The 72089-nt window shown below is 49.2% G+C and overlaps 1 long non-coding RNA gene across 1 annotated transcript; it reads left to right on the forward strand.

Annotated features, from left to right (window-relative positions):
• The first annotated feature begins 19339 nt into the window (after positions 1 to 19339).
• Positions 19340 to 19961, forward strand: LOC125756501 (uncharacterized). The gene is made up of 2 exons (XR_007414553.1): positions 19340 to 19372; positions 19869 to 19961. It is a non-coding gene; the product is annotated as an uncharacterized LOC125756501 (long non-coding RNA).
• Positions 19962 to 72089: the final 52128 nt, after the last annotated feature.

Raw genomic sequence — 72089 nt, forward strand, 5'->3', positions numbered from 1 at the left:
GAAAAACATGGCCTCTCCGTTCTTGGGAAAGGTCCCATAATGTCACAGGCCGCGACTTGCCAGGGTTGTTGGCTGTCGATCGGCTGCATGAGCCCGGGAGGCTTGCCACCGAGGCTTCACGCATTGGCACACGCGGCATGAGCGGGCGTAGTGAAGGGCATCACGCTTCATGCCAGGCCAGGTAGCAGAGCGGCACAACTTTTGAAAAGTCTTAAGGCCACTCGCATGTCCGGCCAACCGCGAGTCGTGGAAATAGCCGAGGGTGGCTTTCCTTAGACTGCGGGGTATCACCACCTTGAAAGACTCCTGGGTAGCTTCTTCAGATGGGACATAGCGCAGGAGACGCCATCAGCATCAAGCAGATACGAGTCCAACGTGCCCGCAGCAATACCAGTCTGCGTCCGGCACTCGGCGCCAACAGCAATACCAGCTGTCCGTTCGCGCCCGGCGGCTTGACCGTCCCGCTCCTCTTGGGAGCTCAGCTCTTTGAGCCCATCAACAATTTGCCGACAAAACGGATCGTCCTGCTGTGCCTTGAGTAGGTCCTCTCTGCTGAAGACGATACCGGCGGACGTGACAGGGTCTACCAGGTATGCGTCCTCACCCGAGGCGGTCTACTCGAAAGTCACTGCGCCGTCGGGGCTCGCGCCTTTCGACCCATTGGAGCCAGGGGCCCCTGAGTCTACTCGGTGCGAGTGCTCTTGGGAGTGGCGGACACAAGTGTCAGACGCCAGAACGGGGGCACACGACAAGGCGTCGGCCACGACATTCGAATTCCCTTTCCGGTAGCGCACAACGAAGTTGTGCCGCTGCAAGGTCAACGCCAAGCGCGCGAGGCGGCCCGAGGGCTCGCGCAAGCGCTTAAGCCAGTGAGTGCCATGTGGTCCGTCTCCACCACGAATGGCACGCCGTCGACGTAGCAGTCGAACTTCCGGAGAGCAAAGACTATAGCGAGACATTCCCGTTCAGTCGCGCTGTAGTTGCGCTCGGCGGCGTTAAGTGACCGGCTCGCAAAGGCGACTGGCCGGAGGACGCCGTCGTGCTCCTGAAGCAGTACCGCTCCGAGACCCAGGTCGCTCGCGTCCGCTTGGACAACGAACTCCCTGTTGAGGTCGGGCAGCTTCAGATCGGCTGTGGCCACTAGAGCTTGAGATAGAGCCTTGAAGGCTCGCTCTTGCTCTGGCCCCCAGCTCCATCGTGCCGACTTTTTCAACAGTGCGGTCAAGGGCGCTTGGAGGTCCGCGCAGTTTGGGATGAACTGTCGTAGTAGTTCACCATGCCCAAAAAGCGCCTCAGGCCCTGAATGTTCGCCGGCGTCGGGTACTCCACAATGGCTCGTACCTTCTCCTCGCACGGCAGAACGCGACCGCTCTCGATGGTAAAGCCCAATAGTGAAATGAGAGTCTCAGCTATTTGAGCTTTCTTCGGGTTCAAGGTCAACCCGGCGGCACGCAACCTCTCAAGGACGTCCTCCAAGTGGCGGAGGTGCTCCTCGAACGTTCTAGAGAAAATGACGATGTCATCCAGGTACGCCATGGCGAATTGCCATTTAGCGTCCCCGAGGATGCGGTCAATCAGTCTCTGGAACGTAGCTGCAGCTCCAGAACAGCCAAACGGCATGCAGGTGTCTAGGGTCGTCGTCGGTGTGCTCTGCGAAGAGATCGTTCCCGTGGCCGAGCTTGAGCTTTGGGGCGACGTCGAGGTCGGCTTCGTTGCGTCAGTTGTCGACGCCGGCGTCGAGGTGGGCTCAGTATGCGCAGGCGATGTAGCCATTACCACCGGTTCGCCCGACGGCCCCGCCGAAGCTCTTGGCGCAGATTCCCCTCCATCGCTGCCTTTATGAACCGCTGGCTCGTCTTCGTCGAATGATTCACCCGTACTGACCATGGTGAGCACGGCGATGACGCACGCCAATATGCCAAGGGCCACGCATATGGCACAGAAGATGAATAAAACTCGGCACCGCGTCCTTCTTGAGTGTCATGGTAGAGTGGGATAATTCCGGCATGCGCGTCAGACCTAAAAGGGCCAGTAAACGGCATGGAGAAGGGTAGGGTATCCGCTCCGACTGGTGCATGAGGCCTCACGCGACTGGCGAACGGGTCGACCGTGGAGCACGGTGGCTCACGTTTGTCGAAAGCATCGCCACCGCGAGTCTGAGGCATGCGAATGTCGGGCAACGCGGAGACGTCGCCGTGGTCTGCCGATTAACGGCGGTTCCCGGCGCTCGAGCCGCGCGGGGCCAACACGCGCGCTAGCTGGGGAACGAGGCGTCAAAGGGAAGGGCGCGCTCGATACCCACAAGAGGCACTTGCTAGTACATACAAACGACGCTGCTATATATACAAACCATTCTATCAGGCTCACTAATTTTTTTTACTCAAGAATACTGAATAATGATTGTCTTTCAGTGGTAATAAGACGGAGGATTACTGGCAGTTTTTCAGTCATGTGGTTTTTCTAATGAGCACACAGCGACAGAGTTTTCTTGTGTGACCTTCCCATACAATGATTACGTTATCGGCATGTGCACCAGTTTCTCCGCTGTGAGTGGGCGAAACAGGAATCCCTTCGATGCGGGCTACTGTGGACACTATAAAGACCAATTTCAACAAAATTTCACTTTGGTCAAATTGGTTACACAGGAGTGCTATGTGTTACAGAGGCAATGCGAGCAAAGCTGCAGTAAACTGCCTCCATGCTCCAGCCTTGGAGGAAGTCCCGAGCAGTTTTTTTTAGTCTTCGAAATGGTGTGTTAATCACGACCAAACAATGCATAAACGGGGCCACTTCTTGTTTCCAATTCCACTGCCAAACTTGTTAATTTCTGCTGAGAATTTAGGAATTCATAACTTCATATTTTAACCCTTTTGGACCGAAGCCTTTACCCCTCCTTTCCATTCTGGGCAGAAACTAAGAAATGCAGAGCTCGTGGAAGAGAAGTTTACTTTCGCTTTTAAAAGATGGGACATAATGCAGGGAGAAAATGCACACATGAATCAACCATAACAGAGCTTGTCCAGCAGTGCCTGCCAACGAACTGCTCCGGTTGTATTGTGTTGTTGGAGAGGCCCGAGAAAAGACCGCAAGGAGTTCAACATAAAATTTTGTGTAGAGGCTGCTGTCAAATCAGGTTTTTTGTTTGTTTTCAGTTGTCCTTTAAAGGTATTAAGCGAGAGATCTGGTACATTGAAGGCTCCGTTTCGAGTATTTGTTAAAGAGAGGACTCGCCTCTTGGAGGTGCAGGCGAAGCAGCTGGGCCGGGTCTCGTGGCAGCTCACTTTCTCGCACTTGCGCACCATCGTGTGGTTTTCATCGGACGACTGCTCGCTCAGCATCTGCCGCTTGGCCACCCGCGGAGAGGCTCGCGGAGGCGGCGCTGCCTCGCCGTTGTTCTTGATGCGCGCCCGCTTGGGCATCCTGCCGCTACTGTGTGCCCTCCTGCGAAGAAAACGAGCATAGTCTCATGCCACGGACTGCACAATTCGACAAAGAGGTAAGAAGAGTGCAACAACACTGCACCCGGTTACAACCTAATGAAAATGTCAACTGTGCCCACAGCCATTGCGAACCCTCCCACAGAGAATTCGCATAAGTGCTCCATCCAATAGAGCTTACTCATTCTCGTGCTGCCAAGCACTTCTCGAGTGTTTCAGATAGCAGACTCTCGCAAACAGACCCTTGTTTGTGTCGCTGGTTTTGTGTAAGAAAATTGGAAACGTTTTAGAAAATTTCATTACCGATTCTGACACCACTACTGAGCCGAAAGTAATGTTTTAAGTAGCAACAACAACCTTTAACTCTTAATATGCACAGTATGTACACTGGCCGAGAAAAATTATTCATGGTTTGACCGGAAACCAGCTAGCACGGCTGTCTTTCACAGGTGAAGGGCAGGCGCACCCCTGTTCTATGGATGCAGCTGCCATTTTTTCTTAGGTTGCAACCGAGTGTAGCTTCGCTTCCGTCAGTGTCCACTCCCCTAACCTAAACCTTGACCTCTCTTCTTTTATAATCTTGGCTTGTCAGCCAAAACAAACGAACAAGGGCACAGCCAGGATTTCATTTCGGAAGATGGGGTCCTACACCTCATGTGTGTTTCTACATATTGTCACGTCGCTTCAGAGGTCCAGGCAGGGTTTATTTAACGTAGAGTAACAGGGCTCTTGCCAGACGCGTCGGTTGAGCTTGTTCGCCAAAAGGGACAGCGCGCGCACTTCTTCCTTTCGTGGCCTGTGCCTCTGCCTTTGCGTATAACCCACTACTACAGGTGGCATTATTCCCTCCTCCGCGAAAAAGAGCATCGGCTCGATGCTGCAAGGTAGTTGTAAGAGAAAAAAAAACAAAGCAGCTTACACAACGCGAATGGACAATGGTGAAATGTTACGCGCGCAGTCAATGAACGGTGAGGCGATGCTAGTGGCACAAATAAAGGAAACAAAAAAAATGAACGGTAGGAAAATTATGAACGCGCAAAATAAGGCTTCATGCGCACGACATGAACTATGTCGGAGCTCGGTTGTCTTCGTTGTGTTCCAGTTGACGACGCAGTGTCCGGAACCACTTCGTAGTTTACGTCGCTCACGCGGCGTAACACCTTATACGGACCGAAGTATCTGCTCAGCAACTTTTCGGAGAGGCCACGGCGACGAACAGGGGTCCACACCCAAACTTTGTCTCCTGGACTGTAGGATACGTCTCTGTGGCGGACGTTGTAGCGTCGTGCATCTGCCTGTTGCTGCAGACCGATGTGCAGTCGCGCGAGCTGGCGAGCTTCCTCTGCACGCTCTGCAAATTCTTCGGCGTCAGTTGTTAACTGATCAGCGTCTTGACAAGGAAGCATAGCGTCCAACATCGTCTGAACCTCGCGGCCGTAGAGAAGGCGAAATGGTGTGAATCGCGTTGTCTCTTGCACGGCGGTGTTATAAGCGAACGTCACGTAAGGTAAAATCCGATCCCATGTTTTGTGTTTGACGTCGATATACATGGAGATCATGTCTGTGACGGTCTTATTTAACCGCTCGGTAAGTCCGTTGCTCTGCGGATGGTAGGCAGTCGTCTTTCGATGTTTAGTGTTGCTTAATCGAAAAACTTCATCCATGAGCTGCGCAGTGAACGCTGTGCCTCTATCGGTTATGACTGCAGAGGGAGCACCGTGACGCAGTACGACGTGGCACATGAAGAACTGTGCTACCTCGGAAGCCGTGGCTCGTGGGACCGCCTCCGTCTCGGCATACCGTGTCAGATAGTCAGTTGCGACAATCACCCATTTGTTGCCGTCGGGAGACAGAGGAAAAGGCCGAGAAGGTCCATGCCAACTTGGTCAAATGGCTTATGAGGAGGGTCAATTGGTTGAAGTAGTCCAGCCTGCTACGGGATGATGTCTTCCGGCGCTGGCATTCACGACAGCCTTGGACGTACTGCTTGACGCTTGCCGAAAGGTCCGGGCCAATAGTAAGTCTCGCCGACTCTAGCGGAGGTTCGTGAGTAGCCTAGGTGGCAGCAGATGTGGGCTCGTCATGACAAGCGAAGAGGACGTCGTCCCGCATGTCCCTTGGAACCACGAGGAGGAAGCGCGGCTCGTAGAACGAGTGTTTTTCTTGTACAGGACATTGTCTCGGAGGCAGAATGATGTCAACACGCGGATAGATGGCGTGGTATAACTGCGCTACGACCCTCTAAATAATCGATGACCGGTCGAATTTCTTCATCGTCTCGCTGCCGTCTGCTCAAGTCCGATGAGGCTAAGGGCGCCCAGGAAACCGTCATCGTCCTCTGCTTCTTGGTTGACGAGATGAATGGGTGCACGCGACAGTGTATCAGCGTCTTCGTGCTTCCGGCCAGACTTATAGACGATGGTTACATCAAATTCCTGTAGGCGCAAGCTCCACCGGGCCAGTCGTCCTGAGGGATCACGTATGTTTGCCAACCAGCACAGGGCATGGTGGTCTGTCACCACTTTGAATGGACGACCATAGAGGTAAGGGCGAAACTTGGTGATCGCCCATACGACTGCGAGGCATTCTTTCTCTGTGGTCGAGTAATTCGCCTCGGCACGGGACAGGGAGCGGCTGGCATAGGCTATTACTCTCCTCTCCGTGTTGATGCTGGACGAGCACTGCGCCGAGGCCGATGTTGCTGGCGTCAGTATGCACCTCGGTGTCAGCATCATCGTCAAAATGTGCAAGAACGGGTGCTGACTGCATGCGCTGTCGTAGTTCGGCAAAAGCAGCCTGTTGCTCGTTATCCCAAACAAATGGCGTGTCGTCTCTTGTAAGGCGAGTCAAGGGTTCCGCTATCTTGGAAAAGCCTTTAATAAACCGTCGATAATAGGCGCACAAGCCCAGGAAGCGCCGGACAGCCTTCTTGTCGGTAGGAGCCGGAAATGTTGCTACAGCGGTAAGCTTGTCAGGATCGGGTCGGACTCCTCTGGCGCTCACTACATGGCCGAGGAACTTGAGCTCTTCATAACCAAAGTGACACTTTTCTGGTTTGAGTGTGAGATCTGCCGATCGAATAGCCTCTAGGACACTACGCAGGCGGTGGAGATGTTGCTCGAACGTTTCAGAAAAGACGACTACATCATCGAGGTACACGAGACAAGTCTGCCACTTCAGTCCAGAAAGTACAGTGTCCATCATTCGCTGGAAAGTTGCCGGTGCTGAACACAAACCGAAAGGAAGTACTCGAAATTCATAGAGGCCGTCGGGGGTCACAAATGCCGTTTTCTCGCGGTCCCTCTCGTCTACCTCGATCTGCCAATACCCGCTTTTTAAATCCAGGGAGGAAAAATACTGGGCACGGCGTAGCCTATCTAATGAGTCGTCGATACGTGGCAGCGGGTACACGTCTTTTTTAGTCACGTTGTTCAACTTCCGGTAGTCGACGCAAAAACGTAGCGTTCCGTCTTTCTTTTTGACTAGGACGACCGGAGATGACCACGCGCTGTTGGAAGGTTCGATGATGCCGTCGTCAAGCATTTCTCGGACTTGCGTTCGAATCGCTTCGCGTTCTTTTGTTGACACGCGGTAAGGTTGCTGGTGTATCGGGCGTGCGTCGTCGTAAGTAATTATCCTGTGCCGAGTGATGGAAGTCTGGCGCACCTTAGAAGAACTGGCGAAGCATGACTGGAATTCAAGCAAGAGCCTCCGCAGTGCTGTCTGATTATCGGACGACAGGTCAGAATTTATATCGATATTGGCCAGTGACGTATCTGCGGGCTCGACTGCCTCAGATGTGAAGCAGTTCCGAACGTTTGCTATTTCGTCTGCAAACGCTAACGAAGTGCCGCGCAAAAGGTGTCGATGTTCGTTACTGAAATTCGTAACAAGCAGTTGAGATCGGCCATTACGAAGCCATATGATACTCCGAGCCGCACAAACACCTTTTGTCAGCAGGTGTTCGAGGTTACTTTCTGCGAGCGCTTCACCATTTCGTAATCCACAGCATGTGACGTCGACTATGACACTGGCTCGTGGCGGGAGCGTTACACTGTCGGCAGAAACGCGAAGAACGTCGGCACGCCGTTGATCGTCCTGCCCGTCGATTGCTCGGTCGACTGAGAAAGTGATACGACACTCTTGGAGATCAATAACAGCCCCATACTCCTGCAGGAAGTCGACACCAAGAATGACGTCGCGGGAACATTCACGTAGCACAAGGCAACTTGCTACGAAGGTAGAACCGCAAATCCGAACTCTACTCGTGCAGGTTCCCAGCGGAGTGACGACGTGGCCACCAGCCGTTCGGATCTGCGAGCCATGCCAGGGCGTGATTACCTTCTTCAAAAGTGTGGCCATTTTCCCGCTTAATATCGAATAGTCAGCCCCGGTATCCACTAAAGCATTAACCGCATAACCGTCAATCAGCACCGGTATATCGAGAGAACGCCGGCCATCCCGTTGAATCGTATCTGCACCCTTTCTTGTTTGCGTCGATCGGAGGTCTTCAGCACGTCGACTGCCAGCGACCTCGCCTCCAAAGGTCGCTTTAGTTAGTTTTCCCGGCGGGGACTGGGGGACCGAGCGCCAGCATATCGCTGGGGCGGAGATGAAAATCGCCTCGGCGACGGTGAGCGCGACTGCCGCCCGGCAGGCGGTGGCACGCGCTGCTGAGCCAGGTAGTCCTCAATGTCCCGGGGTCGCTGGCCATACCGGGGAGGCGGCGAATATGCAGAAAAGCCCCGCAGTCCGAGGCGCCGGTATGGGCACTGGCGGTACAAATGATCTGCTTCACCGCAGTGGAAGCACAGAGGCCGGTGATCTGGAGTGCGCCAAACATCGGATTTCCGAGGGGACGGGCGTCTATCGTCGATGTAATGTACTGGTTGTTCCGAACGATGTGCGACAGGACCGGCGTAAACGAAAGGTGGCGATGTACGTGTATCTTCGCAGTACTGTAGCTGCTGCGCCGACTGGAGGGAAACCGTGGGAGGTGCATGTACGAATAGCGGGGAGAGGAAGCAGGGCGCTTCAAGGCTTCCGCGTAGGTCGCACGGCGGTATTCAGTCGGCACTGCCGTGGTGTTATCGAGAGTCACAGGATCCCGGAGGGCCTGGTGTAACTCGTCCTTTATGATGCTTGCAATGGAGCTCACCGTAGGTAGGGGTGGTGCGGCAGCCTTTTGCAGCTCCTCGCGTACTACAGAGCGAATGAGTTCTCGCAGATACTCGGTGTTGCTCCCGATAGCCGTGAAAACCTGAGCATCGGACGTACTGTTGACTTGCCGCTCGTACAGGGTGGACCGATGCTGAAGCATCTTTTCCATTGTGACGGCCTCGGATAAGAACTCGGCGACCGTCTTCGGAGGGCTCCGTACAAGACCAGCGAAAAGCTGCTCCTTGACTCCTCGCATCAGATGCCGCAACTTCTTCTCCTCCGCCATTCTTGGATCAGCTCGTCTGAACAGGCGCGTCATATCTTCGACATAGGTCGTCACAGTTTCGTTGGGCATCTGGATGCGGGCCTGTATCGCTCGTTCCGCTCGCTCGTGGCGATCAGCACTGGTGTAAGTGTCTAGCAGCCGACGGCAGAATTCGCGCCACGACGTCAGCTGTTCCTCGCGGTTCTGGTACCACGTACGTGCTCCGTCCTCCAAGTAGAAGTACACACGTCGTAGTTTCGCTGCGTCGTCCCATTCGTTCAAGGCAGCCACGCGCTCGAAGTCGACCAACCAGTCTTCGACGTCTTCGAGCACGGTGCCATGGAATGGCGTCGGAACTTGTGGGCTCTCAAGTGTGTAGCGATTCACCATCGTGCTTTCCGTACCGCTTGGGGTGGTTTGAACGGAAGTGCTGGTCATACCGCTCGAAGTGGTACGCACCGTAACGTCCGCTTCGGCTTCGGGAGGCAATCCCCTGATCCTGCGGCTGGCCCGATGCACGGGAGTGTTGACTGGCACTGGGCTTGTGGTGCGACTTCCAGGAGGGGTCTGCAACATTCGTGAGGGCTACCCAGCACCTCCACCACTTGTCACGTCGCTTCAGAGGTCCAGGCAGGGTTTATTTAACGTAGAGTAACAGGGCTCTTGCCAGACGCGTCGGTTGAGCTTGTTCGCCAAAAGGGACAGCGCGCGCACTTCTTCCTTTCGTGGCCTGTGCCTCTGCCTTTGCATATACCCACTACTACAGGTGGCAATATACTGTGCTGATGGATTGGAATGCATGAATTTAGGGTAAGTGACACACATACTTTCGTTTCCCTCGCCTTCAGTTTGTATAGTGCCAGCTTAACATTGTCGCATCCATTTCAAAGCCCAGATTACCTTTAGCAGCCAGGTTCGTAGTGACATCATGTGGATATCTTAAGCAATTGTGCAGAGCTGTTATGCTCGATGTTTTGATGCCATGTTTCATTCTGTGAGCACTGTACATACAATGGCTGTAAAAAAGTTTGGCGGGCCACCCAACATGGCTACGCCACTGAGAACAAGCTTACTTGGTGGGGAAATCCCTTGCTTTTATAATTAATGCTTTCTGTAGCACTGCATTCCACCCTCTTCCACTGTTCTCCATGGAGCTAAGTTTAATTGCAGAGATTGTGCAGTGCGTGCAACGAGCTTCCATATGACAAGATCTGCAGTTCTTCTCAACTTCTCATCAGCATACCGAGATTGCCATGGTACGGTGTAGCATGCACCTACATTGCCAGAAATTTGGCATTTGCAATAAGACAATCAGTCTTTTACCTCAGAGATTAGGTGGAAGATTTGTTCTCCATGTGCTTTACATTCGGATGAAAAACAATTATGGCAAGGTGCAATTGATTATCTGCGCTCTATCCAATGTGGGGAAGAACAGGTGTAAGTTGCCAACACTTGACACCCGTAGAGCCTAACATTGTCACACTGCCCTTATGCAATTCTTACTTTCACAGCAGCAACAAAACAGCCCCTATTCTTCTGCCATTAACATAATGACACACACTCACTCGTATGAACCACAAAAAAGTTAGTATGAATGTGCTTCATGATAAACCAAGACAGACCCGATGTTCAGTTGGCTGTCTCAGAGCTCTGTCAAATCAAATCAAATCAAATTTTATTCATTCATAACATAATGTACAAGATAAGGATACAGAAGGAGGTCCCGTAGTGTAAACTGAAATGGGACCTCCTATGCAATATTACATAAATATTTGATTGGCAACGACAGTAGCAAAGAATAGAATATTACAAATTCAATAATAATGAATACAGATACAAGAAAAAGACGATGTTATCATAAACTATGTGTCATCGATAATAAAATAACATGAAAAGAGAAAAAATAAAACAACAGTTTTGAGGTGAGATGTCAAGTCGAAAAACCAGTATACAGAACAGTGAATGTCACATAACAAGAACTTTTTCAATTCATGGCGAAATTTATGGGTTTTTTTTGGATTTTTTAGAAATTGTAATGCATTCCACAATGATGTCGGCAAAGTGAACTGTTTCTTTGCCATATTAGTTTCGCACTTTGGGCAGAATGAAGTTGTTATGCTGCGCGAAACGAGTTGGGTTAGTATTATAAAGATGAGAAGGAATTATGACAAGAGATCTTCATTAATTAGTTTGAAAGAAAAGTGGCGAGATTGTATTTTACAAGGGCAACATCGAGAATGTTTTTTCTTGAAGTAACTGTTTAGCATTTGTATGTGGGGTGACTTGACGTGATTAATCTACTTGCCCGTTCTGAATGATTTGTAGCGTTTTAGGTGAGTATTGTACGTGTTACCCCGGAGGTTATCAGTAATTAATGTGGGAGTGTACGAACGTAGAATAAGTGAGAGTAGTACCGGTCGTGAAAAAATGAACTGCCCTAAAGAGGATGCGTATTCATGTAGAACTTTTTTGTTAACGTGTTACATGGTTTTTGAAATTTCAAGTGTACGGTCATATTTACACCTAGTATACGCATCTTAACTAGCTGATAATGGGTGGTTATCAATGAAAATGGCGGAATGCACTCTGTGATTTTATTTTTGTGATAAAACACAATGAAATTGAGTTTTTGGGATCTTGGTAAGTCATTATTTTACACCATCCAGCAGTTATGAGGTCACTGTTAAGCCGTTACTACTAGTGATAGATCTTCGTCAAATAATGATTGTGGTGTCATCAGCATATATATGCACAAATGTAGCAGAGCGTGTTACGATCCACGGACCTCTGGGTTATGGGCCCACACTTCCACTGCCTTTGGCCATCTCACCAGAACAAGACTGTCTTTCTGTCAATGTTCTCAACTCATTATTTGTCAACCTACTTTTCGAAGAGCAATAAAGCAGCACCACCCATCTAAAGTTCGTTTTGAAGCACCTACATCACTGCAGACTTGCCCACACGTTTGCCCTTATCAATGCACACAGCTGTAAATATTGCGGCCCGTGTAAAGAGACCAAGCCTTCTGCCACAACGGTGGTGTTTTATCAGATAAGCGACTTCTTTTCTTTGTGCTACCTAAGCAATGTTGTTATCTCACGTGCAACAAAAAGAGAAAATGGCAGTCAGAGAACAACATGAGTGCTAAGAAAGCATCGCTAATTTTTCGAGACCCTGATCGGTTGCTGCTGACAAGTCGTTGCTATACGCTGCACAGGCTGTAGATAACGTCAACCAGCGTTGCAATCGGAAATGTTTTCAGCAATAAACTCCCATATTGTCCCTTTTCTTCCAATAGTAAAGACGAATATTCTGTGTCGAGGGTCATTTCAACACGCACGTTTGAAGAAGGCAGGAGGATACACTCCTACAGAAATACGACAAACTCTCACAGTATTAACCTGCCCAACTAGGCCATCACAATTTCACACAGTACACTGGGCCACACTTGGAACCCGTATTCCGTCATGACAGCTGCACCAAGAGCTTTCCTTGGGCAGAATAACACTTTCTACATTTTCTTAACATTTACGTAGTAATGGTTACAACATTGGCAACACCGGACCCTTCAATTGAATGTGGTGGGCTTAGTTGCGTTTAACCAACTCTTTTGAACATGGTTACACAGTAGCTTTCCTGAATGTGAACACATTGGAGAAAGGTGTGATAAGCACCCTTTGCTACATATTAGCGTGAGACAGCACAGTTCTATGACTGCACTTCCAAGCTGCTGCGCTGCAAGTGGTAAAGACCAAAAGAATTCACCGTCCGAGTATCGATTTCCTGGCAATAAGACGACCTACGAAACGACGTGGACCAATACTAAATGTTCAGAACGATTAAAAAATAATACATAGGGCGACCTGTCTTCCCAGACGCCAGCAGCACTCGCGGCCATGTGTTAACAACGGCTAACGGTCTTTCAGTACTAAGGAGTCGTGTGTTCCAGCGAGCCGATAAAAGTCAACGTCGCTCAAGTGAATGCAGCAAGGGATTTGAGGCCCCGCGCATTTAGCCGCGCCTGTGCCTCTAAGCAGGCACGAAGACTCGAGACAAAAGGTGCGCTTCGGCGCATTGTCTTCCCGTCTTGCCCGCCAGTTCGTCAATGCCGAACGCCGGGGAAGGTAGGAAAAGGTCAAGAACCTCGCGAGGTTCCACGATCGGGCCCTGTAAATACGCACGCGGAACTGCAACGGAAAAATGTGCGGGAAAAAAATTAATTGAAACGCGAGCAAAAAAAATAGACATAAAGTACAAAAGCGGCGACTTTGACAGGCCAGTTTTGCGACAAATACACACAAAAGCAGCGGTCTCCGCCGTTTTGTTGTTGTGTAGCCGTTGGAAACGCTCTTTGGGCCAGTCGTGCGTCGCCGCGTTCGCTACGACCGCTTTCTCGGCGCATTCGGACATCTTGGCCAGACAAAGAAAGAAAGAAAAAAAATCCGGCAGATCCCACGCACTGTGGAATCGATGTAATGCGAAGCAGCCAGAAAAGAGCTGCATACATCGCTTTGTTTATTTTTGAGCCAAATGAAATCATTCGTGCCATATCATCTAGTTCACCATATATCGCATGTTGCCATGCCGCGTGCATGCGCAATGTGGTATATACCGTGCCAATGAAACGTATATTCTGGTAATACACTGCATGACTGGTCATTTATGTTCATCACACCTCCTGTCATGCCATACCAATTTCGGTATATATTCAGTTATCTAAACGGCCGGAAGCGCACCATAACAGTGTCATGTAAATCATACCGTACATGACATGCAGAACATAATTCGCATGTTAGGACCCGTCATTTATGCTCGTCATACAGTCACATCGCACAATACCAATTTTGGTGTATATCAAACGAGCAAAGTGGCCGCGAGTCCACCATGAGCGTGGCGTGTAAATTATGCCATACATGACATGCATGTCATGGTTTTCATGTTACCACCTGTCATTTATGTTCGTCATACATTCGCGTCACGCAATGCCAATTTTGGTGTATATCAAGCTAGCGAAACGGCCGCGATCGGACAATGAGTGTGGCATGTAAATCATGCCGTAAATGATATGCATATCATAATTTTCAAGTTACCACCTGTCATATATGTTTGCAATACAGTCACGTTGCGCAATACCAATTTTGGTGTATATCAATCGACCGAACGGCCGCGAGCGCATCGTGAGCGTGGCATGTAAATCATGTCGCACATGACTTGCCTGTCACGATTTTCATGTTACCACCTCTTATTTACGTTCGTCATGCAGGCGCGTCGTGCAATACCAATTTTGGTGTATATCAAGCCCGCGAAACGGCCACGAATGGGCCATGAGCATGGCATGTAAATCATGACATACATGACATGCATGTCATGATTTTCATAATACCACCTGTTATTCATGTTCTTCATACAGTCACATCGCGCAATACCAATTTTGGTGTAGATCAACCTAGCGAAACGGCCGCGAGTTCGTCACGAGCGTGGCACGTAAATTATGTCGTGCATGACACGCGTGTCATGATTTTCATGTTACCACCTTTAATTTACGTTCGTCATACAGTCGCGTCGTGCAATACCAATTTTGGTGTATATCATGCCAGCGAAACGGCCGCGAATTCACCATGAGCGTGGCATGTACATCATGACATACATGACATGCATGTCATGGTTTTCATGTTACCACCTGTTATGTTCTTCATACAGTCACATCGCGCAATACCAATTTTGGTGTATATCAACCGAGCGAAACGGCCGCGAGTGCGTCGTGAGCGTTGCATGCAAATTATGCCGTGCATGACACGCGTGTCATGATTGTCATGTTACCACCTCTAATTTACGTTCGTCATACAGTCGCGTCGCGCAATACCAATTTTGGTGTATATCAAGCCAGCGAAACGGCCGCGAATGCACCATGAGCGTGGCATGTAAATCATGACATACATGTCATGGTTTTCATGTTACCACCTGTTACTCATGTTCTTATAGTCACATCGCGCAATACCAATTTTGGTGTATATCAACCTAGCGAAACGGCCGCGAGTGCGTCATGAGCGTGGCATGTAAATCATGACGTACATGACACGCGTGTCATGATTTTCATGTTACGACGTGTCAGTTATGTTCGTCATGTTGAAATCTCATCATACCAGTTTTGGTGTATATGAAATTAACGGAATGGCCGCAAGAGCCCCAAGGCCGTGGAATGTAAATCATGCTGTTCATGACATGCATGTCATGATTTTCATATTATGACCTGTCATTTATGTTCGTAATACGGTCATGTTATTCCATACCAATTTTGGTATGCATCCGATTAACGAAACGGCCAGGAGAGCACAAAGTCGTAGGCGGCTATATAGATAGATAGGTAGATACGCTCAAACTCGCAGAAGTTCGCTAAGAAATGCTTCGCGTTTAAAACCACGACCTCCTCTATAAACTTACGACCTGCTCATACCGCCGCTCCCCGTGTCGCCAGATTTGCTTTTGCATGTTTGCTTTTTTTTTAGTTCTCCAAAGTGCCGCAGCACGCCTTGGCGCCACAACTTACCCCCATCCCTGCAGCCGCCAAGCCGCTGTTCTGCTTGGTGGGCGCGTGCGTTCGCTTGACGTTGTGGCACTCGAAGGCTATCGCTTGTCACATCTATCTTTAATAGAAAAAAAGTAGAGCTGGGCAATTGACGTAGTGCACAGGACGTATAACCAACGTGTAGCGAGAGCGACGGAGTGGATATCGAGGGATGGCTAGCGCAGCCGAGGTAAACAGCCGATTTAGGTGGCTTGGTGAAATTCAAATTGATACTTGAGGGATAAAACGGAATTGGCGTGTGCAAGACGGGTAAGAGATCATTGCGAGAGGTCTTTACCCTGCAGTGGACACAGAATAGTCTGGTCATGATAATGACATCGGATATTTCACCCCTGCATTGAGATATTTGAAACTTGTTGGATATCTGGGAGACTGTCTGGTCCAAAAAGCAGTGTTTACTGGATCCTCGGGCAGTACTTTGCTTTGAGCAGGGCTGAATTTTAGCAAAACAGCCATTTGGGCTAGTTGGTAACGGTTCATATCTTAAAGCAAATAGGCGCACTATGGGAACAAGGACAAAAGGAAGGAACCGACGACACAAAGCGCACTATGCGCTTTGTGTGCGCTTTGTGTCGTCGGTTCCTTCCTTTTGTCCTTGTTCCCATAGTGCGCCTATTTGCTTTAAGATATGGCTGAATTTTAGTTCTGCCAGTTTTTGCAGATGTAATGCTGATGGACTGTAGGAAAAGCGTGGGTGCTAGGTAGAATGTGCATATATATGTATATTCCCTTATGTTCTTGGATGTACTGCTCACTTTTTTTACTAGAGGTATTGTTGATTGCACTGTTAATGTTTTTGTGCACTAAGAAATTGCATTTTGCAGGTCTCAACATTTTCGTTGCAGATTAGATTTTCCTGTATTGGTATCTGATGCTTCAAAAGCAATGTTTGGACTAGATTATTATTTACTACTGGTGCTGCAGTGTACCATTGATTCTGGGAATAAGACATTCGTTTGAACCATACGCTTACTTATCTTTTTCTTGCCATTGTAAAGTGTGAATACAGTCACTTACAAATGTTTTTGAGCGTTAAAACTTGTAGGAAAATTCCAATTTTTAGCACTGAGCAAGCAATTTATGCACATAAATTATAGCGGTCAGGGACTTGTCTGCTAAGCATTTTATTGTAAGGGTGAAGGCATCAGGTGAAATGAAATTTCGTTCTTCAATCTCATGCCACAGAGGCTTTTGATGTGGCTCAGTACAGCATCACACGCATGATGTGCATTGGCGTGCGCAGGGTTCTCTGGGGGGGCGGGGGGGGAGGTGGCGAAGGCTCATTGCGGTGCCCCCCCTCCCTATTAAGTCAATGTATTGGGCAGATTTTGCGTCCCCTCTTCTTAGGTGACTAAGGGGGGGGGCTCCCTGCCCTCCCTCTGCGCACGCCTATGATGATGTGAAGGAAACAAGTGGCAGCTGAAGCCTCAGGCAGCATCATGGAATAGTACATTATTGGTGGGAAATACCATGTGGGTTAATGCTAAAAGTTCGTGGAATATAACTAGGGACAGTACAAAGTGATTTAGGCAGTTAAAAAGCATGCTTTAGATTATAAATGAAACTCGCGTTTCTATACATCGTTATTCCTATGATGGAAAGTACGCAAGAGCTGTTGTCTCGTAACGCTTTGTATGTGAATGCTCCAGCAGTAAAAGCGTGGTCGCATCGCCGGTGTGAGACGCGGCAACCGGTGTGAGACGCGGCAATGCCAGCGACGCTCGAACAGAGGCCATAACTGCAATAAACTGTGTGATAATATTTGTATGTGCGCGAAATTGCTGTAACAACGTTATGATAATCCGCCGGTTTTGTCGCACGCTTCCATCGTTAGACGTTCGCTAGACCCAAAGCACCCTGACGATAGCACAACTGCGCCCTTCTGTCGTCATCCGTGTACGGTATGACAACGATATACTTGAAGGGCGACAGGCAGGTCATGAAAACTTACACGGTCATCGCATGCGTCGTTCGTACCGTATGTCGTCTTCAATTGCGTCGTAGAAACTTCGGTTTCAACTTCTTACAAGCTCGCACCGTCTCGCCCACGAACGAATTATTTTTGCGGCTGCTAGACAGCGGCTAGGTAAGGCGCCGCTGCACAAAAAAAAAGTGAGGAAATAAGGCTTACGTACTCTGGCTTATGTGTCGCATATTGCTTCCCACGTGAAATGGGATGCGAATTCCCAGCTGGAAATCGTGTTTCCAGCCTGGTTTTCAGCTGGAAATGGCTCTTCAGGCTGGAAATTTTCCACTCCCAGCTGGAAATACAATTTCCAGCTGGGAATGAAACCCATTCCAGGCTGGAAATGGTATTTCCAGCATGGATATGGAAATAATTCCCGACTGGAAAGCCATTTCCAGCTTGACGTTTCCAGTTCCAGTTGGGAAGTTATATTTCCAGCTGGAAATCTTTCCAGCTTCAGTTGGGAAATAATTTGCTCAGCATGAAATTTTCTTGTTTGAGCGAGGAAGTGGTGTAGTTGACAAAAGGAATTCCAGCTGCCCAAAGGTTGATCTGCATACAATTAAGTGATAGCAGATTAAGTGTATAATGCAGACCGTGCATTTAGACATGACTTAGAACAGTGGTTATCAAATGGGGTCCGCGAGGTCATTCTTCGGGGTCTGCAACACCCAATTAAGCTTGCAAAAAAAGAGAGAGTTTTTTGAAGGCCCACTATGTCCCGTGACAGCGGCCCCTTCTGGTTTTTGGTATGCTTCACTGCATTACATTTGTGCAGTGCGACGGAGCTGACTTATGTTTCTCCTTCATGAGGTGGCTGTTAAGTTTCTGTTGCAGTTTTCTACGACATATGCGAGCATGCTTTTTCCAGGCTTGCATATTTGAAAAACAAACTTCGCGATAAAGAGGTTGAATGTGGCTGCAGGCTAGAGAACTTATTGACAAGTTGTTCAGATCGCATTGACGTGGCACTTTTGCCTGACCATTCTTTGCCACGTAGAAATAAAAGGCACCTATTTCACACGCTGCATATTGCGTATAACCCACCCACCCCCTCTTCCTCTGACTGCAAGGGGTCCCCCTGAAACATCCATGTCTGAGAACCACATTGAATATTCACATGGCACATAGGATACATTTTACAACCGTGATCTTCCGCACCCCGTACGGCTGGGTTGCAAAAAAATTGAAAAATATGTATGGCTGGGGTAACACGCACTTTTATTTGACCTTTTCAGTAGTCGTGCGCCCGGTCGACACGGCATTACAAATATGTTACAACTGTATACGCCCAACCAAGTGCTTGCTCAGTTCATCATTGAGCCGTTGCGCCAATAGCTAGTGTTTAAACATAGTAGTTTCTTCCTTGTGAAAAGGGGCATTCTTTTCAGCATTCGCCATTGACTGCCACGATCGAATAGCAGTGAACTTTGCTAACTTGCTCCCTCCGACGCCGCGGCCCTGAAAACGCCGCACTCTATGGCACTGCCGCGATGTTGTTGGCGTCTCAGTAGCACTATTCTCGTATCATTTCTCGGTGACTTATGACTTAATGCTAATAATACCTACTCTAATATAAGTACAGCGTACAAAAGTTATGTTTCTTTTTTTAAGGTTAACACCATTAAAGACAGCGGTCCGATAGACCGCATAAATTATTATGTCGCCGCAGTCAGCCACAGTTTCGTACAGCACATGGCGGCTAGTCGTGGTGATATTGGTGATATCTGTGCGTGTGTGTGCTCGGTGTTCGCTACTCTAGGGATTTCCTTGATGAATATCTGTGCGACAGTTACATGGAATAGTTCTTTGTGGTCAGGTTTATCTCTGGAAAGTGTTACAGTGATGACCAGCATGTTCGAGCGGTTTTTATTGCTTTACTGTGTGCGCGTCTTGGATACACCAGCGCCCGATCAAGGGACACGCGATTTTCTCAGCTCTAATTGTTCCATTTGGAGGTAAGTTGCACTTATATATTTCAAGTATAAGTGAACGTTTGTCTCGAATGTTTGTGGGCTTCGTTATCACGATGTCATGTTACCTGGCTGCGTGTAATTTTACATATGCGCGAAGTACACTACAGGCCGGTTTGTGTAAGCAGCCTTTGTCTCCAGTAGCCCTGTGCCGTGCAATGCTTGTGCCTACTGGTGCGCATGCGTTATGCAACAAACGCGAGTAATTACATATGTTCGAGTGACTCATTGGACGCCTATTCGAGTAGTTTAAGGTCGATATAAATAATCGTTACATAGCACCTACAGTAGAACCGCAGTGCTCATCAGATCTTGTTCACCTTGCTTTGCACTGCATTGACTTTGTATTGTGGTACTGCTTTTGAAAGCTGTATTGATGCTGTTCATGTTATTTGGTAAAACTATAATTTTGCTAGAATTGCGTTTTATGGGTCATTGTGGTTTTGATGTTTGCTCATTATGTATAATATTTTTTTTTCAGGTGGTGTACGAGGATATGAGCAAACTCATTCTACATCTCGAGATATGTTCTAACACTTGCTACAAGCGTTCAAATAAATGCTGTTAAATTTCACCGCCATGTTCTTCGACTGTGTGCAGTTCACTGGACAAACAGGTCCTGTAGGAACCATGCTAAGACGCATGCGATAGCCGCGAGGTCAAATCTGGAAACTCTTCCATTTCGCTGGGAATGAAGGATTCCAACTAGAAATTTTGCCATTTCCTGCTGGAAATATTTGCTGAAATATTTCCATTCCCAACTGGAAATATTTCCATTCCCAGCTGGGTTATGGAACCTGGAAATTTTTCCAGGCTGGAAATTTTCCCATTTCCAGCTGGGAATTTTCCAGCCTGGAAAGATTTCCAGGTTTCATAACCCAGCTGGGAATGGGAATCATTTTCACCTGGGTTTCGTTTGCCTGCACTTAGATGGGGACGCAAAAGCGCTCGCACAGAGATTGAGATCCGGTAACGAACTTCCCGGCCCTCCACCACGGTGCGTCTCACACCCAAATGTTGCTTCGAGACGTTAAATCAGTGTATTGCTCGATCCACGCGTTAGAGACTACAAAAACAATGAGAGGAACGCGCACACACGAGTGCACCACAAGTCGTGCGTCGCCTGCTATGGGGAAAGTTGTGGCGGCACCTGGCGGTACTCCCTACACGGCAATTTTTAGCTCCACACGCCTCCGTAGGGATGGCGCCGGTGAGCAGTCGTAAGTTTATAGAGGAGGTCGTGGAAAAAACCCGCGCCGCACAGACGCGCCGATGAACGCGCGAAAGAAAAAAGAAAGAAAACCCGAGCCCGCGGCAACGCGTTCTTCTTTTTTTTCCCGCGCGCGCCGCTTCGACACGAGAGTTGCATTAATGAACGCGACTCACACAGTGGTACCGGTAGAAACAAGGGCGCTAGCGTGGATACGTACTAGGCACGGCTTGATCGAGAAACAACGGCAACACCGACGCGGCGTCCAACGCGGGAGTCGAAGCAGAGAGGGCCGCCATGTTGGTTGTTTGCGAAGTAGGGAAAAGCCGGCACGGCGTGCGCCGTTCGTCACCGCGAAAAAAATGGCACCGCATGCGCGCACGTTGGCGCGAAATTCGACGTTGGAACATGGCAAATATTGCCGACATAATATTTTGAGAAGGTTAGACATCGCGAGACATGTTATACTTACCTAATAGACAGATTGGTAGCCCTCTTGATTGCAGGAACACTTTCTGGAACAACCGCAGAGACGAAAGAAGTGGCGGAAAACAAAGCGATTCAGCTTACATTTTGGCAGGCGCGCAGTACGCTTCGCTAAGTGTCGATTACGATAGTGTTCAGCATGGTTGGAATAGTGGTGTGGAAAATACGACAGAACGGAAAGCAACGCCAAGATGTATAAGTTGAAACAGTGTTCTTTTTTTTAATCTGTTAAAATAATAATCTGGGGTTTAACGTCCCAAAACCACGATATGATTATGAGACACGCCGTAGTGGAGGGCCCCGGAAATTTCGACCACCTTGGGTTCTTTAACGTGCACCTAAATCTAAGTACACGGGCCTCAAACATTTTCGCCTCCATCGAAAATGCAGCCGCCGCGGCCGGGATTTGATACCGCGACCTTCGGGTCAGCAGTCGAGCGCCATAACCACTAGACCACCGTGGCGGGGCTTTTTTTTTTAAATCTGTTATCACGTGTACAGCGGTCATAGTTTGTCGGGACACTGCAGCGGAGGCCGGCTTGCAGTAGACGATTCCGATTGTAAGCCTGGATATGTTCCGAATAAGAGGCATGCATCCATATGTGTGCGCAATGTTCCTCGTCAGGGGGGGGGGGCAAAAAAACCACAGCATATCCACGGGGTGAATATTGATGATGAGTGGGGCGAAGCTCTCGTACGGCAGGATCTTGGCGGCGGCGTCGCGCAGCTTCACGCCAGTACATGATCAACGACGTGAGATCGGGCCGGTTTATACTAAAGGGTCGATGAGAGTCATGGCGAATTGCAGCTCACTTTAATTTTACATGTACGCTGTGAATTTTTATTGTTTAATCACGCACAGGAGAAATCTCACCAGGCACTACCTTGGAGGTAAATGGCTGCTAATGGGGAATGAGAGGCAGAAGAAGTCGGCTTTTACCTAACATTTACACTTCTACTTCTACTAACGTTTCGTACTGGAACATGCCAATGGCTGCTAATGGGGAATGAGAGACAGAAGAAGTCGGCTTTTAGTTAACGCGCACGCTGCCAATTTTTTATTGTTCAACAACGCACAGGAGAAATCTCCCACCGGCACCACCTTGGAGGTCAAGATCTGGTACTAGCGTTAAGACTGGTTACGCACTACGACGGGGACGAACGGGCCGCTTTAAGGGGCTTCGCCCCTAAAAGTTCTTCGCAGCACCCCCCCCCTTCCTACAGAGGCGTAGCCAGAAACTTTTAGGGGCGAAGCTCCTTATGCCGTGGGTCTGTCCATCCTCCGTTTTGTAGCGTTGTAGTAGCCACCTCTATCTCGTGAGAAGCGCGCGTTCTGGTATGCAGTAGCACGTGGCAGTAGAAGAAGAAGACGACGTTGCCGAGTGAGACTCTCGTGCGTGTTTGCCATGTGTGGCATTCTTTCTTCTTTACTGCGCGCGTTCTGGTATGCAGTAGAAGAAGACGACGTTTCAGAAGTAACGCGCCATGAGGCTCCCTCACGCTTTCTATTTAGCTCGGAGTCGCGAGATGGAAGACAAGGCTGCGGAACGGAGGGCACGGAAGGCGGCGGCAGCGCGCGCCTCGCAGACAGAATCCTGAGGTGAGAGCCCCGCGACGCCGAAGGTGCACGTCGACGGCCGCGAAGCAGATTCCGCCGTTCGAGCCCGCCCAAGCCGAAGCTGCTCGACAAGCTGCACGGCTGCGGCGAGAAGACCCCGCCGTTCGAGCCCGCGAGGCACGAAGCTGCACGGCTGCGGCGAGAAGAACCCACGCCGTTCGAGCCCGCGAGGCCGAAGCTTCTCGACAAACTGCACGGCTGCGGCGCGAAGACCCCGCCTTTCGAGCCCGCGAGGCCGAAGCTGCTCGACAAGCTGCACGGCTGCCGCGCGAAGACCCCGCCGTTCGAGCCGCGAGGCCGAGCTGCACGGCTGCGGCGCGAATCGGATCTTCAAAATGTGAAGGACCGTGAAGCGGCGTGAAAGCGCGCGTACCGGCAGGCAGAGCCCGAGGCTGTGCGAGCACGTGAAGTGGCTGCAAAACGCATCAGGCGGGCTCTGCCCGAAGGCGCCGACGCCCGCTTCCAGCGGGACTTCCTTGATAACAGTTGCGCCCATAGTTGCGGTGTGGGCAACAATTGTGGTTCTCAAACAATCTATCACAATATCTTCCATCAAGAAGGACCACGCTCGCTCCAATGCCATCGCCGTGCTGCAGCGAGAGTTAGCTTCGCCCCACTCATCAGCATACACCACGTGGATATGCTGTGATTTTTTTTCGGGGGGGGGGGGGGGTTTCAACCATACTTTATGTATGTTCGTGCGTGTGCTTGTATGTGTGCGTGTATATATACGCAAGAAAAATGGAAAATTTTCGGGGGGCTTTGAACCCCCAACACCCCCCCCCGCCCTGGCTACGCCCCGGCCCTCAATGTATGGGGCAGACTTTGCCCCCCGTCCCTCTTAGGTGATTATTGGAGGCTTCTGCCCTGCCTAACAGACAAACATTCGTCAAAACCTCTTACCCTCTCACGCCAATTTGGTCTACACCAAGCTGAGGCGATGACGAGAGCACCGAGACGTAGGCAACTGATAGATAGATAGATAGATAGATAGATAGATAGATAGATAGATAGATAGATAGATAGATAGATAGATAGATAGATAGATAGATAGATAGATATCGATAGATAGATAGATAGATAGATAGCTAGATAGATAGATAGATAGATAGATAGATAGATAGATAGATAGTATAGATAGATAGATAGATAGATAGAAGAACGCTTAAATGGGCCCAGGGTTCGCTAAAATACTTCGCATTTAATAACCTGTAAATTACTAGTACCTTAATTATAGTGTTGCGTAAAAACCAATAGAATCAACTCATGCACACTAATAAATTGTGCGCACTAAAAGTTCTGAGCGATATTTTCGCAATACTTGTGTAATACGTGCACTGCTGTTACACTGCGCATAAACGCCTTTCCGGAAGATGGCCTCTTACCTTAGTAGGCACGGGCGAACATAGGCGTGCGCAGGGTTCCCAATCAGGGGGGGGGGCGAAGGTTCATCGCAGCGCCCCCCCTCCACACCCTACTAAGTCAATGTATGGGGCAGATTTTGCGCCCCCCCCCCCTCTTAAGTGGACTAGAACGGTCAATGTACGGGGCAGATTTGGCGCCCCCCCCCTTTAGGTGATTAGGGGGGGCGGCCGCCCCCCCCTGTGCGCACGCCTATGTGGGCGAATATTCGAGCGCTTCGAATATCCCAACGACTGTTACAGTATTCGAATTCGCTTCGACCCCAATTTAAGTTATTCGAAATTTCAGGGTACTTGCAATAAAGAAATGGATTTTACCACATGATTTGACAAAGTGACCGTATGTAGCCCCCCTTAACAGCCCTTGAAAAGGTGGTTTCACTGCAGCTTGGGGCGGCCGCTATGCTGTGACAGCACCCATGGAAAATCCGCAATGCCGCGAAGCCCCAGTTGAAGAATAAAACATGTATTACCAGCAAGTCGATTACTTATTTCTTTAAGTTTAAAGTTAGCTACGCTAGCTTATGTGCGCTGTGTATAGAAATTTTAGAGCGCGATGTATTTTACCGCTTGTACCTTGCGCTTTATTACTATTGGCCTCGAGGCCCACCACTGGAAACGACGGCGCCACCGTCGGCGTGACGTGCTTGGCAGGATCACGTGGTCTGAGCGGCCGCGTCGGCTGCTTGTGGCGCACTGCCCGCGTGCTTTGAAAACGATTTCAAGTCCCACATGCGCTGCGGTGTGTTCAAATTCGGAAGTTCTCTCTCATTTCTGCTCGAGTGAAGCCATTGTAATAGAGTAGCTGCCTCCGTAGGCGACGAACATGGGGCTCTACCGCTCGGTGCCGCAGTGCCGCGCTTACGCAAAGGAGCCCAGTGTCTGCCTGCACGCGGGACAAAAAACAGCGTGAAGCATGGGTTGTAAAGCTAAGAACCGGCAAGTAGTCATCCGTACGAGTCTTGTGTGCAACAAGCACTTCCGCGGCGAAGACTTTTGTTACTGCGTCGGGCCTGCGATGTTCGGTGAGTAGCAGACAGCGCGCACTGAGACGATGGCTCGCGCGCGCTTCCCGCCGGCAAATGATGCTTATCTGCCACAGGATGGTAAAGCGCTACCTTTTACCACGTGCGATGCCATCTCAGAACCCTCCAATGCGACCTCTTGATCGTCGACCCCGTGCTCAGCGTCCACAAAATCGGCTGCAGATGCGCAAGTCATGTTTAGATACGTTAAATTTAAAAAACCCCACAGGGTCCCTTATGCATTCGTTAAAGATGACTAGAAGGCGAAAGCCATCTTCTTCTTGTCAGTCGATGTACTGATTCTCCCGCGCCCCCTCCAAAAGCGTTCTGCACCTAACGCGGTTTTGCACGGCCTCCGTGACCGATCCTGGAGGCAATGCAAAGCGACCATGACGTGTGAATACGTCATCATGTGACGTAACATTATGTGACGTCATAATGACGCTACATATTTTGGCGATCTGTGACGTCATATGGTGACACCATCACGTGACGATTATTTTTTGCATCGCTCGTGTTGGCGCCGCCGACGCGGGACGCCGAAGGGCAACCTTCCCATTTGATGAGGCATGCATTGCTTCATAAGCTACATAAATTTTCATTGCCTCCATGAGCGGCCCACCGATGATCGGCCCACCGGCCAACCCCATGTATTTTCTTGGAGCCTTATTTATTTACGTGGAAAAGATGCCACCCTGTTGGCGTTAGACACGACACTGCTGCCAAAATTGCTGGGGTACACGCCAAATAATTACTATCCTGCTTTGCGGCTGCTGGTTGCTGCAATAAGTTCTATTTTATTCACCGCTATTTCAAGTTCATGTGGGTCCTAGTTCACAGCCGACGTTTGCAGAACAAATCCGGCAAACGTTACTGTATTTTCTTTCTTTTCTAGGCGTCGCATGCTGCTACATGCTCGGTCTCGTATAGACTGGTTCTTCTTCCACCAGCAATCTCGAAGTGGTGAAGCTTTGGTCTATGAATTTTTTGATGACAGAGAGCGGCAAGTTCACTGGAATGCAAACGGAACGATAATTAAGGAGCATTGAAAAGAGGCGTCGCATTTGCTCACGTTTTCTGTGAGCACCAAACGAAACGAATGCGCTGAATAAAGAAACAGAAGCAAGCGGCATTTGCCCGCTGAGAAGACCGATCAATACGCAGTGCGAGACAACTTGTCAAATGACATTGAAAACGTACCCGAATTTAGACCGAAAAAGAAGAAAAAAAAACACTGAATCGTCGGGACCGCAGATCACAAAGTTGCCATGCGCACCGAAGCCGCAGTTGTAAGGAAATTGTTTTTGAACTGCTCTGATAGGCGTGCCCGCGCAACAGTAGTTGTTTGTTTACTCACAAATTCTCATATTTTTGCGGCGTAAAGTTCACAGCGCGGTGCCAAAACGCGATCGTAGCAAAGCGAAACCATCAGTACGAACATACATGCCAGATGCTCATACATGCAGAGGCACCATCAGTCGTCGCGAACCCGTGCGATCGCTTGCTTGAGGCTTCTTTCTGTTATGCTCCGTTTGGTTATACAGGCAGTCTACTCTAACGAGATATTTCACATAGTCTGCACTCAGCGAGTGACTACCTTTCACGCAAGAAGCCGGTTCAGGGGTCTCCAACGCGGTGATAGCGTGAAGCGGGTGCTCGGGTTTTCTGCAAAGAGACAGCGACTGTAGACTATCTTGTGCTTTGAGTTCGTCGAAAATGATTATTTTGACAGTACAGAACACAGCTCATTTCGAAAGTACTTACAGAAATGCCCTGGAGGGCTTCCGCGAGGCGTTTTTGTAGAGCGCCGACAGCAAAACCTATGGGGAGCGCGCCGGCGGTATCCTGCCTAGCACGCAATCGAGGCGCGTCCGATAGAGGGCGACTCCGTAACTCCTCGAGGCCAATAGTCAAATCCTGGAACTAATTTGCTTCCACTTCACATATCGATGGATAACATAATAATACCTGGGGTTTAACGCGTCCCAAAGCAAGATATGATTATGAGAGACGCCGTAGTGGAGGGCTCCGGAATTTCGACCTCCTGGGGTTCTTTAACGTGCACCTAAATATAAGTACACGGGCCTCAACCATTTCGCCTCCATCGAAAATGCAGCCGCCGCGGCCGGGATTCGAACCCGCGACCTTCGGGTCAGCAGTCGAGCATATCGATGGAGGCGAAATGTTATAGAGGCCCGTGTACTTAGATTTAGGTGCACGTTAAATATCACTAGGCGGTTGAAATTTTCAGAGCCCTTCACTATATACGGCGTCCCTCGTAATCATATCGTGGTTTTGGGACGTAGAACCCCGACAGTCATTGTCCGCTTCATTCGAAAAAAAAGTGACTTTCGTAAATGCATGGTTTCAGTTCTTCAAAATGCTAATTTTCCTTTACACTATGTGATACATACTATTCGAACTTTAGATACGAAATTATTCGGCCACATCACTATTCGCGTTGAATTCTCTTGGAACCTCAAATTTAATATTCGTAGAGTGCACGTATGTCCCCTGACACACAGGCGCTCCTTTATGTAAGGGGACATTTACCGCAAATGCGCAGTGACACACGACAAGGAGTATCTCCCTCCCAGAACGGTTCCCGCATGTACTTCAAGAACGTAAGGGGCGTTCTCCTCGCACACAGGGTACACAACCTCAGCGACGCAGCCTTTCAATGAAGCTTCTCTGGGTGCGGCTGTTCCACCGTGCTCTCTTTCGCTCTTTCGGGAGAGTCCGATCTGCAAATTAAAAACATGGCTGATCCCTCCGTCATACAGGAATCGGTATAACACGAGAGTGAAACGTGTCTTCACAGAAGTAGTGCTTATTGTGTAGTGATATATGGGAGCATGTACAGTATATATCTATTCGTGTTTGGCGGCTATAGCACCCGTTTGACGTGGATGCACCCATGTTGACGCCTCCATCGGGACGACTGACGCCCATGATCATGATTAAACCGTTGTGCTATAGCTGAAGTTGTGAACATATATTTGGATACAGCGAATCGTGAATTCCACGTAAATACGACATCAACAAGCTCATAATCAACACTGGTGCTCGATATACACTTCTTCAAAGCGTTGTCAATTAAGGAGAGAAACGGCACGGTGTGCGCTTTCTGGAAATGGGTGACCGACGCCTGTGCTCATGCATACACTACCACACTGCGCTTCAGCAACACGAAAGGCAGAGGTTCGTAGCCTGAGCCGTCAACGCATACGTGCCGCTGGCCTCTGTCTCACTCCACCAAAGCACGACATTCGCCCGTCGAAATCGCGTCCTTTCTGCAACGCGTATTGCAGCAGTTTTGTTAGTCGGTGCTCTCGCAATCGAAGCAGTCGGGCGGCGGAGAAATCCCGTTGGTGCACAGACACGGAAGCACCAGTATCTATTAAGGCTAGAGTATACTGTAACGCCCTCGATACACAACACTTTGTCCCTTAACATGACGACAGGCAGAAGAATCTGTAAAGATGACCGTCCTGCGGCCTGACCTCCATCGGTCGCACCAGCTAGTTTCCCAGCTGGGGTGGTGTAGGCGGGCAGCATGGTGATGGAGATCGACGCGTCCGGGTTGGGGGCGGAGTCAGGCTGCGGTCAGACACCGGAGACGCATCCCTGGACGTATTCCCGAGGTGGCAGACGAAAAGGTACAGATGGGGCAGGTGGTTGCCAGGGTGCGGCGTCTTGCATCCGAAGCGGATACGCACGGTCTCTTGCAGTGCGTTGCGGACGACGTCTGCAGTACCTCGAGATGTGTTTTTGAACACCACAATTGAAGCAGACAGGTGGGTTGCGGTTGGTTCTCGTTGTTGTAGGACACAAGGCCTCCTATCACGTAATCGGAGGACACACGCCGAGGCGGCACGTCCTGTCGACGCGTAAAAGTCGTCACTTGAGGCTGTGTCATGGCGCTCTCCATATGGACGTCATCGCAAACTTGACGGTTGGTGTATGCAGGTCGCGACCAGGAGACTGGTACTTCCAGATAGCGCTCATCCAATGCACATTGGTGACACACGCGGTTAGTATCTCCGCCTTGAATGTGAGCCATACCTTTGAAGAATCGCCCCGGGCAGAAAGTGATTTTGCCTGGGACGCGAAGTCCACATTCGTGGAGTTGGCGGCGAACTGTTGCGACCTGTTGGAGTGTGTTCAGTTTTGGTTATCGTGGGTGAACAGGCGTTTCGAACTGAATTTCACCGTACTAGCACGCGCTACTCATGACGTAATTCTTGGCATCGACTTTTTGCGAGACCTGTGGAGGCGAGATTAGACTGCAGAGCTGGTGACAATTTCCCTGGGAACTGATATACTACCGCATGCTTTTGACAAAATGCCATCTCATCGAGTTGAGGTATTTCCGTGTCCAATGATGTGCTTTTGACTGCGGAAACAGCAAAGTTTGTTCCAGTGACTTTATCTCGCCCGCGTGAAGGTTTGTCCTGTGAACTGATTGAGCCAGACTATTCTAACACGCTAAGAGCCTTATTGGCCGCGAGATCGAGCGGAGTCGCCGCCTGGCGGCTACTGGCTGAAGCTCACGTAGTGTGGATTCTTCCCTGCGTCGTCTGCTAGCCACGTCGTGTTTGCAATGAGCGAGTACGGCATGCACGTTCTCAAAGGGCGGTGTGTTCTGTTGTGTTAGCGCGAGTTTACTGCTCGTCCGTATACCTAACATGGTGTACATAAGCAAATGGGCTTGCTCGGCTGCATGCGCATTGTAATAATCAGTGAGTGCGACTTTCGAGAGGGCTGTGTACTGGTGTCCTACCCTTCGTTCGCAAGAATCATTTCAGTGTTGGTTGCCGCTTTCTGGTTTAAGAGCATCATAAGTGCGCTTGGCATAGCCCCAAACATGAGGAGCATTAATAGTGTGTAAAGGCAACGTTTTAGCGACTCGTAGGTAAACAAAAACGAGGCTCTAGGCCATGCACTTTCGCGTTGTTTTTATGTGTATAACTGCGGCCACTGTAGTTCATCGGTTATGCGATGAGCTTTAGTTGTGCTTAAGATGTCCTCATTTATTGTACGGTCGTGGTCCCGCTAAAGCGAAATATTTCTATCAGTGAAGTCTGACACTTCGGTACTCAAAACTGTCCCTAAAAAAACAGACAATAGAACAACCATGGCAGTGATAAAAACGAAGTTGCCGCGCGCAATTTTAACTTGGGGCAAGATTTACGCAGAACCACCCGTGTGCTTAGATTTAGGTACGCTTTGAAGAACCCTGATGTTCAAAATTAATCCCGACGGCATGCCTTACATTTCGGTCGTATAATTTCACGCAAAACTTCATGCTTCTTTTTACATTATCTTGAGCGTTTGTGTGGAGTGTTATAAATTGATGGAAGGCAGCGGACATTATTTGTTTAAAAAAAGACACTTATCCATAACATACCGGACATTTGTTCCATCACTGTCATGCATGTAATCAATCGATGAAAGCTCTGTGCTAAACTTTTACCTTTTTATTCTGTTACTGGAGCAAGAACAAGTGCGTACGCGTTGAACGTCTCCGTGGCGTTAAAGCGCTGTCGATCACATAGCTTTCCTGACTAAACTTATCAACAGTCCTACATTTCATGGAAACTGAACAATAAAAAATGCGTATTTGCGCGAGCAGTGCTAATTTCACAGGATATGGGCTGGTATACAAATGAACAAGAAAGTATACAGTTAAGTAATTCATTCGTGCTACAGCAGTGCGTAGTACATAGAACACCAGCCCAACACGTACAGAGAAAACAACCAAAAGCGTCATAAAGTGCGTAAGCGCAGAGTGTCATCCCGGGCGAGCATCGCTTTCATCGGCAGACTGCGCTTCTCTTACTAGTAATAATAACATTGGATGATCTCCGTCGTCGATTCAACAATGAAGAGCTTATATATACCAGTAAGCTGCAATCAACGCATTTTATCACCGAGAATCGGCTCAAACCGCTCACAACGAAGCGCCACGTGTGCATTTGTATACGAGCCGCCGACGGCCTTTCCACACTAACGCGGCGACGGTGCTGCCACCTATAGGTCGATCTCCGCGGCCAATAGTCCCTCGTTCACTTGTCCAACTCGTACACGGTTCTATACTCACGGTGTGGACTGTGAATGTGTCCTCCAAGTCCATTATTTTACCTGCTGGGTTGAAGCTAGCGTACTTTGAAGAAGATATCACTGTGAGTATTCGTGCAGTTGCTGTCACTATCAACAAAACTTAGTCACTCTCTGACCACTCGTTCACAGTTCAATGGCAATGATCAACAAGTCGCTCCCCTCGTCCGACCAACGCGCACTTCCACGAGCTTCTTGTACGCTAGGCTTCCGTCTTTGCACAACCTGAGCGTCTGCCTTCACCACCGCAGTCGCGCGTGCACCACTGCATCAATACTGGGGGCCCCCATTCGAGAGAAGCGGTACCGCGTCTTTCCTAGCGAGGGGAAGGTGATCGACGACCAAGTTAAGGAGATGCTACAGAAAGGTGTCATCCAAGAGCCCTGTAGTCCTTGGGCAGCTCCAGTTATACTGGTCAAGAAAAAAGATGACGCGTGGCGATTCTGCGTCGAATATATAGACGCCTAAACTCAGTAACGAAAAAGGATGTGTATCCGCTTCCACGAACAGACGATGCCATAGACTGCCTACATTCCGCTTCGTACTTCTCATCTGTCGACTTGCGCTCAGACTACTGACAAATGCCTATGAACCCACAAGACAAAGAGAAGACCGCCTTCATTACGCCGGATGGACTCTGAGTTTAATGTAATGCCCTTTGGTTTGTGTAATGCTCCGGCAACCTTCGAGCGATTCATGGACACGATCCTTCGCGGCCTCCGATGGGAAATATGCGCGTGCTACCTCGACGACGTGGTCATTTACGGCAAGACATTCCACGAGCACAACCAACGGCTTGAAGTTATTCTCGACTGCATCCGCCGAGCGGGACTAATCCTTAACTCGAAAAAGTGCCTCTTTGGTGAGCGTCAAACGCTTTGTCCTTGCTTTTCTTGTGGACAAGGAAGTTATTCGTCCCGACCCTCAGAAGCTTGCCGCCGTCCGTGACTTCGAGCAACCGAAGACTGTGAAAGACGTCCACAGCTTCCTTGGACTGTGCTCGTATTTCCCGCCGTTTCATCAACGACTTCGCACGTCTAGCCCATCCAATCACGTCTCTGCTTCCCAAGGACACACCCTTCGCATAGACTGCCGAGTGCGAGTCTGCGTTCAGTGAGCTAACGTTTTTACTTACCTCTGCTCCAATTTTACGCCATCCTGAGGCACCAACTGAGCTTCACATCGATGCTAGTGGTGTGGGCATTGGAGCGGTATACTTGTACAGATACATAGCGGACGCCAACAAGTCATCGCCTATGCAAGCCGTACACTAACAAAGACAGAATGGAACTATACCATCACCGAATGGAATGCCTCGCGATCGTGTTCGCCATTCAAAAGTTTCGACCATACCTGTACCGCTATTCCTTCACGATATTCACCGACCACCATAAACTTTGCTGTAGAAGTTTTTTTAGCGCTGCAAAGTGAGGACGAAAAAACATGGACAACACAGACGAAGCGCACCTAACAACTGAGTTTATTGAAACAAGAAGGTCAAAAAGGAGAGGAAGAAAAGACGTAACATCTTCCTCTCCTTTTCGACCTTCTTGTTTCAATAAATTCAGTTGTTAGATGCGCTTCGTCTGTGTTGTCCATGTTTTTTCGTCCCCAACTTTGCAGCGCTAAAAAAATTATTCTACAGTATGTTGCAACTAGCCCCCACCCAAGCTCTTCACATTGCTGGTTGGTTGGGCTATACGCGAACCCCACCAACCGATTAGCTCGCTGGTCATTACGACTTGCAATACGACTTTTCCGTCACATACAAGAGTGATCTCTGTCACACCAATGCTGACTGTTTATCTCGACTATACCGTCAGCAAGCACCCGAGATGGGGAGGATGACTTGGACGAATATCTTTTCGGAATATCCACGGAGTTTCCCAATGCCGCGGCCTTCAAGCGTGAACAGGAGCAAGACCGTTCCGTAAGGACTCTTCTTAATGCCACTCGGTCAGCAGCACGGAGTTCATCTTTCACCATATCCGCAGGTTTAGTGTACAAGAACTATTCAGCTGAAGGGCTCCACTCCTCCTCGTCGTGCCCCAGAACCTTAGACCCGAGATCCTTCGCGCCATGCACGATGACATCACATCAGGTCACCTAGGCTTTGCTCGGACGCTGCACCGAGTGCGTCAGCGTTTCTACTGGCCCAAGCTCTGGAAGACAACAAAACAGAACGTTGCCAGTTGTGCTCTTTGCCGACGTCACAAACAGCCAACAACGTCTCCGGCGGGTGCCTTGCAGCCACTTAAGCCGCCAACTCTTCCCTTTGAAAAAAGATCGGCGTTGACTTGCTTGGCCCCTTCCCTAAGACATCTGTCTACTGGGTGTTGCTGATTATAGTGTGTGTGGACTACCTGACGCGATATACTGAGGCGACAGCGCCCACTTCGGCTACAGCAGCTGACGTCTCATTCTTCCTGCTGCACTCTGCCTTTTTTCGTCACGGTGCTCCGCGTGTTGTGATTAGTGACCGAGGATGGCAGTGACTATCGGCACTCGTCACCTTACCACCCTCAAACAAACGGCCTGACTGAGCGCACGAATCGCACCTTGACCAAAATGCTTGCCATGTATGAGTCCAATGACCACAAAAATTGGGACACTATTTTGCTATTTGTTACGTACGCATACAACACGGCGAAGCACGATGTCACCGGGTATGCGCCTTTCTTCCCGCTCTAACGCTCGCCATCCCCAAAGATTTATCGCCGCGATGCTTCCCCGGTCTCCATACGAAAACTTCTCAGTAGCCCGGACTTTTATGTCGTGCTGAGAAGCTCGTCGACTGGCTCGCCTCGGGACTATTTCGTCACAAGACCGAGCCAAAAACCGTTACGCTCGCACACGTCTGTCCATTTGCTCCTGGAGACTTGTTTTGCTTTGGACGCCTGTGCGAAAAAAGGCTACACACGAAGTTTTGTCCAGGTATACCGGACCATACGTCATATTGAGACGTTTGAGTGACGTCACGTTCGTCATCGCCAAAGTGACCTCTGACAACCAGCGGTCCCGTAGAACCCAAGCAGTGCATGTTGCCCGGCTGAAGCATTACCACCATCGGGCTACGTAACTCGCTCGGAAAGCCTCGTCTGCACCCGGGGAAATTGCCACGCTGCATGAGTTCGCTTAAGCCGAAGAGGAGGAGGCAGAAGGTCGCGCGAGCAGCGAGCCGCTGTGGGACTGACCGTCATGTCCCTTGCGCTGCACTGAGCACCTCTCATTATTCTCACCTAGTCAATAAATTCATTCCATCGTCACTATATCATTAGTGTGTGTCAGTGCGAGGAGGACCCCAGTCTTTCGGTACCCGCGTTCTTTGTGCTCTCGCCGCTTTCTTTTGTTCGCCAGCCGCGCCAAGGGGAACACAAAGGAACGCGAGGGTTTGGGTATGAAAGATGCTTGGCGGCACCGGCACTAATCTGATGGCGAGCCTCATCGTTTCTTGCTCGGCGCATTCGAGCAAAGGTTCACGCAGCGTCTCAACCTTGCTGGTACCCCAACGTCACCACGGCCGCCATCTTCGGGTACCTGCTGGTTAGACGCTGCGTGCACTCTTACTCGAAAGCGCGGAGCAAGAAACTGTGACTCATATTAGTGCCGGTGCCCCTTGCGTTCCTTTGTGTTCACCCATGGCGCGGCTGGCGAACTAGAGTGTACGGCGAAAAGAAGAAAGCGGGGGCAGCACAAGAGAACGCGGGACGGAACGACTGTGTGTCTCTCTAACCAGAAAAAAAAGGCCACGGTGGCCGCCATGTTGAGTACCCAGCGTAGAGAACCTGTCTGTGACGTCACGCAAATAAGACAATAACTTCAGCACAAAAAACCTGGAAGCTGCTGCTCAATCACCACGCCGGCCTGTTTATGTGGCAAATTAAACCAATGTTGCTACCTGTTAGCGCTGTTTCCATCACCATGTACAGGTCGAATAACAGCGGGGACGAAGGACAACCCTGCCTCAGCCCCTTGCTAATATCAACGTTCTCTTTGCGACTTATTGTTCCTTCCCATTCCAAGCAAACTGTATTTCTCGGCCCGCTGGGCCGTCCAGCGGGCCAGGGCCGTCGCCGAGGACCTCGAAAGATGTTCGACTGGTGGATCCCTGGCAGCCTAGCCCCGGGCACAATATCAACCGTTGGGCAAATAAAGTTTATTCAACTCAACTCAACTCTCGGTATATCGCTTTCGAAAGGTGTATACAGTCGCCGCCTATGCCCACTACAAAATTTCCTGATTAACGTTGTCATTAGGGTTACCAACCGTCCCCGGCATTTGCGCTAATGTTCCGACTTTCATACAGCGCTCCGAGTTCCGCGCCGTCCCTGTCGGGACAGCTGAATGCGCCGGAGTTGTTCCGCCGTCCAGTTAGAATCTTTATGTGATCCAATGCACGCCCAACAACGCGCGTCACGCTACGGAACACGAAGTTCACACGAATCAATGTTGCGGTGGCTAGCGGTGGCTGCGATACGCTTTAACCACTTTAGGTGAACTTCCGCGTGGAGTGCGACAACTTTTATGAGTACATTCTCGAGCAAGAGGAAGTGCGGCGAGCTGCATGTGGCCAGCTCAAGTACCACTTCAAGAGGCCGCAACAACAAGAAACAATGATTATGTCTGGAAGACACTGCAAAAGAAAACTGATATCGCTGGCTTCCTATGCTAGTGTAGGGACCGTGACTAAAAAAAAAAGATTTTTCGCGCATTAGTAAATTAGAAATTCACAATAACGAAAACGCCACTCTTACCGCGAGAAGACGCTTGGTAAGCGAGAAAACGCACGAAAAGAAAATGTGGCTGGCGACGCCACCTTGAAATTCCCGCGACATCACAGGTTTTGACAGCGTCTACTAGGTCACACGTAGTTGCTAATCGGTAAATGTGAAGTACATTGTACTGCGAGGGGGCCATATAAACATACCTAGTTTCAGGAAATTTCACTGAGTCAATGTCGCCAAAATAGGAAAAATACTGTTTGAAATTCGTGACGTCACGCGTGGAGATTTCGACGCCAATGAAACTTTGACCCTGATTTTCTCCTCTATTAATGGGCATATGATGGTGAAATTAACGACATTAAGGTTTTCAGGGTATAATTTATTAACCTAAGTCAACTCCTCATCGCATGCGGCGTGTTGAAGTGTAATTGCTTGAAACACGACGGAGGGGAACCAGTGTTCTTTAGAAAGGACTCTGGTGAAACGCATTCGCACGTGCAGTAAATGTCGGAAATGCAATAATAATACACTGCAGATTTCGCTGTAACTGCTATCACCGGTTTCAAGTGTACACGAACAATTTCAGTAATGATCAGCTTACGTCGCAAGGCCTCCCTCGGTAAAAGTTCTTCCTTCCGCGTGGAACTGCAAAAAAGCTTGTCTCCTCTTGCAACGTCGTCTGAGCAGCCAACAGCTTAGCAAGTCGGCGCCACTCTGCAGCTGATGCCACCTTGCAGAAGGCAGAGAGCGTAATTGTTGTTGTTTGTGGTTCTGGGGGGAGGAACAAGACGCTAATTTCTGCAGCCCTTGAGGGGAGCACGGCGCAGCGTCTTGAGGAAAGGGGAGTGGGAAAAAAGAGAAGGAGATGGGTAGGTAGATGTACTCAGCAGGTGAAGGCAGCATCGTAGGCAGGGTGCGTCCAGGGGCAAGGAATCCGTCAACGGGGGCTGGTCGTCATCAGTGGTAGAGCAGCCCGTTGGAGTTCCGTAGTTTCCCTGGCAGGCGAAATGTTTGCCTATATGCTTATGCGCTCCCTCATGGCGTCGCTCTTCGGCGAATCAAACTCACGGCTGTCACCGGAGGGAGGGGACGACGGTCACGCTTATTTACAGCAGCTCAGAGGGTAGGCGCTTAGCCGCGTCCCACATGGCAGACAGAAATGAGGGTTTTTTTTTTACTTCTTTCTCAGAACCACTGTCCAGCTGTGTTCTCTCTCTACTCGTCCGGTGTTGCTTGGATGATCGAAGAAGCATAGGGAAGCAGAAAAGGGCAAATAGATGTGGAGAGAGAGCACGGGGAGGATATTCTCTTTTCTCCTTTTCACAATTGTGTGCTCTGTCTTAGAAAAAAATTCAGAATTTACTTCGCAGCACGTGAGGGCATACAACCCTTCCTGAAACGAATCATTGGAATGCTCCTCACTGTTTTTCATTTTTCACGAATTGGTCTCGCGCTCCTCGGGTCACAGTAAAATCTCCCTTGTACTCTCGGGAGCGTGACGACGATCAATATAGGGCTTTTGCCGTCACACTCAAAAAGTTCACGCTCACTCCCAAGAACGTCCTTTCAAGGTGGATGTACCGAGTAGGACGAGTGCCGAGCTTTGCTGAATGGCCTCATCGGGCACTGTCAGGACTCGCCTTCCGGCCAGAAGCCCTTGAGGCAGCAGTGAGGAAGACGTACAGTACGGTCCACTCTTAGAGGAAACACGCGAGCGCGCGGCCGGCGATCCGCGGAGCGCTAACTGCTGGCGAGATTTCGAAACGCGGAGCATGCGCGTAGGATAACAAGGGCGGTTCGTGTCCCGCGTCGTCTGCTACTCCTTCGCCCCAGCGCTCGGCGCGTGCTAGCGAAATTCTATACTTCTACGGTTGGAAGGACAACCTTGCTATGATCTCTGCATCGGGAATAAATTTCCTTGTCTGTTATAAAAAGCGGACGGCTGGTGCGAGCAGCATGTTGAAAGCTTACGACTAACTTATCGGTGAGCGCTTACAAGAATAGACTGTTGGGCTAGTCGGTGATTCACTGTGAGGGAAACTGAGCAAAAAAAAAACGTCGACAAAGGGAGAACAGAACAGCACAAGCGCATGCGCTTGTGCTGTTCTGTATTTCTTTTGTCGACGTTTTTTTTTGCGCAGTTTCCCTCATAATGAGCACTTATACTAGGTTATACAAGTTACAGGTTTCGTTATCACTTTTACAGAATTCCACAGCTGGGGGCCCCTGTCGAAATTCGGCCACTGGGGCCGCGAATCGCATCGCATCAAAACTAGCGAGAAACCAGAGTAACAAAACAAACCACACCTTTTTTTTCTGCCTGCCGATTAGCCGACGAGGCGCAGGTAGAGTGGCGGCTGCATGAACCGCACCGCTGAAAAACGGAAGCGCTGTCCAGCGCTCGCCGAGGGCAGGGACGGAAAGTAGCAGACGAACAGCGGCAAACGCCGCCCTTTCGCCTCTATGCGCGTGAGCCGCGTTTACAAATCTCGCCGCCAGTTTGCGCCACGCGGGCCGCCGGCCACGCGATCGCGTGTTCCCACTAACAGTGGACCCCACTGTACGTACGACGATGTCGGGAGATAAAAATCAAATAGCTAGGTGTTACCTAATGACATATTGGTAGGGATGCCTCTTCCAGCGGGGCCCAGCTGATATGCCTTTCGGGCGACTGCTAGGGAAAATATTGTTCACTTCATTGTCCAATAATAAAGGTAACAGTCTCAACACGATGCCCCGAAGGGAAAGAACGTATCGAACCACCTCTGTTCCACTCCCGGGAAAGGGCGAGGCTTGCCCGTCAGATCCCCCAAATAAGCACCACATCACTGCACCAAGAAGTTCCAGGCGGATTGCTCGGTGGAGCCGATCGCTACCTTCTTCGTAGTAGGGGCGACAATGCGACATCGCCGAAGAAGTAATCGCAGACGCATGGTGCACCTGGAGACGTAGTCCAAGAAAGGACTGAGCGCGTCATCAGTGCCAGCCCCCTCCTCTGGCTCGCTGCAGCTCAGCCACAAAGCTTATCCGCTTTTCTGTGAATATTCGAAAGAATTTCTTCGTTTCGTATGGTCCCTGGTGGTGACCTGTGTGCTCTCTTTGGAACACAGTTTGTACGACGAGTGCAATTGAATGCCTTCCACAGATACTGACACTGAAAGGTAACCATGTCAGCTCGGACACCTAACACAGCAGGGAGCATCTGTATCTGACTAAAGAAAGGAGAAGGGAAGGCTCCTTCCTTTCTTCTGCTTAGTAGACGGCGTAAAGTCCCTAGACTTTTCCCTGTGACTGGCGGTTTGAGCTAGTTTGTTTTCCGGTTTTGCTAAAGTGGCATAGCGCGGAGCAAGAGGGAGAACACATCGACAACGAAGACGAGCGCTTACTTCCAAGTGAAGGCTTAATGTTTCTTACAGACGCAGGAAAAGCAGAGAGAAGAAATAACGAAACAACGAATGCGAAATGAAACACAAAAAGACCCCCCTTCAAACGCCGTGTGGCCGCCCTACCACTGACACGTGGGCAAACGTTAACAGAGAGTTATTTGAAAAAAAGCCAGCAAATTCACGGGACATGAGGACGAAGAAAACGCACACAACGCTAAAAGAGGGATTATTTCAAACTGTTTTTTTAAATGCGCTGAAGAAAAGTTGCCCCCACCTCAAGAAGACAAGCTTAGACAACTAGTTCGAGAGGCTGGGGGCTGCTGGTTTCCCTAAGGAGCTTTTTTACGCGGTGGCAGAATCTGTACTTCAGAAGATTAAGAGGCCGCAAGCTACTAGTGGTATAACAGTAGAAGGCTTCCGGCAGAAGCCGTTTGAAGTCCTACCTTACGTACATAGGTCTCGCATAACATAAAAAAAATCCACAGCATATCCACAGGGTGAATGATGATGAGTAGGGCGAAGCTCCGGAGGTGATCATCGGTAAACCGTGAATACTCCGAGCGAAAGTGAAATCGCGCCAACAGCGAGCGGATTTTATTACAACGGTCCCCCTAGCGTACGTCGCCGCACTAAATCAAACGATTGCCTTGCACCAATGACACGCGCCATATGTGAATCTACCGTGAATTCTGCCCAGTACATCATCAGCGACGTGAGATCAGGCGCGTTTATACTAAAGGGTCGATGAGAGTCATGGCAACATGCAGCTCACTTTAATTTTACATGTACGCTGTGAATTTTATTGTTTAATCAAGCACAGGAGAAATCTCACACAGGCACTACCTTGGAGGTCAAAATCCAGTGCCTATATATACGGGGTGGTCAGTGAACGGTCGTGCAGCGCGAGCAGTCGGTTTTTAAATGCGAAGCATTTCTTAGCGAACCTCAGGCACTTTGGGCGTTTCTATCTACGTATCTATCTATCTATCTATCTATCTATCTATCTATCTATCTATCTAGCCGCCTACGTCTGGGCGCTCTCCTGGTCGTCTCCATACCTTCTAATGTGCCAAAATCGGCATAGCAGGGGATCAGTGTATGGTGAACACGATTCGATGGTCATGACATGAATAACGCAAAATACCTGTCGCGTACGTCATGAAACCCTTTCTCTCAGTCACGTGTGGCACATACCCGCGTACCAGAGTTTATGTTATGCGGGTATGTGCCACAGGTGATACAAAGCTCAACCAACACAGTAAACGCGAACACACATTGACACGCAAGGAAAGTGATAATAATAATTATTGTAGGGGCTTTAATTTTGACCATCTGGTATTCTTTAACGTGCACCGCGATCGCACAGTACACGGGCATCTAGCATTTTGCATCCATCGAAATGCGACCGCCGCGGCCGGGATCGAACCCGCGACCTTCGCGTGAGCAGCCGAGCACCGTAACCGCTACACCACCGTGGCAGACACAAGGAAAGTGAGGAAGCTGAAAACAGAACACCCCTGGAAGACGCTCGACTACCATGCACTCGTTCACGTGGTCCGCAACGTTGACCACGTCGATTACGCAAAAACGGGGGTCAATGCTTCCTACAATAAATCTGCCGAGAGAACCAGGCCGCTCATAATTATCGGTGGCTTCAACACTGATTTATCAAGACCCAACAACGACTGGTCTTTATACTGCGTGAAAGACGGCTTGAATGTGGACAGGGCATCAAAAGACCTCGCTGCCACGTGCTGGACAGGAGGCGTCATCATTTCATCGTAAGAGGCATCCAGGATTTCCACCAGCTGTGCTATACCTCGCACTTCACTACACTTAGGACTCTCGTAGCCGCGATCACGAACGGATCCGATTAACAAGTCCGGTCGAGCTGCTAGTGCTCACAGATCACGGTGATGATGACCTTGTTCAAGAACTGTCAAGAACCCCTTCTACACATACACAGGGGTTCGTGAAACGTGCGTGCGTTCCCGTCATAACAGATGAGTATAAGCATAAGAACGGTAACCCAACTGCAACTGTGACTGTAACGTACGTGCAGTGGGCCTGCGTGTGCCACTTGGCTGTGTGTATATTTTGGGGAACTTTTCTGAATGTAGCTTAGTTGCGAGTAACGCCTGTCCTGTGCATTTGTGTTTCGTCTTTGTGCTGTTCAGATTCGCGCTATCCAGTATTGAAGAATATAAGCACTACATATCAGCTTATGGCGTCTAGTGATGGTAACCCCCATGTTGCTGTTGGCATCGCTACGCAACTGTAAATAACTGGTTATATAATGCATATGCGATTCATCAGCGGATGAGTGTGCGTTGCCACTTCCACATTTCTCTAGCGTCATTCCTTAACATTTCGCTCAATGTGAAAAATTGCGCCACAGTCACCATGCCGCTCATGCTTTGCATAACATCGACTCCCACGGTGCGTGGGATCTGCCGAATTTTCAATCAAGAAACTCGCTAGCAGACGCTGCCTGCGTCGGCCTCGCGAGGCGAGAGGGGGGGGGGGGGGGGCATTACCGATCGGCGCTCGCCCGTTGCCGATCCCTTTTACATTAGGTGAAAGCCATAGAACTAGGCGGTCACGTACCACGAGAGACAGCATGTAGAGACCCATGGCTTTAGGAGCTTCGCCCCTAAAAGGAGCTGGGCGACAGGGCATAAATATTGTATTTTCAGCCCCCTGCAAACTTATTGCGAGCCTATGCCCCCGTGTGGCTCGTGGAAAGAGTAGCAATCCAGTATGCACCACAAGACACGAGTGTTGTTACACTAAATGTGCCACACGTGTGGTGTACAGCATTCCGATGAGCTGTGATAAGGTATACGTCGATCAAACCGGGCGTTGTATCGATGCTAGACTGCGTGAGCATTGCGCTTCCTTGAACTCGAATGACGGCGCTAATCTGGACCGTCATTGTCGTGCATGTGGTTGCCACCTGCGTTTCGGTAACGTTAGCTGCCTGGAAGAGGAAAGAGGAAAGTGAGGAACGTGAATGGTGGAGGCCTGCCCATTAAGAAAAGTGGAGATAACTCTAAAGCATACCGTCGATTTGCCTCATTGACAAGGAATTGGTATTTTGCAACGATGGCGAGGATGATTGTGGTCTTTTTACACCTGGTGACGTTGTAGGCGATAATTATGTACGGTACCGCACATGCGTTGTGAGGTTTCATGGGTAAACGCGTCCTTTCAATAAGACACAGTTTTTAGTTCCAGCGTTGTGTGCGTTTGCTTCTCCTCATGTCCCGTGAATTTGCTGGCTTTTCTTCAAGTAACATGAACCAAGTGGCCCAGATACCGACACTTAGCAAGTTAGAGAAATACGGTACGCAATACGGTAAGGCAGTGAATAGCGTTCCTCCTTTCCGGCTGGTTGTTCTTTTGCCGCACCCCGTTTCCGTGACAGTGCGTACCCCGAACGACAGGTGTCTCGTCAACAATGCGTAGATTGACGGTCAACAATGAGGCGTGAAAGCCCCGCAGTGATTTTTGAAAAAACGCTTTTGTGGTGTTGAGGTGCCTTCACCGGCAAATGGTCGACGACCGGAAAGGAGGAGCGGTACCGTCATACGGTAGCGTATTTCGTACCGTATTTCCGTAACTATAGCTAAAACTCTCTAATACTTCGCAATAAACCGCTTTTGATGCTTTGAAGGACGCTTTAGAGAAGAAGTTGCGCTGATGACACACGCCACCGCACCAAGTTCTTTAAGTGGTTTGTGGTAGAGCACTGCACGGGCCCGGGCCGGCCCGAAAGCCCGGACCCGGCCGGCCCGCGGGCCGGGCCGGGCCGGGCCGGGTAAGGGGCTCTTGGATCGGCCCGGGCCGGGATCGGGCCCTTGGTCTTTGGGCTCGGGTCGGGCTCGGGCCTGAGCCAGGCCCGTATTAGGCCCGGGTCTCACGTATAGGTATAATTGCGTGTGTACGTTGTGTAGCTTTGTTTTGTTGTTTTGTGGGGTTCAACTTCCCGAAGCGACCCGGCTATATAGACGCCATCGTTGAGGGCTCCGGGTAATTTAAACCTGGAGGCATTGGCATGCACAAAATTGCACAGTACAAACGTCTACAATTTTGCTCCATCGGTATGCTACATGGGATTTCAAGAAACGCCTAATATAAGTTTCCGCCATTATAGTGAGTGAAAGACGTTCTTGGGTACCGTGTAAGGAAAACAACGGTAAACTGCCTAGATTAGTGTGTTAAGATGTGCGCGTTTGTATCTAGGGAAACATTTCGGTATGCAGCTACGCTCGCATGCCCTAGACTGGCCAACGCGACTTGTGAGTCATTAATATCCAGGAGCTGTTTTTCGTGCATTTTAAGTGCAAGATGCGGAGCGACTCTTATCCCAGGGCAAACGCCGTTGTTGATTTTCCCATTACTATGGCGATGCGCCAGACCATAGAGACACTCGTTTTCCCGAGTGGCGGTGACGGTGGCGGTGACTCGGGCAAAAGGGTGGGACAAAGAACCTTGTTGCTTTGAACACGAAACGTAGTGTAGGTTGGTGCAGTTGCCTGCCGAGGAGTCAACGACACTTTAATTTATGTAACGCTGCCCAGCCTGGCGTATTCCTCCAGAAGCAGATAGAGCCGTTTTAAACGCGAAGCATTTCTTAGCGAACCTCTGCGACTTTGAGCGTATCTATCTATCTATCTATCTATCTATCTATCTATCTATCTCTATCTATCTATCTATCTATCTATCTATCTATCTACTATCTATCTATCTATCTAGCTATCTATCTATCTATCTATCTATCTATCTATCTATCTAGCCGCCTACGATTTTGTGCTCTCCTGGCCGTTTCGTTAATCGGATGTATACCAAATTGGTGTGTCATAACATGGCCTTATTACGAACATAAATGACAGGTCATATCATGAAAATCATGACACGCATGTCATGAACAGCATGATTTACATTCCACGGCCTTTGGGCTCCCTGGCCGTTCCGTTAATCGGATGTATACCAAACTGGTGTGTCGCAACGTGGCCTTATCACGAACATAAATGACAGGTCATATCATGAAAATCATGACACGCATGTCATGAACAGCGTGATTTACATTCCACGGCCTTTGGGCTCTTGCGGCCGTTCCGTTAATTTTATATACCAAAATTGGCTCGGCGTGGCAAGAGTTCATGACAAACATAATGACAGGTCCTAACATGCAAATCATGACGCGCATGTCATGTGCAGCATGATTTACATGACATGGTCTCGGGGCGCTCGCGGCCGTTTAAATGAAGGATGCATACGAAAACTGGTATGACGAGACATTTCTCTATGACGAACATAACTGACACGTGGTAACGTGAAAATCATGATATGCATGTCATGTATGACATGATTTACATGCCACGCTCATGGCGCACTCGCGGGGCGTTTCGCTAGATTGATATACCCAAATATGGTACTGTGCGATGTGACTTTATGAAGACATGAATAACAGGTGGTAGCATGAAAACCATGACATCCATGACATGTATGTCATGATTTACATGCCACGCCCATGGTGCATTCGCGTCCGTTTCGCTTGCGTGATATAACACCAAAATTGGTGTTACGCGACACTCTGTATGACGAACGTAAGTGAGACGTGGTAGCATGAAAATCATGACATGCAAGTCATGTACGACCTGATTTACATGCCACGCTCATGATACGCTAGCGGCAGTTTCAGTAGATTGATATACACCAAATTGGTATTGCGCGATGTGACTGTATGAAGAACATGAACGACAGTTGGTAAGATGAAAACCATAACATGTCATGTATGTCATGATTTAATTGCCACGCTCATGATGCATTCGCGGCCGCTTCGCTAGCTCGATGTACACCAAAATTGGTATTGCGTAAAGCGACTGTATGACGAAGGTAAATGAGACGTGGTAACATGAAAATCATGACATGCATGACATGCACGACATGATTTACATGTCATGCTCATGACGCACTCGTGCCGTTTCGCTTGCTTGACATACACCAAATTGGTATTGCGCGATGTGACTGTATGAAGAACATGAATAACAGGTGGTAACATGAAAACTACGACATGCATGCCATGTATGTCATGACTTACATGCCACGCTCATGGTGCATTCGCGGCCGCTTCGATAGCTTGATATACACCAAACTGGTATTGCGCGATGTGACTGTATGATGAACATTAGTGACAGGTGGTAACATGAAAAACCATAATATTCATGTCATGTAGGCATGATTTACATGCTCCACTCATGGTGCACTCGCGGACATTTCGCTCCTTTGATATACACCAAAATTGGTATTGCGCGATGTGACTGTATGCGAACATAAATGAGAGGTCTTAACATGCGAATCATGTTATGCATGTCATGTACGGTATGATTTACATGCCACTGTCATGGTGCTCTTCCGGCCGTTTTGTTAACTGGATATATACCAAAATTGGTATGGCATGACACGAGTGCGTGATGAACATAAGCGACAGTTATGCATTTATATACCAGAATATGCGTTTCATTGGCATGGCGTACACTGGATTGTGCATGCATGCGTGCATGGCAAACATGCGATATATGTGGACTAGATGCCATGTCATGAATGATTTCATTTGGCTCAAAGACAAACAAGGCGATGTATGCAGCTCTTTGCTGGCTGCTTCGCATTACATCGATTCCCACAGTGCGTGGGATCTGCCAAATTTTTTTTCCCCCATTGCATTGTGCAATAGATGAGGTTTGCAGGGACTTGCTACTTTTACTCAACATCCCTAGCTCGTTTGCAGTTGATGTAGACTCAATTTAAAAGTCTGCCATGCTTTTTTCTCCACTTTATGCAGGTATTATATTTTGTAGTTGTTCTTTGAAATGCAAAAATGAGAGTGCGTGGTTAGCACTGCGTGCGAGCATGAAAGAGCCATCTATGACTCCAATTATATTTGTATTGCCCTGCAATCATTTCGCAAGAGTGTTACGCGCGTAATTCACCGAAAGTATACACAGTACTTTCGGTTACAAACAAGTTGTGACACTGAAAGAAGTTCCTAAAACAATCTCTAGAAAACATCTTGTGTGCGGCAGGTATCTTCACAATAACCGAAGGTTGGACCGTGCTTCCTTTATGCTCAAGGCATAACTGGCTGAAACGGGCCGGGCCGGGCCGGGCCCTAACCTTTCGGGCCCGGGCCGGGTACGCGCCACATTTAGGAACACCGGGCCGGGCTCGGGCGGGCCGGAGCATGGCGTTTTCGGGCCGGGCCGGGCCCGGGCCGGAAAAATAGGCCCGTGCAGTGCTCTAGTTTGTGGCCTCCGCGATCACCTCCGGTTTCTCAGATGAGCCAACGTTTTTAGAGGTGAGCACAGCAAAAAAAAAAGAAAAGAGAGAGAGAGAGAGAGAAATAAAAATAAAGGTTCTGCTCGTTAAATCGGCTGGATAGAACACGCTTTAAAGATCACGCGGTTGGTTGATGCCCACTGTGCAGACTACAATGCACCACACTATGGGCGAAGCAATCGACACTGCCGGAATTTGACATATGGCGCGCTAGCGACGTGATGCGGTCGCACAAAGGATGGCGTCACTGCCTCAGCAGTGCATTTCTTGGGGGGCCACGCATATTTACAGCGTAGCCGCCGCGGTGGTCTAGTGGTTATGGCGCTCGACTGCCGACCCGCAGGTCGCGGGATCGAATCCCAGCTGCGGCGGCCGCATTTTCAATGGAGGCGAAAATGCTTGAGGCCCGTATGCTTAGATTTAGGTGCGCGTTAAAGAACCCCAGGTGGTCAAAATTTCCAAAGCCCTCCACTACGGCGTCTCTCCTAATCATAGCGTGGTTTCGGAACGTTAAACCCCATCAATTAATATTGCTACGGTATGAGCCGGGCTGTGGTATGAGCCGGGCATGTGGAGGAGGAAGACGAAGTGGTCGGGTGCGGCCTGAGGTCGTGTCTCATTCTCATCCTGTCAATAAACACAGTCAACCTTTACTCAACCGTAACAATATTATATTTACAGCGTCACAGAGGGGATTAGGCGACACCTGGTGAGCATTTGTTAAATGGCTGCGTTGCTGAGTTTTGCACACTGTATGCGAGAGAATACCCCTTAGGTTCGAAACGTGGATAACGGGGATGCGGAATCTGCTTTTCCGAAAAGGAACATTGCCGGGAGGGAGGTACTTAATTATTTTTGTACTGTGCTATAGCACAAGAGCGACCTTCCAGAAGATGCCATTGAGGCCTTGCCCGTGTGTCAGGGGTATCGTCACCTACGCCTATAATACCGCCCCTCAGAGCCCTACTGGTTTCTCCCCCTTTTTCTTATTGTACGGCAGACACCCGTCGCACACAATCGACACAATCCTTCCATACAAGCCGGATCCGTCTGAGTGTGCGCCTATTTCTGCCACAGCCAGACTTGCTGAGGAGTGTCGGGAGCTTGCCAAGACGTTTACTACGCATGACCAAGAGCGGCAAAAGAGCATTCGCGGTGACACCACTACTTCTGCGCCCATGTTCCACCCTGGAGCACTCGTATGGCTCTCAGTCCCTACCACTGCACCTGGCCTCTCTTCCAAACTGCTGCCCAAGTACGACGGCCCTACCGTGTCGTCGAACGCACATCCCCGGTCAACTACCTGATCGAGCCCATTGAACCATCTTCGGACATGCGCCGTCGAGGGCGCGACATTGTCAATGTGGAGCGCCTGAAGCCCTATCATGACCCGCTCATAGTGACAAGCAGTTAGGTCGCCCGGCGGCTCCCTTTTTCGTACCCGGGGTAATTGTAGCGAGGCGTTGGAAGTTTGTAATGGGTCGCCCTCTCGAGCGCTTTCTAGCGGGTCGTCCCCTTCGGCTCTTCTCTGACAGAACGCTCCAGTCCGGGCTCTGTCTTGACTGTCACCGTTGTGCTTCGTCGACTAGTGCCGTCAATAAACGCCTTTATACATTGTTGGCACGCTCGAGCAGGCGATCATTCACACACATTCCAGTTCTTTCTGAAGGTGCATAATATGGGATGCGGGTTGGAAGCGATTAGCTCGCTTTCAAAAAGGCGGGGGTTAGTTAGCCAGCTTAGCGCCCAGCAGAGGTTGAAGTGCATTTCCCGCCGCGGACAGCCAAGGTCGCCGCAGCGGCATAAAAAATTCCGCGCGCCGAAAGATTGCTGTCGAGAAAGTGCCGGGGGGGGGGGGGGGGGAGCGATCGCCGAATCACCCCTCCCCCCTTTGGATCTGCCACTGCTCTAGCTGATATTGGGGGCGAGGAGTTACGGAGCCACCCTCTATGGGACGCGCCTCGGCGCGCTCATCGGGGTTGTCTGATCGGGGTTCTCCAGGACCAAATAAAGTTCATTTCATTATCATCATCATCATCGGCACGCTCCCCATAGGTTTTGCTGTCGGCGCTCTACAAAAACACGTCGCGGAAGCCCTACATTTCTGTAAGTACTTGCGAAACGAAATATGTTCTTTACTGTCAAAATAATAATTTTCGACGAACAGAAAGCACATGATAGTCTACAGTCGTCGTCTTTTTGGAAAAAACGCAGCGCCCTCTTCACACGGTCACCGCGTTGGAGACCCTTGAACCGGCTTCTTGCGTGAAAGCTAGACAGTCGCTGAATGCAAACTAAGTGAAATATCTTGAGCATAATAGAAAAGGAGCATAAAGCCAGCGATCGCACGGTGTTCACGTCGACTGACGCTCCTTCCGCATGTATGAACGTCTGCATCTATGTCCGTACTCATGGTTCTTCTTTTGCTACGAGCGCGTTTTGGCATATTGCTGTGAACTTTAGGCTGTAAAATATGAGGATTTGTGATTACACAAACACCTATTGTTGCGCGGACGCTATAAGAGCAGTTAAAAAGCGATTTCGTTACAACCACGACTTCGGTGCGCCTATGGCAACTTTGTGATGGGCCGTCCTGACGTTTCAATGCTTTTTTTCGGTCTAAATTCGTGTACATTTCAATGTAATTTGACCAGTTATCTCGCACTGCATATTGATCGGTCTTCTCAGCGAGCAAATGCCGCTGCTTCTGTTTCTTAATTCAGCGCAATCGTTTCGTTTGGTGCTCAAACAAAGCGTGAGCAAATGTGATGCATTTTTTAATACGCCCCTTAATTATCGTTCCCTTTGCATTCCACTGAACTTGCCAATCTCAGCCATCAACAAATTCGTAGACCAAATCTTCACTACTTCGAGATTGCTGGTGCCAAGGAGAAGCGGTCTACGAGGCCACGCATGTAGTAGCATGCAACGCCAAGGAAAAGAAAGAAATACAGTAACGTTCGGCGGACTTGTTCTGCAAGCGTCGGCTGTGAACAAGGACCCACATGAACTTGAAATAGCGGTGAAAGAAATGGAAGTTATTGCAGCAACCAGTAGCCGCAAAGCAGGGTAATAACAACGCGTAAAGAGTAAAATGCAAAATATTAAGGCGCAGCAGGGGCCTAGCCAGAATTTTTTCCGGGGGGGGGGGGAAGAGATTCAGCCATACTTTATGCATGTTCGTGCGTGCGTTTGTATGTGCGCGTGTATACATACGCAAGCAAAACTGAGAAATTTCAGGGGTGGGTTGAACCCCCCCTCACCCCATGGCTACGCCCCTGAGGCGCAGCATTATTTGCAGAGTACCCCAGCAATTTTGGCACCAGTGTCGTGTTTAAGGCAAACAGCACGGCATCTTTCCCACATAAATAAGGCTCCAAGAAAGTACATCGGGCTGGACGGGCCTAACTTGAGTTTGAGAGTGGCAAAATTAATTTGGGCTTTTTGGCTCATAGTGTTTGCGTCAGGAGAACGCAAGCTTGACAGAAAGAATGTTATTGCCAACATAAATGCAGCACACATCAGCCGCAGCATTTGACTCGCTCGCTATATGTACATCCACCAGCAAACGTCGTGTAGCTCGTGAAGGAGGCCTCATCAAACGGGAAGACTGGCCGTCGGCTTCGACACGAGTGATACATACAATAATCGTCACGTGTTGACGTCATGATATGAAGTCATCATGACGTCAGAGATCGCCAGAACATGTAAGGTCATTATGACGTCACATGGCATATTCACACGACATGGTCGCTTTGCATTGCCTCCGTGATCGGTGGGCCGTTTACGGAGGCGGTGCAAAGCCGCGTTAGGTGCAGAAGGCTTTTGGAGGGGGCAGGGTGAAATCATACATCGACTGACAAGAAGTAGATGGCTTTCGCCTTCCAGTCATCTTTGGCGAGTGCATAAGGGACCCTGCGAGTTTTTTAATTGACTATATCTAAACAATGACTTGCTTATCTGCAGCCGATTTTGTGGACGCTGAGCACGGGGCCCACGACCAAGAGGTCGCACGGGAGGGTTCTGAGATGGTATCGCGCCCGGTAAAAGGTAGCGCCTTTTCCATCCTGTGGCAGATAACCATCTTGCCGGCGGGAAGTGCGCGCGAGCCATCGTCTCAATGCGCGCTGTCTGCTACTCACCGATCACCGCAGCCCCGGCGCAGTAGCGAAAGCCTTCGTCGCGGAAGTGCTTGTTGCACACAAGACTCGTAGCCGATGGCTGCTTGCCGGTGGTGGGCCTCGCGTCCAATACCGAGCAGACCGCAGGCGGAGAACATTCATGCGTCTGATGAGTGGGGGGAGTGGGGGGAGGTCGATATGCTCTTCCACCGTGCTCACTTTCGGTCGTTCGAGAGAGCGTCCGATCTGCAAATGAAGAAAATATAACTTCAGTCTGCAACATCTTTAAATGCGAAGCATTTCTGAGCGAACCAAAGCCACTTTGACTCTCTCTCTCTCTCTCTCTCTATCTATCTATCTATCTATCTATCTATCTATATCTATCTATCTATCTATCTATCTATCTATCTATCTATCTATCTATCTGCTTACATGAGGGCGCTCTCGTGGTTCGTCTCCTTAACTTGGTACGAAAACTGACATAGCAGGACACGAATATATGAGGAACACAATTTTCAGGTCATGGCAAGATTAACGTGAATATCGTGTCGCACACGTCATAAAATCGAGAAGCGTGCGAACTTGAGCTTGTTGGTACACATTCATAGTAAAAAACAGCGCGAAAAACACAAGGACGAGACAGATGAAACGGGACCAGCGCTGCTCCCGTTTCATCTGTCTCGTCCTTGTGTTTTCGCGCTGTTTTTTACTATGAAGGGTCATGAAATCCTTACAACCAGTAACATGTGCCCCATACCTGCACATCACGGTCCGTGGTATGCGGGTATGCGGCACAGGTGATTCACATTCTATACCAGGGACAGCGAGAATATACTATGGAAACCTTAACGCGACACCTTTAAAGAACCGGTGTCGCAGAAAATCCCGTGCCGACGCTCGCCTTGGGATCGAGGGTGCGTGGTTTCGAATCCCGCCTCGTGAAGAATTCTTTTTTGGCACGAACATTTCTTTCTCTCTTTTTTTTTCAAGCTTTCTTAATTTTTCCCTTCTTTCTTCTCTCTCTGTGTGTCGTTCTCTCACCGATCAGGGTTATAACAGGCCACGCCGGAGAATCGGCGCACATGTTCTGGGAGCGAAGCAGAAGACGAAGAGAGCGCGTGCCCGTTCACAACGATAGTAGTTTTTGGTCAAGACAGACATTTTATGCCGAGCTAGAACAGCTCGAATGTTAAAAAATCTAAATGCGTACCTACTTCTGTTGGTATCCGCAATGCGCCCTTCCTTCACTATCACACTCCCCCCCCCCTCCACAATACAATCCCGACGCACATTAATTGCTCACATTTTATCACGAAATTACTCAATAGCTATATGCATTTCCATCACTATCATAGCCAATCATGACATGAACCGAATTGATAAACTGTAACGTAACTTACATCACTATTTCGTTGTGACAGTACATGCCACCATCATAATATTTTCTTTTGTGCCTTCTCTTTGCCTGCCCTCCTCCTCCCAGGTCCTTTCTGTCCTCAATACCCTTCTCCTATACAGAGTGGCATGCAGGCACCTTTAAATAGGCCGGTAGAATTCTCCGTTTTTGATTAAAGAGCTTTCTCTCCCTCTGATGATAATTTTGCATGCATGCTCTCGGTTCTAATCGCAGTTACAGTAACACAGCGGGTAGAACCCCTGCGACCAATAACGACAGCATCACTGCTTCATCTTTCCTAATTAAATGAATCATGTCATTTGCCATGCTTGTGGGAGTTCGGGTTTTGATACATGGGGCTTATGGGGAGTTTCGCAATCGCATGAACGATGAACTCTGACACAGAAAGACAGACACGCTGACAGAGACACACGACACATACAGAGATACAGGAAAAAACACACAGACACACAAAAAGAGACAGACACAGACAGAGATACGCACACACACGCAGTCGGAACGAGAAAACTGACACAAAGACTGAACGAGACACAGATACACACAAACGGAACGAGACACACACACCACACAAACACCAACACAACCAACAGACAAACAGGGACAAACAGACAGACACGCACAAAGCGACGTACAGACAAAACACAGACAGACAAACACACCGGATAGATTTACAAACACACACACAGAGACAGACACAGAGAAGGACACACATAGATAGACAGAAACACACAGTCGGAACAAGACGCACAGAGACACACAGACAAATACACACACAGAGACGGGCGCGCACACACACACACACACCACACACAAGACAGATAGACACACACAGAGACAGGCCCACGGAAAGACACACACACACACGCACACACAGACACGAGACAGGCAGACACACAGACAGAGACGCAAACACACACACACAGGGAGATTCTAACCAGGCCATCGGCGGATGCAGATCGGGTCACATTCGGCTCCGCTAATCCATCTTCAAGCGCCCGAATTTTCCGACCATCGGCACGAAATCGCACAACCAACGCAACGGGCAAGTCACCATCTTTCATCTGACACCAATATTTCCGAGCTGGGCTCTTTTTTCAACCCGAAACGGACGTTTGAAAACCGTAAGCGGCGGTCATAGCGTTAAGCCTAGACGCGCCCCCCGCGGCGGCGGCACGGCAGACGCGCCAGCCGAGTCGGTGCCCAACGCTCTCTGCGGCGCCCCCCGTAACGCAGCCAACTGGGAAGGGCCCGATTCGCGGGTACAACTGCCATCAATTCTGACCCACCAGATCAACTGGACTGCATGGATGCTGAAGATGTGGAGACCGAGGACGGCGTCGGGCCCAGCGGCTACATCCCCGGTCCAAGCGGGGTAGCCGAAGCGTCCAACAATGCACACCTGCGGCCGCCCATACCTCACACTCCATGGTATCGGGTGGTCAACGCTCGCCGACGGAAGGTTGTCGCCGAGGAGGCCTCCGCGACGCCACCCGCCCCATTCCACGAGCGCGAGCGTAGACATGGAACAGGTCGGCCTCGCCTGCCACGCCTTCCCGCAGAGGACCACAAAGTGGTTTTCCGTATAAGAGGAGGCATATCTCTACAACAAGAAGCGGTCTTACCCTTACGCGCTGCTATACAAACCGCACTCCGAGCCCCCTTGCCCCTGGAGGCGCGGATACGAGTACGCAAGGAGCAGAACATTGCCCTTATCAGCACCTCAGATCCAGACCTCGCTGAACAGCTGTGCCACGTGCAGACGCTCGAGCTCGGCAGCAGATCGTATGAAGTCTCCGCGTACGTGGCTTCTCCAGATAATTCCTGCAAGGGAGTAATCACAGGAGCCCTACCTATACCCACAGAGGATGCTCTCATGAACGACACCGTCACCTACCCGCAAGGTATCAACATTATCCAAGCCCGAGCATTCGGAACGAACGGAGCATGCCTATACACCTTCGAGGGCAGGCGTGTTCCCCGATACGTTTACTTTCAAGGTGTGGAATTTCGATGCAGACCTTTCCGACCAGTCACCCAAGTGTGCCACTGCTGCCTCAGAACTGGCCACCGACACGACATCTGCCCATATCCGCAGGAACGGCGGTGTGGAAATTGCGGCGTGCTTAACCCAGATGAGCACCACGATGGTTGCGTTCCGCGCTGTCTAACCTGTGGATCCGACGAACATCCCACCATCGACCTAGGGTGCCCGGCCCGTCAGAGGAGGCCCGGGCCTCGGACGTTGAGAGATGGACGCCAGCTCCCGGAAAAACCCAACACCCCTCCACTGAGGAAAAATACAGAAGAATTGCCACCACACAACCAACCTCGCAGCAGTTCTCAGAATGCCGACAGCCAAGGCCCTACGAGGACTGCCCGATCGAAGCGCCCCAAAATACCCAACCAAGGACAGCAAACCTCACAACCTATTCAACCCCAAGCACCTCCACCCATCCAGACACCGGCGCATCCATCAAGGAACCACCCGACACCTTCTTCGCAGTGCGGCGCAAAAAGCAACGCCACGTGGCCCGCGCTCCCGCAACGACAGTCCACCCACGCACCTGGCCTAGCGGCCAGAGCAGTGGCGCCGAGTGCATCTGGCTCGGCTACCGGAGGTCACCTAAATCAAGTCCCACAGTCGCAGCTACAGCGACGGCAGGATCCCCTGGCCGACTCTGGTAAGTCGCCCGTTGAGCAGGCCTCCCAAATGCCTTCCCAATCAACCCCACCCCATTCTCCAGCCCTCGTTCAACAGACATGTGCCCAATATTTCCAAACCCCAGAATTCACACAAGGCCTCACGCAAATAGTTCTGAAGTTTGTAAGTGATAGCCTCGAGGCTGTTAAAACACAACTGAGTAGGGAACAAGAACAGGCCCTCCAGAGGATGGAGACCACGTTTAGTCACCGCATGGAGAAAATTGAGGCTGCAATTAATGACCTGTACGATATGCATGCTCAATCATCACCAACCCGTAAGCATAAACAACGCAAATCCGCCGCCGCTTGTTCTCCTCAGCCCACGGAGCAGGCGAACAGCCCACAATCGGGAGTTTCGACTCCTACAACGCCTCAACATGGCGAATTCTAGTAATCGACAGAATTCCGGAAGAGCAGGTTTGCCTTCTCTATCCGGAAATCAAAATTCATCTGATATCAACATATGGCAATGGAATTGTAGAAGCATCAAAAAGAAACACTCTCAATTGGCCGCCTACATTCAACACTCCACGGAACCACCGCATATCGTGGCTCTGCAGGAAACGGGGTCTGCACCTTTCTCTCTGCAGGGATATCATGTGGCATCCGTAACATCGCGCACCGCTATTCTTATACATAAAACCCTTCCATTTATAGACCGGACCCCTACGGGAGGCTCAGCCGAGAAAGGCACCGAGTACACCGCCCTTGAGCTAATCCCATCGAATTACACATCGGCAAAAGGACTCTTGGTAATCAACATATACAGCACCCCTAAAGATAAGGGCACAGGAATACCGGAAATTTTTACTTAAACGCGGTCCACACATCGCATCATAGTGGGCGATTTTAATGCACGCCATACCGCATGGGGTTATGTAAGTAACTCGCCGAAGGGTAACCTGGTACATAACGCCATGATGCATCACGCACTTACCTTAATTACTGACCCTACTGTGCCAACGCGAGTAGGCACTAGCACCGCCAGGGATACAACGCCAGACCTCACGATGGTGAGCGCACATGTGATAGTGAAAACACATGAGGTTCTACCGGATACATTAGGCAGCGACCACCATGTGATCCGAACTGTCGTAACGCAAAATTCCAAAATTTTCCGACCTCAAATTCAGACCCTCGTTGACTGGGATAAACTTCGCACATACATCGCTGCGGAGGATACCACTCCGCAATCTATAGAGTCTTGGACTCAAAAGATACAAGATGCCATTGAGAGAGCCGGTAAAAAGATTAAGAACACGAAGACTGCGCCCCAAGTTGACCCCCATCTCCTCCATCTGTGGGAGGCTCGACGAAGCCTTTCTAAACGATGGAAGCGTCAGAGACTAAACCGGAAACTTCGCCTACGTATCGCTGCAGTTACGGAGGAAGCTGCACAGTATGCCACCCAGCTAGCTAGAGCGAATTGGGAAAACTTTTGTGGCAGCCTAAAAGGAACACTTGGCACAAAACGCACGTGGAACATCCTCAGGGCCCTTCTAGATCCGACGACTACCAAAAACCACATTAACACCACTACCCAGAGGCTCATTTACCTGGAGGAGCAAAAAGGCACGGACATTATGGCACATATAAAACACCTTTACATTCCTCAGCCCCTACCGGTAGATCCGAACGCACTCCCTTTAACACCCCCCGATCCGGACGAAAACTTGGATGCAGATGTCACACTTGCGGAGGTAAAACAGGCTCTTGCTTCTATTACCCGGGACACTGCACCAGGGCCGGATCGTATAACATACAAGGTCCTCCGAAATTTGGATGACGTATCTCTACAGGAGATCACGGATCTCTTTAACGAACACTGGAGCAAGGGCACATTACCGTGCGATTGGAAACATGCCCAAATTAATCTGATTCCCAAACCGGGCAAATCACTACTTCTCCAGAATTTACGACCCATCTCCCTCACGAGTTGTGTAGGCAAACTTTTTGAGCACGTCGTTCTCCGGCGACTGCAACCACAATTAGAAGCTCAGAATTTCTTTCCCAACACGCAGTTTGGCTTTCGCCCCAACCTATCGGCGCAGGATGTTCTCCTGCATGTTAAAGAGACCCTATTTCATCCCAAACGACAGACGGCCCGAACCAGAGCCATTCTCGCATTAGACATACAAAAGGCTTTTGACAATGTCGGGCACGAACACATCCTCAGGACATTGGCCACCACTGGCTGCGGCCGTAGGACCTGGCATTATGTCAAAGCCTTCTTGGAAAATCGCACCGCCGAGGTTAGATTAGGTTCACTCACATCCACCACTTTTACCCTCCCAAACAGGGGTACACCCCAGGGAGCTGTCCTATCGCCACTCTTATTCAATGTAGCCATGGCCCCATTGGCCAAAGAACTCGCAAATATTCCTAAATTACAGCACGCATTTTATGCTGATGATATGACCCTGTGGGTGTGCCATGGCTCCATTGGGGAGGCACAAGATATCCTACAAACCGCTATCAACGTCATCGAGCGGCACATTAACACAATGGGTCTCCACTGTTCGCCAGAAAAGTCGGAGTTACTTACAATTAAATCCCACGCGTGCGACCCAAGCATTGACCTGTTCGTACATGGTCAACCTGTGCCAAGAGTGCATAAAATCAGGATCTTGGGTCTACACATCCAATCAAACTTAGATGCAAACTTCACCTTAAACCTTCTGGATAAGCAGATAAAGCAAATTTCAGGATTCATTCGCCGGATTGCGTCGCGCAATCACGGTCTATCTGAGAAGGACACAATGCAAATTGTTGAAGCTTTGGTGGTAAGTCGCCTCGCTTACCATCTTCCCTATCACCACCTCACTCAAAAGCAAACAGAACAGGCGAACAGTCTAATCAGGCGGGCGGTTAAGACCGCACTGAGGCTACCGATGCGTACTAGCAATGCTCACCTCCTGCAGACTGGTCTGTATAATACAGTCCAGGAAATTATAGAGGCACAGAGGAGCAACCAACTCTTGCGCCTCTCTCGGACACCCACAGGGCGGAACCTGCTCCGAACCCTGAGGTTAGAGCCAAGCGGCACGATGCGTAACGAAGAAGCATGGTCCCCTATTCCGATAAAGGTCGCGGCACACATGCAACTCAAGCCACTGCCACGAAACATGAATCCCCAACGCCACCCGGGTCGACGCAAGGCACGCGCTGATTATTACATACGGTGGTACAGAAATCGTGATGACGTCCTTTATGTCGACGCTGCGGTAGGCCCGCTTGAAGGAACGGCCACAGCTGCTGCGATGACGGAGGACGGACGCATTAACATCTCCGCGTCGATTAAAACGGCTCGCCCCGACGTGGCTGAGGGAGTCGCACTAGCCCTAGCAGTGGCGCATGCGGCCGCAGATTCTACCATTACAGAAATCTGTACCGATTCCCAAAGCGCATATCGATACTTCCGTCAAGGCATAGCCCCAAACACGGTTTCACGCATTTTGCGAAACATTCCTTCGCTTCCCCATCCGGTGACTATCACGTGGGTGCCTGGGCATGAGTGTATCCCCGGGAATGAGCGCGTTAATGCGCATGTCCGAGGTCTTTCCATCCGGACCCTCGAGGACCACTCACCCAAACCCGTGACAAAACCAGAAGAGGGAATCTGCACCTACCATCAGATTACGTCCTATTACAGGAACGGCAGACGAGATTTACCTGCCCCTCACTACTCCCTTAACCCTAATCAGAGCTCGGTCTGGCGCCAGCTCCAGACGAAAACATTTATTTCCCCCTATCTGGCACATCTATTTTACCCAGCTCTCCATCACCCACATTGCACCACCTGTGGGGCTCCCCGGGCTGATCTTTTCCACTGTTTGTGGAGCTGCCCAAAGCCCCTGGTGGTAGACCCTATTCCCAATCCTTCCCTTTCCTCGTGGGAGGCCGCTCTTCGGGCCACTGGCTCGGACGACCAGCTGACGCTGGTGAACCGGGCCTGCCTAGAGATGTCGGCCAGGGGGCTCCCGGACGTCTAGGAGCCCAACCACACTCACTTTGAATATTTCAAATAAAGTTGTATCCATCCATCCACAGACAACCAGAGAAAGACAGACAGAGACAGACGCACACAGAGAGAACACCTAGACACACAAAGCGACAGACAGACAAAAACACACACAAATCGACAGACAGACAAAAACACAGACACAAACACACCAGATAGATACGCACACAGACACACACACACAAAGACAAAGAGACATAGAGAAAGACACAGACAGACAGACAGAAACACAGAGACGGAACAAGACGTACACTGAGAGAGACACAGAGACGGGCACACACACACACACACTACAGACACACACAGAGACAGACCCACGGAAAGACACACACACACACACACAGACACACACGAGACAGAGCCACGGAAAGAAACACACACAAGGAGACAGGTAGACACACAGACAGAGACGCAAACACACACACGAGGACAACCAGAGACAGACAGACAGACAGAGACAGACAGACAGACGCACAAAGCGACAGACAGACAAAAGCACACACACACACAGAGACAGATAGACACACACAAGGACAGACACACAGAAAGAGACGCACACAAACACACACACAGACGTACACAGACAGACGCACACACACACACACACAAAGCGACAGACAGACAAAAAACACAGACACACAGAGAGAGAGATAGACACACAAGGACACACACAGAAAGAGACGCACACAAACACACACACAGACACACAGAAAGAGACGCACACAAACACACAGACGTACACAGACACACACGCACTAACAGACACGCAAAGCGACAGACAGAGACAAAAACACAGAAACACACACAGACAGAGACAACACACCAGATAGATTTACAAACACGCACACACAGACACACACAGAGACAAAGAAAGACACAGAGAGACAGAAACACAGAGACGGAACAAGACACACACTGAGAGAGACACGCACAGACAAATACACACAGAGACGGGCAGACACACACACAGAGACAGACCCACGGAGCACACACGCAGAGAGACAGACGAACACACCCACGTACACACACACACACACACATACAGACCAGACTTCTATCGTATACCAGTTGCAAGAATGCCTGCCCATGGACGATTCTGCAGGGGACGGATGGATGCTGTGAGTGCCACCTTTATAGCGGGGCGGTGACATGTGCGCCACTAGGCTCGACAAAAAAAACTTTTTTAAAAGTTGCTCTAATTCCTTGTCTACTTCGAATTCACCGATCATAGCATATAAAAAAACGGCTCACAGTTCACCTCTCCGCCCCTTACAGCAGAATCACCTTGTGTTTCCCACTGTGGCATACTTTTCTTCTTCTTCTGTCACGCGCTACGGCCCTAAACCCCACTTTCGTGAAACCGCCTACGTCACCATATACAGCTCTGCTCAACGAGTTTCCGGAGATTACAACGCAGTCTCCAATGGATAAGACCCCCAAGCACACTGTGACCCACTGCATCGTAACCACAGGCCCACCGGTTCACTGCCGCCCTCGCCGACTTGGCCCTGATAACTTCGCATTGCTCGCAACGAGTTTGAGCATATGTTACAGCTGCAGATCATTCGTCCGTCATCAAGCTCGTGGTCGTCGGCGCTACACATGGTTCCCAAGAAGAACAATGACTGGCGGCCCTGTGGTGATTATCGGGCTCTCAATGCAGTCACCGTTCCAGATCGATACCCGTTACCCAATATTCAGGACTGTACTGCCTTTTTAACCGGCACAACAGTATACTCGAAGATTGATCTCGTGAAAGCTTATCACCAGATCCCCGTTGAGCCTTCTGACATTCCCAAAACTGCAATAATTACCCCATTTGGGCTCTATGAGTATTTACGAATGCCCTTCGGTTTGAGAAACGCAGCTCAGACATTTCAGCGTTTTATAGACGAAGTCACAAGAGGCCTGCCGTTTTGTTTCGCCTATATCGACGATCTTCTCGTTGCCAGCAAGGACGCTGAAACGCACAAGGCACATCTACGTGAGCTTTTCACTCGACTGCGTGATTACGACCTTGTCATCATGTAGAAAAGTGTCAGTTTGGAGTCTCGGAGATAGCATTCCTCGGACATCAGATCACTAAAGATGGCATCACTCCTCTACCTGACAAGGTTCAAGCTATCCTCGAGTACCCGCCTCCCACGTCCATACGTAGTCTGCGACGTTTTCTCGGACTCGTCAATTTTTATCGCCGCTTCATCCCTTCATGCTCTACACTGCTGCAGCCTCTGGAAGCACTACTCTCGACTTCGCAAGCCGAGTCAGCCGCACTTCCCTGGGACACGGTCGCGGATCAAGCTTTTTCCGCCGTTAAGACCAAACTCGCCCAGGCCACCCTCCTGCATCACCCTTCACCAACTGCTCCCACTAGCCTCATGGTGGACGCTTCTTCAGAAGCAGTTGGAGCCGCTCTTCATCAATGGATCAATGGTGCATGGGCTCCAATTTCCTTCTTCTCCCGCAAGTTACGCGACACTGAGCGCCGATACAGTACTTTCGGACGGGAGCTCCTCGCAGCCTACCTTGCGGTGAAGCATTTCAGGTACTTCCTTGAAGGGCGACAATTTGTCATTCTTACCGACCACAAGCCACTTGTTTCGGCTTTACGTTCCTGCAGTGCCACGCACACTCCTAGAGAACTTCGGCACCTTGCTTTCATTGCCGAATTCACCACAGACATACGTTATGTAAAGGCAGTTTTAACAGTGCAGCGGACGCTCTCAGTCGTATTACCATCAATGCCACGACAGGCACACCGACCTTTCATTGTCTTCGCTCGCGGAGGCACAGGCATTAGACGATGAGCTTCCACGACTCCGATACTCTACTTCCCTCCGACTGGAACAAGTCAACTTTCCCGACGACGACGTTACGCTCTGGTGCGATGTTTCACACAACTGCACTCGTATCTATGTTCCTTCACAGCTGCGTCGTGCTGTTTTGACACCCTCCACTCCATCTGCCATCCAGGCGTAAGAGCTACGCAACACTGGTCACTGAACGCTATGTCTGGCCGCGCATACGCGCTAACATTCGTGACTGGGTTCGCACTTGCACAGCGTGTCAGCGTATCAAGGTACAACGGCACACCAAGCCTCCATGGGGAAAATTCCCTCTCCCTGATGCACGTTTCGACACCATTCATTTGGACATTGTCGGGCCTTTACCTCCATGTCGGGGAAATACGTATTTGCTTACGTGTATTGACAGGTACACTAGGTGGCCTGAAGCAGCTCCAATGCCTGACATCACGGCAGAAACAGTTGCTCGTACCTTTCTTGCTACCTGGATTAGCCGTTTCGGTGTACCATCAACGGTGACTACCGATCGAGGCAGACAGTTTGAGTCAGCGCTTTTCACCTCTGTCACATCTCTACTGGGTTGTGCGCGTATTCGCACAACTGCGTATCATCCAGCATCAAATGGCTTAGTGGAGAGACTCCACCGTCATCTAAAAGCAGCACTCGACTCGCTCGCAGCCTCACGCCGAAGATTGGGTATCACACCTCCCTATCGTGCTTCTCGGCCTGCGTTCAACACTTCGGCCAGAACTTGCCTGCTCTGTAGCCGAGATGGTTTATGGCTGCACACTCCGTTTGCCTGGTGACCTCGTCAGCCCCGTTACTACGCAGAGTGTTTCGGATCCATCTTCTTTCGTCCAGCGTCTGCGGGTCTTCATGCAAAACTTGCGCCCATCACCAACTTCAGCTCATACTAAGAACGACGTTTTTCTGCCGGCAAACCTACAGACATCTTCACACGTTTTTGTTCGTGTCGATGCGTCTCGCCGTGCTCTTCAGCCTCGCTATGACGGTCCTTTCCCAGTCATCAAGCGTTCTGAACATCATTTTACAATCCTGCGTAATGGGCATGAAGACACAGTCAGTATTGAAAGGATCAAGCCGGCACCCATTCTGACAAGCTCAGTCTGACCATTCTTTTTTCTTCAAGTGCCCACGGCCACTTGTCTGCAGGGGGGCCTATCTGTGGCATACTTTCTTCTTCTTCTGGCACGACGCACTTGGGACATAAACTAGTAGTGGGTAGTCTGCTGTGGAGAAAGAAGAAGTAGTTGGAACAATGGCGGAGATACAATAATAAACCGCGCTGTGTTTTCGGAACCGCGTTTCAGTGTGCTATACCACTATTTATTTTGTCTTTTCTGTCTACTTTTCTGCTACTAGTAATCTAAGCGTCTCTATACCTATTGCGCACGTGTTCACCTTTCCATTGTTGTTTCCTAAACACAGAGCTTCATGTAGGGTCGTGCCCAAGCGTACAACAGGGTGGATATCTTCACATCCAATCAACACATGCTATGCCCCGTCCTTAGCGCTCTGAAAGCGTGAACGTCTTTCTTTTTTTTATAGGCAATCTCGCTTTAAACTACGGCTTCTGGCAACCCGACTTCGCTTCAAACAGTAAAGCGCTTCCCCTCGAATTATCATAAACTGCCTCCTCCTTATTTCGAATTTGCTTTTTCGGTAGGTACTCAGGGAGGGTTTCTTTTGTTTCCATCGCTCCTATCCAATAACTCATCTCCGCCTCTCACTTTTTTCCTTAACGCTCTTGGCCACATCGCTTACACTGCCAGCAGTGTACTGGATGGTGAGTCTGCTAGTTCCTTTAACCGCGAAGCTGTCTAAGCGTGCCGTAATTTGTCTGCCGGAAACAGAAACGATCTTCATCATGGACCACCACGCGCTCGCTGCTAGGTCCTCTTCCTCAACTTCGTCCTCTTCTCCTCCGCTCCCAGAACACGTGCGCCGATTTCACCGGCGTGGACTGCAATAACCCTGATGAGCAGGGGCGTAGCCAAGGGGGGGGTTGGGGGGTTCAAACCCCCCCGAAATTTTTCAGTTTTGCTTGCGTATAAGGCACGCACACATACAAACTCACGCACGCACACATAAAGTATGGTTGAACCCCCCAGAAAAAAATTTCTGGCTACGCCCCTGCTGATGAGTGAGAGAAGGAGTACGGAGCGAAAGAGAGACCTATAAAGAACGAGAAAGTGTTGGCAAAAAAATTTTTTCAGGAGGCGGAATTCGAACCCGCGTACCCTCAGTCCGAAGGCGAGCGTCGCAACCACTCGGCTATCCAGCCACACTAATAGAGCCTAGCATAGCCTTGTATAGTATAGTTTAGCAACGGGGTGGGAAGTGAGCGTGAGGAGGAGGAATGTGATGCAGAGGAGGAGAGAAGTGAGGAGGGGAGAGTAAAGCATAGCATAGAGAGAAGAGAAGGAGAATCATGGAGAGAAAGAGAGTGAGAGATAGCGAGAGAAAACGATTGAAAGGGGGAAGCAAGCGAGAAATTGGGAGGGGGGATAAATAAGCAGAAATAAACAGCGAAAGGGAGAAAAACATAGACAAGAAAGAAGAGAGGAGGAAAGAGAACATTTGCAATACTTAGCAAAACAGGAAAAGCCAGAACCACAATGCGCCCATTAGCTCCGCTGTCTCTTTAACATCGCGCCCCACTGCAAGCTATGCTAACTGTTTCTGCACGGTGAGTCAGCGCTCTTCCTGTAGACATACTGGGACATCGTCACAGTCTGCCCATCTATCTTTCTGGTATTCCGTAGCCTCTCTTCGAACCTCATTTTGGTCTGAGCTTCCCTCACCTCAGAACTTGCCCATCCCAACCGCCATTAAACTTTGCAGCGGGATATCTCGGGGCACAGACATGCTAGAATTCTTCCGACTGGAACTTTGTTGAAACGCGACTGCCTCCAACTTTTAAATAGAAATATGCCCGCTTTCTGCACATTAAAGTTCATTACTTAATCTTCGTTAATTGGGCGGCTGACTGCGATAATGATTGTTGCACTTTGTGTTCCCCTGGATAAAAAAATATCCGCACAGGTTGTTTTCAGGAACCTCCCAGTGCTGAAGTTTAAGAAAACCATAAAGCTTAGTGATGAACACCCCGCATAATCAACACACTTTACCATGTCACATAATATCAACTTCTATTATATGTGCACACAAGCTATTCTTCGGTGGTGTACGTGCCCACCACAGCCGCGTGGTGTCATATAAAACAAAACAAAAAGCCAAGCTAGACAAAAAAGCAGTACAAGTAATAAGCATAAATATCTCAATGAAGATTTACCTGCATAGTCTATGTACTGATGAAGCTACTGATAAAGGCAAGTTGAAAGCATGCAAAACACTTATCTGCCGCTGTCGTTCCGGAGCCCTCGAAACACACATCCTTGCACCATATTGCCCCGATTCTGCTGAGGCGCGCAGTTTGTCGCGCCATCTGGGAGCAACAACACAAAACCTACAATTACCATGAGTTTCCTAAAATCAACTAGACGGAAATGCGACGCTGCTGTACGTAAAGCCGCTGCATCTTGTAAAAGTTGCGAAAGTATTTGGTCCAGCCGTCGTGCGGCGATGGCCGGTTGGCGACACGTGAACTTTTCGCCTTCGCGCGGTGATACACGGCCGCTGCTACTCACCCAACCTCTCTCATCCCCACAAGGGTTTGTCTCAAAGCAGTAGTGTCCCTGTTGTTGCTGTTGTGTTTGGGATGCTGCTTTTGGCTTCTTGGGCATTCTGAATGCGAAGCATTTCTTACCGAACCAAAGGCACTCTCACCACTTCTATCTATCTATCTATCTATCTATCTATCTATCTATCTATCTATCTATCTATCTATCTATCTACCAAACCACCCACCAACCAACCCTCCCACCTACCAACCTACCTACCTAAGTCCCTGCCTGCCTGCCTGGCTATCTATCTATCTATCTATCTATCTATCTATCTATCTGCAAAGGTGAGGGCGCTCTTGCGGTCGTCTCCTTAACCTGGTACCAAAACTGACACAGTTGGACACGAATATCTGACGAACATAATTTTCAGGTCATGGCAAGATTAACGTGAATATCGTGTCGCACACGTGATGGAATCCTTACAACCAGTAACGTGTGCCCCATACCTACACATCACGGCCCGTGGTATGCGGGTACGCGCCACAGGGATTCAGTGTATACCAGGGACAGCGACGATATACTCTGGAAACCTTACCGCGACAGCTTTAAAGAACCCGTGTAGCAGAAAATACCGTGCCGACGTCAGCGCCGTTGTCGATGAGCGTTGTCGACGCTGGCCTTGGGATCGAGGGTACGGGGGTTTGAATCCCGCCTCGTCAGGAATTCTTTTCGGCACAATCTTTTCTTTCGCTCTTTATTGCGATAGCAGATATATGGACACTCTTGGCTGGTTTTTGCCGTCGCCGTCATGTCCCAGATATGTATATATATATATATGCATGTATAAATAAAAGCCACAAAGAAAAATGAATCAGAAGAAAAAATTGCGACAGCGCGCCACCGGCATTTGAACCCACGATCCCTCGCTTCACAGCCCGCTGCTTTAAGCACCTCGGCCACGTGCCACCGGCTGTTTAGCATAACAACGGCGAGCTCTTTATACACACCATTTAACGCTAACGACACGCAGAAGTCGGAGGTGCTTCACTGTGTCACCCGCCAGATTTCACTTCACGTAGCGAAGCCACGTCGGGCTGAATGGCCTTTAGCTTCGCGTCGTTTTTCTGTATGTTTTCCAGAAATTAAATCTGTTCGTTCTTTCTTCATTCATTCATTCAAGATTACCAGAAGAACGCATTTTAAAGCAACGCTCCTACATTTTCCTTCCGTTTGAAAGCTGCCCTTGAGACGCGCACAATAAGTGGCCTATTGCTGCTCAAACACGAAGAAGTAACAATCGTAACAGCTGTTCGCGCTCGTCCTGTGTGTACTTGTGCGTTCTTTTCGAGTGTCCTTTCTAGTGTTTGAGCGGCGCGATGCAAGTGCCGAGCTGCTTGCTTGGTATGATATTCCAACTTGCTGCTATCGCATTCATTGCTTCGTCGTTGCGGCGAAACTGTGACTTTTTTCAATCTTTCTTTATTTCTTTCCCACTATTTCTTTCTCTCTATGTGCTCGTTCTCTATCCCATGAGGGTTATTACAGGCCATGCCGAAGAAATCGGCGCACGTGTTCCTGGAGCGAAGCAGACGAAGATGTAGAAGAGGACGGAGAGAGCGCGTGCTGGTTCACAATGTTGGTAGCTTTTGGTAGAGAGACATTTTATGCCGAGTTAGAACAGCTCGAATGTTGAAAAATGTCTCAAGGCGTACCTACTTCAGTTGGTATCCGTAATGCGCCCTTCCGTCATTATAACAGACCCCCCCCCCGACAATATAATCCCGACGATTTTAGTTACATTACCCTGAGGGCACATAAAGGCGTTACAGAGGGGGTGGGTAATATAACAAAAATGTAGTAAAAAACAGAACACAATAATACAACCAATTATTTAGAATACATGTTCAAACAATACTCAGTATTCGAGGCTTAAGATATGATCGGTTAGTGCAGTCTTGAAGGATGACACGTCCTCAATGGAGGCGATGGAGGGGGAAGGTGGTTCCACTCGGCACTGGTTTTTGGCAGAAAGGAGTCTGAAAAAACGTTAGTACGGCAGAAAGGAATAAAACTTTATGCTGATGGTCAAGACGTGACGATATGTATGAAGGCTCGGAGATGAGTTCCTGTTTAAGTGAATTATTTGGTAAAGGAGTTTATGAAAAAGACATAGGCGAGAAATTTTTCTTCTAGTTTGCAAATCAATTAGTCCAAGGTTTGATTTCATTAGTGAAACTAGATGTGCGGGTATAGTTTGAATTAATGAAACGTGCTGACCGATGTTAACTGACTCGATGATGCTGATAATGTTTTTTGACGGGGGTCCCACACGATGACTCAAGCTTAGGTCTAATTAGTGTTTGTACAGCATGAAACTTCAAATGGCAGGGGGCTTTAGAAAAATTTCTGCGTATGTAGCCGAGGGATCTGTTGGCATTGCTAGTGATGTATTCGATGGGCGCATGCCATGAAAGATTATTGGTTAGCTGTATTCCGAGATATTTATATGAAGTTACGTAACAAGGTTGATGTTATTGATAGCATAGCCGAAAAGAAGTGGATGAGTTCAGTGCGACGCGAAAATCATGATTTTGCATTTAATGGGATTTAGGAACATGGCCATTGTGAGCACCACTTAGATATGTTATCTAGGTCTGATTGAAGAATAAAGTTATCATGCTGATTAGTTATTTCACGGTATAGAACACAATCGTCGGCAAATAGTTTTATAGAACTATTAATAACATTAGGTAAGTCATTAATATAAATTAAAAATAGCAATGGGCCCAAGACGGAGCCTTGGGGAACACCTGACTTTACGTCACAGCGCTGGGATGCAGCATTATTAGCAGTTACAAATTGACTACGGTTAGTTAGACATTCTATCCAATTGAAAATGTTAGGGTCAATATTAAGAGTACTGAGTTTAAGAAGTAGTAAGCGATGAGACACCTTGTCAAAAGCTTTAGCAAAATCTAAGAAAATGCAATCAATTACTTGGCCTTTGTCTAAAGAGGAAGAAATGCTATGTATAATGATATTAGTTGTGTTTCGCAGGAGTAGTTCTTGCGAAACCAATGCTGAAATGAAGTGAAGAAAGAGTTGATTCAAGAAATGAAACGAGATTAGAAAATATGACTGTTCAAGGATTTTGCAAGGTATGCTGGTAAGTGAAATGGGGTTTGTAATTGAGAGGAGAATGCGGGTTACCTGATTTCAACAGAGGCACCACCTTCCCCACCTTCCAATCTGCGGGCAAAGTCGAGCACTCAATAGACTGGGTGAAAAGGTACATAAAAATCACAGAGGAGTACACAGCAGTATTTATTGGAAATTTGGAATTAATTTCGTCCGCGCCACAGGAAGAGGATAGTTTTAAATTATGAATTAACTTTAAAATCCCCGCAAAGTCAACAGCAAGTGGATCCATAGGAAAAAAAATCCTTTTGCACATGTACGGGACTGGTCAGTACTGCGGTCAGAAAATGATTTCGCAAAGGTGTCATTTAGAACCCTGCAACATTCTTCATCGCTCATTGTGCAACCACCAGTATCTGTAAGAGATATGTTATTTATCTTTTTTTTGAATAGTGCTCCAAAATTTCGATGGATTAGTTGAAAGAAGGGAAGGTAGATATGTATTAAGAAGGTGACCTTCGCTTCTATCAACGCGATTCGATATGCATGCAGTGCGTTTGAGTAATCATTCCAACGTGTAGGTGTTTGACAGCGTTTCGCAAGACGAAAGTGCGTTTTTTCTTGTTGGATAATCTCTTTAGTGTCGTCGAAAACCAAGGGGAGCGTTTCTTGCCGGAAATCCTGCGCAGTGGAATATTTAGCAGCAAGTGATGTGGCTTTGGTTTTAAATAGGTTCCAATTATCTTCTACGGTACGGCTAAAAAATTCTGGCATGAACTCGTCTATGAATAATGCAAGCTGATTATAATTGCTGTGTAATCGCCTCTCGCATAATCTCTGATAAATTTTGGATGGTTTTTTGACGAGTAACGCAGCCCTTTACAAAAAAATGTAAGAAACAATGATCGCTTATTCCGGGTCAAAAGTTAATGAATGCACTAGATTAGGGTTATTGACAAGGACTAGGTCAAGTGTGGTTTGATGAAGTAGTGCCAGTTCTAGTAGGCCCAGAAACAAGTTGCGCAAGATTGAAATTTAAGCACAAGTTAATAAAAGATTCACTTTCGGCGGACGAACCAACAGAGGGAAATTGCGAAGCCAACTTTTCTAGGAAAATTAAAATCTCCCAGAAGAAGCAACCAGAGTGAGGAAATTCTGAGACGAGAAAATTAAGAACGTCATGCAGCTCATCGCAGAAAGTAGTTGGTGCATTTGGCGGCCGATAACAAGCACAGATCAATGTGTTTTGGTGGTTTATGACGGCACGCACACAAACCAACTCTAAGGACGTTGTAAGTGCAATCCTATCAGACACTATTTTGTCGGCAACAGCAATTAGAACACCACCACCTGGTTTAAATCGCGGTCACGACGGTACACAACATAATTCTGGTCACAGTGAAACAGTTCTTCACTGTAAATTTTATCAGTCAACCAGGTCTCCGTCAATGCAATCACGTCAGCGGCGCATGAATCAATAATAGGTGTTAGAGCGTCGCGTTTGTTGATTAAACTGCGCACATTTGACAATAAAAATGATAAGCCTTGAGAAGACTGGCTGCGTTGCTGATGCCTAACTTCTGTTAGGAAAAAGACGAATCAAGACGGTGGTTTGTAGCGGCAGACGACAGTTCAACAGTTCTGGCAGCATTGCCCAATTGCAGTTCACAGACACTGTCGGTATCAGGGGAGTAAATGCAACATTTTTTGTTGATATACAGCTTGCTGTACCTCACAGTGAAAAGTTCGCCGCTTTTCTTGCCAAAATCGTACAATTTTGTTCTGACAGTTCTGGTTGCCTTACAAAGTCTTCACTCACGGAGACACTACTTGCTTTTAACTTGTTTTTGGAAGACAGAATTGATTCTCTTAGTTTACATGATGAAACCGGACAATAATAGGTCTGGACTTATTAGGGACAAAACGGCCAAGCCTGGCGCCCGGGAAATGCGATCATCGCTGCTATTGAGGTTCAGGCTTAAAGCTGAATTTTATCGAGCAAACTTTTCTTCTGACTGTGCCCAAGTTTCAGCAGCGGCATCTACTATGCCGTGATATATTAAATTTTCTCGACGTGAACGGTCTTCAAATTCATTGAGCCGTTGGTTCAGTACGGCCATTTGAGGCACGAGGCTTTCCCCCTGTTGCCCCTGACGATCGAATGCTCTGTCAACTGCCGAGAGCCTATTGTCGATATCGGCGATTTGTTGCTCCTTTGAATACTGAGCCTCTTTGACTTCACTCAAGGCAGACATCACTTCTTCATGTTTAGAATCAAATTTATCGTGCAGTGATTTAACGAGCTGTAGCAATTCTTTGTTAGGATCGTCTCTGGGGGGCCAGGGTTTAGCTCTACGTCGCCAGACATGAATAACAACTTAGCGATAAACACACATTCACATGTTAATTGAAACAATGTTTGTGGGTCTGGAAGCACTAGCAGCCAAACATTGTTTGACTTTTTACAGTAAAGTTGAGGTGCTGTACTCACCTGCACCCAAAAACGGAACGGTGCTTGAAACATGTTGACGGCTGTAGTGCTACCATTCCCACTGAAGTGGCGCAAGCTATTCCAGCTGCTTTTAAGGCCTGCTGATGTTGATGCGTCGGTCGATTGGTAGCCGGGGATGACAGCGCTGCGGTAAGACGCGGCCAGCTGCACAAAGTGTGTCGGTAGCCTTACAGCGCAACGGTGATTGTCAGCCGGTTGGGCGAGTTGATGCCTCCGTCATTTGCTGACGAGATTGCCAGCACTTGCGCTTGCGCAGAACCAGTGAGGCTGTCCCACGCGGCGAATCCGATGAAAATCTGCACCCAAAAACGGAACGGTGTTTGAAACATGTTGACGGCTGTAGTGCTACCATTCCCACTGAGCACTTCCGTCACTATCACAGTCAATCATGACATGAACCTAACTGATAAACTGTAACGTAACTTACATCAGCAATATGTTGTCACAAGTACATGCCACGATCATAATATTTTCTTTTTGTGCCTTCTCTTTTCCTGCCCTTCCCTTACAGAGTGGCATGCAGGCACCTTTAATACGCCGGCAGAATTCTCCGTTTTTGATTAAAGAGCTTTCTCTCCCTCTGATGATAATTTTGCATGCATGCTCTCGGTTCTAATCGCAGTTACAGTAACACAGGCGGGTAAAACCCCTGCGACCAATAACGACAGCATCACCGCTTCATCTTTCCTAATTAAATGAATCATGTCATTTGCCATGCTGTGGAGTTCGGGTTTTGACACATGGGGCCTATGGGGAGTTTCGCAAATCGCATGATCGAAGAACTCTGACACACAAAGACAGACACGCTGACAGAGACACAGACAGACATATACAGACACAGACACAGGTAGGAACACACAGACACACAAAAAGAGACAGACACACAGACAGAATACGCACACACACACAGTCGGAACGGGAGAAACTGACACACACAGACTGAAGGAGACACACAGATACACACAAAGACGGAACGACACACACACACACACAACCACACACACAAAC

The sequence above is a fragment of the Rhipicephalus sanguineus genome, unplaced genomic scaffold (genome assembly GCF_013339695.2).
Source record: "Rhipicephalus sanguineus isolate Rsan-2018 unplaced genomic scaffold, BIME_Rsan_1.4 Seq1068, whole genome shotgun sequence".
NCBI classification, from domain to species: Eukaryota; Metazoa; Arthropoda; class Arachnida; order Ixodida; family Ixodidae; genus Rhipicephalus; species Rhipicephalus sanguineus.